The 72,089-nt window shown below is 38.9% G+C and overlaps 1 protein-coding gene across 1 annotated transcript; it reads right to left on the bottom strand.

Annotated features, from left to right (window-relative positions):
- Positions 1-15,726: 15,726 nt before the first annotated feature.
- On the bottom strand, positions 15,727-56,986 carry LOC146393256 (collagen and calcium-binding EGF domain-containing protein 1-like). The gene is made up of 11 exons (XM_084928604.1): positions 56,622-56,986; positions 54,774-54,854; positions 26,880-26,932; positions 25,154-25,288; positions 24,572-24,709; positions 23,589-23,722; positions 23,222-23,336; positions 22,902-23,041; positions 22,360-22,395; positions 21,959-21,994; positions 15,727-21,296 (listed from the first exon to the last, which is right to left on the bottom strand). The coding sequence occupies exons 1-11, from the start codon at positions 56,732-56,734 to the stop codon at positions 21,108-21,110; spliced, it is 1,170 nt and encodes a 389-aa protein (XP_084784730.1). The 5' UTR covers positions 56,735-56,986; the 3' UTR covers positions 15,727-21,107.
- Positions 56,987-72,089: the final 15,103 nt, after the last annotated feature.

Here is a 72,089-nt window from a genome sequence, read left to right as displayed (position 1 = left end):
AGGTACAGGGCAACGAAATGCATTTAAATTTACATCAGCACCGTGTAAATATTTGAGCAGAATATATGAGCTTAAGCTTCTTTAGCAAAACATCAGTATCAACAATACACAGCAATCACCCTTAGGTCATAGAGCTGAGTCAACAGTGTGTCAGCAGTGATTCAAAGTTATGCAACAAAGGAATGTGAACATAACAAAGAATGAAGTTGTATTACTGTAACCAAGAGCTGAATACAAAACATTATAGTTTTCTCACTGCAAGGAAGTCGTTCTCTTAATGCAGCTCTCAAAACAGTGAAGGCATTTTTACTAACACAGACTCACCTGTGCAAAAGACACTGCAACAATCAGAACTTTTTTCATATACGTCAAAACATGAAAAGTCAATCACTCCAACTCTGTGATGAATGAATTAAAACCAATCATTGCCGTTTTAAGACAACAAATTGATTTTTTAGTTTTTATCAAAATCTCAAAAAAGCAGGCATAATGTAGAGTAAAAAGTATTCAGACACAAAAATGAAGTGTGAATGATTCATTTGAAAATTTTTAAAACTGCTGAAATGGAGGAAAGCAATATGACTTGTGAACTACACGCATCAGGAAACAGACAAATCTGAGACATAGCATAAACTACTGTATAGTCCAGTCACACTAGATACATTCAGCAGCTGCTTTATAAGTTATGCTTGTTCAACCTCTCATTAATGCAAATATCTAATCAACTAATCACGAGTCAGCAATTCAAAGCATGTAGGCATGCATACATGGTCAAGACAGCGTGCTGAAGATCAGACCGAACATCAGGAAATCAGGTGACTGAAAGTGGAATGATTGTTGGTCTACGTGTTTGAAAGAAAGAAAGAAAGAAAGAAAGAAAGAATATTCTGACAGCATGGGTTTTCTTTCCTTTGCTGAGTATACTATTATGAGTCAAGAAGGAAATGCAACTGTGCTGTAAGGATAAACTAAAGAAAGAGACATGATGAAACGCCCTCACAGCCAGTTGATGTTTCCTGATTTTTGTGATGTACTATAAAACAAAACTCCTTTTCAACTGTCTGTCAAACTTTTTTCTCAGAGGAAATTTTCCTTCCTTCTTTCCCTTTGGCAGTATCTCTCAAAGCATAGCATAGGATGTGCAGATTAAACCTAGCTCAATCTATCCATGAAGCTAAATGATGCAATGAGTCAAACTGCAGGAATGTCTTAAAGATCTCAAAGATGTTGATGACCTCTCATTTACTCTTCTAAATACAGGTAAAAATGAGCTTTTTATACTTAGCCCGAAAAATTGCATGTAACCAGATACTTACTCTATATAGCATTTCCTTGGCCTGCAGGAATACTGTGAGGAATCTTGGTGTTTTCTTCGATCAGGATATGTCCTTAAAAAATATGTATGACTCCATTGTTGAATTTAAAGTATCTCTAAAGTATCTCTCTAGAAACATCCTGAGTGATACTGAAAAACGTGTTTGTCATTTTGCTGCTTCTAGGCTGGCTCCATGCCAGTCAAATTAAAAATCCTTCTCCTCACATACAAGGCCTTGAATATTCCAGCCACATCTTATCTCAAGGACCTCATAGTACCATATCCCTGGCTCTCTTTCATAGTGTGTGTGTTTGTCCTGTTTTCCTCCAGTCACCCCAACCAATTGCGGCAGATGGCTGCCCCTCCAAGAGCCTGGTTCTGGTGGAGGTTTTTTTCCTGTTAAAAGGAAGTTTTTCCTTTCCACTGTCACCAAGTGCTTGCTCACATGGGGGTGTTTGACTGTTGGGGTTTTCTTTGTATAATCGTAGGAGTTTTACCTTACAATACAAAGCGCCTGTCAAGCACATTAACCAGTTAAATAATCTAACAACAGGATCTGTTGCATCTTAAGATGTTGAGGTCTAGAATGTGTACATTCTGGAGCCTGGGGCTCGCTCGGGCCACTTTGGGGGTGGGGTGCCCTCGGCCTCTCAGCCTGGGGCTCGGTCACTCAGGCACAGCTGGCTGCCGGCAGAGCTCACGGGCGCGTCACTGCAACCCCCCCTGGCTTCTGCTCCGCGGCTGCTGAGTGAGCCCTCATCTGGGACTCTCCTCAGCTCTTTCTGGGACAGTGGCGCGGCTTCCCCTCTGTTGGTCTTCCTTGGTCTCTTGTGTTCTGGGGGCCTCTGGATGTCTGGAGTTTTGATCTCCTCCATACCTGCTTCATGCCCTGGAGGACGGGGCAGTGGCTCCCCACACCCTCTAGCAGATCATTACATGAAGGAACCTTTTAAAAAAAACAAGCGCGTCCATGCTCACAGGTGTACACACGGGTGCTCACACACACAAACTACACCCTTTTTGGCTCCTACCTCAAAGCACACTGTGTTCTGTTGATCTTATGTGCTGCACAATAATGTTTAATATTTAGTATTTACTGTCATATTCCCATATATCATTGTGATGTTGTTTATTCTATTACTCTTGTTCTCTTCTGCTTGTTTTCTTTTTTCTTTCTCAACAGGTGATCCAGGTGATCGATAGATGCATTTTTTTTCTTTTTTTTTTCTGCCCATTCTGTTGGTTTTTGTTTTTTGCCCTTGTCCCTCTTCTCAGCTGTTTCTCTTTCCCTCTTTCTTTCTCCCCTTCTTTCCCCCAGTCAAGTCTGTCCCGTATTCAGCAGGTGAAAATAAAATAAACAATAAAAGGTGAATCAAATGGACCATTACGGCAAGGCTGGGATGGTCAATTTGGTAAAGTAAATCCGTTGGGCATCTTTCTTTGCCTTTAGACAATAATTCTGATGGCAAAAGAGCCAAACGGGACAAAAAAAAAAAAAAAAAAAATGGAAATGTAGTTTTACTTCCTGCTTTATACCTTCTGGGTTCATCTGAGGTCACAGGAAGAGACCAAGTGCAGAAGGGGAAGAACTCTTATAATTTAAAGTTGATTTTAGAGGGTTTATAAAGAAATAGATTTATTGTTGTAATATGTATTGATTACACCAGAGTTTATGTTGCCAGTAAAGAGGAGTAGTAGAGGTTTGAATATAATCATGTTCATCTTACCTACCTACTGAATGGAATAGTCCAGAAGAGAAATTGATTAAGTGGACTATTTAAGCAGAAGAACTCAGGTGTTTCGAGAGAAAAAGGTTCAGGTCAGTGTAGCTGTGTGCAGTTTGACCTTAATTTCCGTTGATTTAAGTTCAGTTATGTTTATTTGAACTGAGTTAATTATAGAGTTGAGTTTCTTATTTGTTTCTTTGTAAATATTGTTTGGGTCACAAAATGGTGAATAAATCACTTGCTACACTGGACAGCATCAGTCTCCTGCACTTCTTTGACCGCTTAAGTCAAGCCCTACCACATTTGGTGTACAGCAGTGGGATTCCAGGCCAATTAAGGAGTGGAGAAGATGTCTACCCGAGCAAAGAGAGGGCTTGTTCCAGAATGTGAAGCAGATGATTTACAAGATGGCAGCGACCAACAAGGGGCAATAAGTGGCCATATTGCTGGACAAGAGAATGTGGCTGAATTGTCCAAACTTTTGCAAACTCTGATGCAACAGCAGGCTGAACGCGATGCTAAACTGGAGCAAGAGCACAAGCACCAGGAGGATAGATGGAGGCAAATCCGGCATCAGTTTGCCCAGCTTCAACAGCAGGTGCAGCATGGCAATCTAGAGCATCAGTTACTTGAAGTACAAGCATCTACATCGGCTTCTTTGAGAGCACCTACTCCAGAACCATCTGCCAGCACACAAGAATCAAATAGGCTTGACTTGGAGCCGGTACATCAACGCAGTGAGGCACAGCTTTCAACACTGGTGAGACATTCAGGCTGGAAGGGGCCAAAAATGCAACCTTACAATGACGGTGAGGACATTGAACATTATTTAATCACCTTTGAAAGAATTGCTCATGCTTGCCAGTGGCCGCGAGATGAGTGGGCTCTTCACCTAGCACCACTGTTAGCTGGTAAAGCACGTTCCGCCTATGTAGCCATGGATATTGATGACACTATGGACTATGCAAAAGTAAAGTGTGCTGTCTTGCAGAAGTATGAAATAAGTGTTGACACCTATCGGATGAGGTTTCGTTCTAGTACCTTTGGAACAGAGGAAACACCAAGGGAGCTGCAGGTCCGCCTAAAGGAGTTGTACATCAAGTGGATGAATCCTGAAACAAAGACAAAGGATCAAATCGGAGACGCCATCATCATGGAACAGTTTCTCAAGGTTCTGAATCCTGATCTTCGGACGTGGGTTAAGGAACATAACCCAAAGACTTCCAAGGAAGCAGCAGAACTGGCTGAAGCTTTCTTAGCAGCTCGTCGACCATCAAAAGACTTCACACCAGTTAAGTCAAATTCCAACATGCCATTCAACAAGTTAGGTGGTGGCCCTGACTTGAAAGTTAAGCACACAAGACAGAACTGGTATAACTCAGATCCTGCCAGATCTGAGACAAAAAAATAAAACCAATAAAGCATGTCATTTGTGTGGTCAAATAGGTCATCTTAAAGCTCAGTGTACAAAGATGTCTGTTAGTAAAAATTACATGTGTTCTGCTAGACAAACTGAAGTCAGTGAGAATCACAAAAAAGAAATTGAATGTCAGCAACGTGAGCCATCAATTGGGGTATTTGTTGAAGACAAACCCTGTGTAGCTCTGTTAGATTCAGGAAGTAATCGCTCTCTGGTTAGACAAGACAGTCTTCCTAGGGATGTGATCTTTTCAGGAGCAACAGTGGATGTGTGCTGTATTCATGGTGATAAGGTATTGTACCCAGTTGCTGAAGTTGCAATTGAAGTAGAAGGCCAGTGTTACACTCTTTCAGTGGGAGTGCTGCAAACTTTGCCTTATCAAGTGGTGTTGGGCCGTGATCTCCTAATACTCACAGAGCTAATAGCCAAGCATTCCTGTCAGGCTGAAGCCGTTGAAAGTTTGTTAGCAGTCACAAGGTCAAAAGCTAAGGAGCAACAGGTTAATGCTTCGGGTTGGGATGAATTACCTTTTGCAAATGAGGATGCGCCATTGGACGAGTCTAGCACTCGTTCTAAACCAAAAAAGAGCAAGAGACAGAGAAGACATGAAAAGGTGAAGGGAACAAGAGTAGCTGAACACATTTTAGATCCTTTAAAGACTGAGTCTCTCCCCAGTGCTAGTCAGGTTGCTAGGCTTCAGAAAGAGGATCTAACACTTAAACCATTGTTTTCTAAATGCGTTCCAGAGTCAACTAAAGTTGAGGGAAGGCAGGAACTGTTTGTGGTTAAGGGAGATTTGTTGTGTTGCCGTAGCAAGATTGGTGACCAGTTGGTGATCCCCCAGAGTTTGAGGTCTACCATTTTGAAAATGAGTCATTCCATTCCCTGGGCAGGACATTTGGGACAATCTAAAACATTTTCTAGAATGATTCCCAGATTTTACTGGCCCCAACAGTTCAGTGATACGGTACAATACTGTAAAGCTTGCCCACAGTGCCAGTTAACAGCTCCAGGCAGGAAAGCAGATAGAGCTCCGCTTATCAGTATGCCCATCACTGATACACCCTTTTCACGCATTGCCATGGACATTGTTGGCCCACTAGAACAGAGTAAAGCAGGTCACAGGTACATACTTGTAGTTTGTGACTATGCCACAAAATATCCTGAAGCCTTCCCCCTGAAGAAAATAAAGGCTCGTCAGATTGTTAACTGCCTGATTCAGTTGTTTTCCAGAGTAGGTATCCCAAAAGAAATCATCACAGATCAGGGGACCAATTTCACTTCCAAGATGCTCAAAGAAGTATACAGTTTGTTAGGGATCCAGGGTGTCAAGACCAGTCCCTATCACCCACAGACCGATGGCCTTGTGGGGCGATTTAACAAGACCTTAAAATCAATGCTCAGGAAATTTGTGAATGAAACAGGGTCAGATTGGGACCAATGGCTCCCATTTTTGTTATTTGCCTACCGAGAGGTTCCACAAAGTTCTACTGGGTTTTCACCATTCCAGCTACTTTATGGGCATCCTGTCAGAGGTCCAATGGATGTTCTGAAAGAAGCTTGGGAGGGTTCGATGTCAGAGCAGAGGTTCAGTGAACTCTCATATGTCCTCAAAATGAGAGACAAGCTAGAACATTTCCAAGAACTTGCTAATAACAATCTGGCCCATGCGCAACAGCGGCAAAAACAAAGATATGATAAAGTGTCAAGAAGAAGAGTCTTCCGTGAGGGACAGAAAGTTCTTCTACTATTGCCAACTTCTGAGAGCAGTCTTCTTGCAAAGTGGCAGGGGCCATATGAAATCACAAAGAAGACAGGCCCAGTCACATATGAGCTTCATTTACCAGACCGCCGAAAGAATCATCAAGTGTTCCACGTCAATCTTTTGAAAGAGTGGACTGCCCAGCCACAGGACTCAACATCCATGTGGGCATGTACAGTTGTGGATGAGGAAGAGCCTCAGGAGCAGTACTTCCCTTCTTCAGCTGTCAAAACTGTTTCCAGACTTAAACCATTTGCCTTTGGAAAGACGTCAGGAGGTGCAATCACTTATGACCAAAGAACTCTTCAGTCTAAAGCCAGGTCGTACACACCTCATTGAACACAAAATCACTTTGCATTCTCCAGACCAACGGCCAATTAGAGATACCACTTGCCGTATCCCAGCTAAGCTATTGCCTGAGTTGAAAAGTGAGCTGGAGGAGATGCTGGCTGCAGGAATCATTGAGCCATCGCACAGTGAGTGGTGTAGCCCTGTTGTGCTTGTACCAAAGAAAGATGATCCTAAGCTTAGATTTTGTGTAAACGTTTCTAAGTTAAATTCTGTGTCTGCTTTTGATCCTGATCCAATGCCGAGGGTTGATGAACTAATTGATCGTTTGGGAAATGCTAAATTTCTGACTACCCTTGACCTCTGTAAAGGTTATTGGCAGGTTCCCTTGACAGACTCATCTAAGGACTTAACAACATTCAGAGTGCCAAGTGGACTGTTTAGATTCACAGTGATGCCCTTTGGTTTGCATGGAGCACCAGCTACATTCCAAAGGTTGGTGGATCGAGTGTTGAAGGGTGCAGAACAATATGCAGCGGCCTACATTGATGACATTGTTGTTTACAGTGGTACATGGGAAGATCATCTGAAACATCTTGCTGATGTGTTTCGACGTATCACCAATGCTGGACTTGTCATAAATGCCAAGAAATGTCACATCGCCAAGCCCGAGGTGCAGTACCTGGGTTATGTAATAGGGGGTGGAGGCATTCGCCCTCAGGTTGGGAAAGTGGATGCAGTTGCTGCAGCACTCTTGCCAAACACAAAGAAAAGGTTGAAATCATTTTTGGGATTAGTAGGTTGGTACCGTCGACTAATTCCAAATTTTTCATCAAGAGCAGCTTTATTGACTGACATGACAAGAAAATCTAGTCCTACAAAGATCAGGTGGACGAAAGATGCTGAGAATGCATTTAATGATTTGAAAGACTGTTTGTGCCAGAAACCTGTTTTGCAATGTCCAGATTTTAACCTTCCTTTCATAGTACAAACAGATGCCTCTGAGGTGGGTCTGGGAGCTGTTTTACTGCAAGGAGAGGAAGGGCAGCAGTTGCCTGTCCAGTACATCAGTCGAAAACTTTTTCCAAGGGAAATGAGGTATTCGACCATTGAAAAGGAGGCACTGGCGATTAAATGGGCTCTAGACACCTTACGATATTATCTCGTTGGGAAAGAGTTTGTTCTTGAGACTGATCATCGTGCTTTGCAATGGATTCATAAAGTGTGACAAAGTGGGTGAGAAGACCATTTGTCTATATTCTTAACATTCTTGTTTTGATTTAACCATATTTCACATGTAATCTGCAATAGGCAAACATCTACTACCCCGGGTTTGTTTATGTTTTGCACTTTTACAGATTGTATAATATAACATCTTGGTTTAAATCAATTCATACAAGTTTGTTAAGTTAACATGTTCTTTATTTCAACTGTTAATTTGTATTGTTTAGAACTTACCTTACCTACCTGTCTTCCAGAAACAAAAGGAGGAAATGTAGTTTTACTTCCTGCTTTATACCTTCTGGGTTCATCTGAGGTCACAGGAAGAGACCAAGTGCAGAAGGGGAAGAACTCTTATAATTTAAAGTTGATTTTAGAGGGTTTATAAAGAAATAGATTTATTGTTGTAATATGTATTGATTACACCAGAGTTTATGTTGCCAGTAAAGAGGAGTAGTAGAGGTTTGAATATAATCATGTTCATCTTACCTACCTACTGAATGGAATAGTCCAGAGGAGAAATTGATTAAGTGGACTATTTAAGCAGAAGAACTCAGGTGTTTCGAGAGAAAAAGGTTCAGGTCAGTGTAGCTGTGTGCAATTTGACCTTAATTTCCATTGATTTAAGTTCAGTTATGTTTATTTGAACTGAGTTAATTATAGAGTTGAGTTTCTTATTTGTTTCTTTGTAAATATTGTTTGGGTCACAAAATGGTGAATAAATCACTTGCTACACTGGACAGCATCAGTCTCCTGCACTTCTTTGACCGCTTAAGTCAAGCCCTACCACAGAGACCAAATGGGAATTTGGCAAGGCAGTGTTAGTTTTCAAACATTCAAAGACATGCTCACAATTATCTGTATTCACTCAGATTAATGTTAGAGCTAGGTCTGCTTGATTATTGGGCAATCGTGGCTCAAGAGTTGGGAGGTCGCCTTGTAATCGGAAGGTTCGAGCCCCGGCTCCGACAATCTCGGTCGTTGTGTCCTTGGGCAAGACACTTCACCCGTTGCCTACTGGTGGTAGTCAGAGGGCCCGGTGGCGCCAGTGTCCGGCAGCCTCGCCTCTGTCAGTGCGCCCCAGGGCGGCTGTGACTACAATGTAGCTGCCATCACCAGTGTGTGAATGGGTGGATGACTGAATATGTAAAGCGCTTTGGGGACCTTAGGGACTAGTAAAGCGCTATACAAATACAGGCCATTTTACCATTTATTACTGTTTAGTTATTACCCCCCCCCCACACACACATTCTGTCTTTTGTTTTTTTTTTGTTTTTTTTTTTTTTTACAAAGAGCTGTCAAGTTCACATCATCATTTTTATATTTTTATGATTATGTCAGTGGATGAGTTTAATATTCATTTGAATTCCACTTCAGATGTTCTCAGATTGAACAAGTCGTTGCATGTTGATTATAAAGTTGGAGACCATTGCCTGCAAGGGTAATGCAAGCAATTGTCAAAACTATTGGATGTTTTAATAGATGTTTCTTAACATTTGGCACATGTAAAAAGGAAATGCTACAGAAAAACATGCCCCTGGCCAACATTTGTGTAAAAAGCTGTTACAACCTGTGGCTCATAAATAACTACTGAAAAAAATCTGACTCTGCTCTCCATGCCACTTTCCAGCCAGTTCCAGGCAGCTGCTGTCTAAGCAAGATCTTTGTTATGGTGGGAGTCATTTCGTAACACTAGTGGTGTCTGCACATTGTTTGCCAAGCTCTAATTGAATTATCACCCCCTTTTCCAAAGCAGGCCACTTGGAAATTCCACCATTATAGATACCAATATCATGCGCTAAAATCCTGCCTGCCTAGGCCAAAAACAACACTTTGTGATGCTGTGCGTGTCAGTGCCTATGTGTGTGTGGTTGTGGTCTGCACCAGTGTCAGCAAGATAACTGGCTTTGCGAGTATCAGCCTCGACAATCAAAGTGATTTGTACTGAGATTGAATGCTCCAGGTGTCTGAAGCAAATCTTTTACCCACATTAGTGCCATCAGTTGATTTAATGGTTTGTTGACATGCCATCAGTTCTCACTTTTATGCAACACATTATTGGGAAGCAGATGTAGTTCAACTGACTGCAGCAGCACTGTTGACAGGAAGTGTTACAACTTGCATTTGTTTTGAAGAATGTGACAACTGTGGGAACACACTTCATTAAAGGAATATTTTTATTATTTTTTTTAAACCATGACGTGAGCCACTGTGTAATGCTGCTATTAAGGAACTGTCAGGGAAGTAATTGACAGGGGATTGAAAACTGGCAGCTGTGAAGTTTTTCCAAACATTAATCAGTGTTCTTCAGATGCTTATAAACACTAGTGACAGTGTGAAAAAGGCTAATAGATGTTATGATGAATTGAAGCTGAAGTACTGCATGTGCTCGTGTTTATACTAATTTAGGAAATTAACTGCACAGAGCAAGAAAGACTCTGGAACAACTTGCTCAGAGTCTGATTGGGGAATAATAATTTTCTGCACATACCACGAGAAAAATGAGCATTTGGTCAAAGTCCAGGTTGCTAATGCAGAACACATTTTGCATAAGAACACCTAAAGTAATGTAAAAATGCCTGTTTTTAAGGGACCGCCGTTTAACCTCAGCGTGTTAAGAGGGCTCGCTAAGCTTGAGTCTGTAATCTTTAAAAACAGTAGAGGCTTTATGTATCCATGGTAATATTATAACACATACACTGTGTGGATATTGTTTTTACTAATTTTTATAAATTAGTGTGAAAATGAAAATCACTAAAATGACCATTTAAAGGTAATTTTTTAAACACACATCTACATCCCTCTTCTGGTTTGGCAGAATCTGCAGATGCAGCTTGTAGCAATACTCATGCAAATTCAGACCACACACCATTACCTCCACAGGCATGCTGAAATGATCTGTATGTAAACATGCCATGTTTTTTCTTGCAGTTTCAGTACAAAACTATCCAAGGCCTCAAAACTCTGTTTGCATTAGGAGTGTGTGTGTGTTATTTTGATAGTCTTGTGTCTCCCGTGCTTTGTATAGGCTTTTACTTCCCCTGTCTCATTTCCTGATTTGTTGCAGCTGTCTTCCTTGGTGTTTCCCATCTTCCTAATTATCTGGTGTGTATTTAAATTCTCAGCTTCCTTATGCTCTTTGTTGTGTCCTCTCTTGCAGTTTTTTTTCTTTTTGAGTAGTTGTTGATTTGGTTTCCTTGTTCCTGTACCTGCATTATTTTGTATTATGATTAAAGGACTTGGAAAGTAAGTAATAAAACTGCTTGCAAGTTTATTTCTTACTTTCCAAGTCCTGTGTTCCTGCCTGCATGCCAGAATGGCAGGCAGGAGTCTGACCTCATAATTAGTTTGTGGGTTACTATGTTTTTTTTTCTGTTGTTGTTGTTTTTTTAAACCCTGCAGTAAAGTTTTATGATTTAAGCTTTCTTTGTGTATTAAAGTCACCAGTGACCATCTTTGGACAAAGGGTGGAGTGCTTATTATCAGCTTGTATTAGCAAGGTGCATCCAAAGCATTCCACAGACACAGATAACTTCTAATCGATGCTAACAATTAAACATCTGATAAAATCATGGAAAAGCAGCCTTTGATTTGCAGCCATTTGCAGTTTTTATGAGTTAGCTTAATTTTTCAGCATCAGAGGTTTGTGCTTGGTCTAAAACTATGTGAGTGAACAAGCAAATGGTGTAGATGTAAACCATGGTCTTGAACTTGGAGTTGGTGATTCTCATTCTTGCTGCTTCACACTTGGTAGCAAACTGCTGGAGGTCACCAACACTCCGATTCAGGGATGAGTTACTGCCCCAAGTTAGAGGAGTTCAAGTATCTTGTGATCTTGTTCATGAGTAAAGGGCGAGTTGATGCGAGATTGGCAGATGGATTGGGGCAGCATGTGCTGGTACCAAGCTGTCAATTTACAGGTCAGTCTATGTTCCTAACCTATAGTCACGAACTCTGGGTAGTGACTGAAAAATTAGGTTGCAGATAAGCAGCAAAAATGTGTCCATAACTGAGCTCTCACTTAGAAATAGTGCGAAGAGCTCTGTGCTTCAAGAGGGACATGGAGTAGAGTCGCTACTCCTCCACATCAAAAGGCGACAGTTGAGGTGTTTCGGGTATTGACTATGATGCCTCCTGGACGCCTCCTAGGTGAGGTGTTCTGGGCATGTCCTACTGGGAGGAGGCCCCAGGGCACACCCACGACTTGCTGGAGAGATTACATCTCTTGGCTGGCTTGGGAACATCTCTAGAAGAGTTAGCTGGGGTGAGGGAAGTTTAGGCTTCTCTGCTCAGACTATGACCCGAACCCAGATAAGCGGCAAAATAGATGGATGGACACTCATGAAAAGATTTTCCACAAAGTCACTCAGCGGCATATATGTTTACACCTGTCATTTAAAATTTACATGCCTCTAAGCACGTAAAATGAAAAAAAAAAAAAAACCAACATGCTGTAAAAGTGTCATTGCCACAGGCAAGATGGGGAGATCAACCAAGAAGATAAAGGTGTTGTCCTCACGCAAGCAACTCTGGAACCAGAGGCAACACTCTTTTTTTCCTTTTCTCTAAAAACAAGAGAGAGCAAGAGAGAGAGCACTGAACTTGCTCATCCGGTTTTTCACACTCTTCACTCTACAGCGTGCATGCGAACAGCTTGTAAATAACAGAGGAAACCAAGGTGTATAGAGAGCAAGTGCCTCAGGGCAGGGGAGTTTACACAGAGTGTTGCCATTAATCCGCCCTCTCAGATTTTTCTATCCAATTCTGCCATAATGATGCCAATCAACGGGAACTTTCCTGTGAAGCTAAGTAAAAGCTCTTGGCAACTGCATTCCTAACAGATGTGATATTGTTTCTGTGCTAAACCATCCAGGAGACACTACTGTGGAGAATCAAATCAAGCATGTCTCATTCTCATGGCAAATTAATCATGCTTTTATAACACTGAAAAGCACTTTCTACATTGATACTGGGCTGCATTTATATAGTGCGTTTATCAAGTCTTTTCAGCTACTTGAAATACTTTTTATAGTACAAGTTAGACTCAACGATTCACACACGGTAGTTATTCTATATACTATCACACACAAACAGAAACACCATAAAGCATGGTTTTTATGATGTCCATAATGTCCACATGGTGCATTGGAGAGAATTTTGTGGTTCGGTATTTTGGCAAAGGACATGATGACGTTGTGATTAGGAGAGAATGAGATCTAACCACAAACCTTCAATTTAGTATATGACCCTATTGCATTTGCAAACATTTATCTAAACACCAAAGTTCTGTGAGCTTACATTTGTACCTCATCGAAAATGGCAAAGAAATCCTAATGAACATCAGAACCAATCCAGTGTGTAGACAGCTTCTTTTCACAGAATGACAAAATAGCTACTGTTGTAATGTCAGGTCATGATTAAGGGATCAGTGGCCACTCAAACAGACACCTGCAGGACAACAGATAATACATACTGATCATGGGATTGGTGGCTTGCTTTTGACACAGCTAATAGGTTCATTACTCATCAGACAAGCTCAAATTCTCAGGCCTCTTAGCAGCTCCATGATGAAAAGAATGACAGAAGTCGGCCTTCATTCGGAAGAGGGTGTGCGCAGAGACAAGGACTGGAAGAGGAACAGGCTTCAGAGAGTAAACTAGGGTGCTTAGTACTTGGCCTCAGGCACGTACCTAAGATTTAAGAATGAGTTAGCGTGTCAAGATAGCGTGTCTTGCAGCAGACCACGCCTGCACCTGTCAGGTGTTCTGTGGCATGCCTAAGTTTCGTGAGGGAGCTCTTGTGTGCGTGTCTGCATGTAATATGTGTTTGTTCGCCTTCTTCTTGTTGCACGTAGCTGAATACCACAACGATGATGGGCACTTGTGATTTACCTAGCTCCTGGAATAGGTACAGATCCCTAGAAACAACTAAATATTTATCAAGAAGTGCAGTGGTTTCACTTGCTAGGCCATCTAGCATCCTCACCCTTTTGCTGACACATGAAATCTGGTTAAAGATGCCAAGATTTTTGCATCAAATACCTGAATCCTCTTTGTCTGTCTTGGTGTGTTCTCTGGAGTTGCACTGACTTTGTTACAACATGCTTTTAGGTTCAGCATTGTTATATTTTTTGGGTCACTTTTTAAAAATTGTATAATTTATATTTAAAGCAGAAATTATTATAATATTGTAGGCAATGCCTGTAGGATGCTGCCATAAAGTATAAATTACCCCAGATGTGCAGGTAAAAATTGCTTTTACATGCCTCTTCCTCTTAAAATACACTTTCTGTCATAAAGGTTTTAACAAAAGGTAAAAAAAAAAAAATGTAGCTCTTCCTAAAAGCTTTTCAAACCAACTTCCTTGAGTTCATTGTTAATTTTGCTATTGCCAGTTTTGGACGAGTAGTTTATTGGATTAAAGTGCTGACATACAATCAAAACAAAAATGTTATGGAGTTGCAAACCAAAGCAATGTGCTGAAAGATACTTTAAAGCTCTGTGGAGCTTAGGCGAAATTTCAAATTAAGTGTAGGCTTGCTAGTATAAGCAGCATTTTTGTAAACTAGTCACATGATGCATTATGAATATAAAAATGTTCATTCAAGTCTATTTAATTCAATTTTATTTTTTTAGAGCTAAATAGCAAAAACATCCGATTCAAGTTGCTTAATATTTTAAGGCAACATTTAAGTTTGCATTCTTATAACAATGGGAGTAGAAGGGCTGATTTTTGTAATTCATTTTTAATGTTTTTGTGTGTTTTGCCCAGCTACTGATTGAAATTTGCCTCCACTCCAAATAGCCAATGGCTGATTATCATTTGGACAAACAACATGAATTAAACACGTTACATGTATATATACATTATTATTTATATGAGAGAAATATTTATGTTTGTGTTACCTAGTGGCCATGCAGCAAGTGAAAAACATAATCGCAAACAACAAGATTCTGGGTTTGTGAACTTCTCCACAGCTTCTTTTACAGGTCCTCCTCTGGGCTCATCTTTCTCACACAGGGTTCACTTAGCAGAGTTACAGTCTAGTTTGTCTAGTAGAATGGATTTTCTATAGATGTGATTGTATGTGTTTCAGATCTCTAATCACCTGTGACCTGGATGGTCTACATACATGCATGCATATTCTTGGATACTATGGGAGAAAAAGCCAATGAATGAATGAATAAACACAGAGACTGAGAAGAGGTGAGTGGAGAAGAAATGCTCCCCATTTACATGCACAAATTGGATTCTGTCAGATATGATTCAAACCACTACAGTGCAGCTCCTTTAATGCCAGAGTTATAGTCTTTGAAGTGAAATATTGTGGTCAAAGCTATCGAATGCTGCACCGAGGTCTCACAGGACAATTGCTCCACTGTGTTTTACAAGTGATGTAGAAAGATGTGTCATGTTTTCTCCTCGCTCTTTATTTGCCATCGTTTTGGTACAGGCTGATCTCTCTACAGAATGATGCATCAGAAGTGGACCACTTTTTTTTTGATGATTTTTGGCAACATCTTTGCTTGAGGCTCATTTGTACCTTGTTGTGAACACTTTTTCTCAATAAACTTCTCTGCATGACAGACTTGAATAGAATAGCTCTTTACTGTGACTGCACATGTACAATGAAATAATGTTGTTTTTTTTTCCAGAATAGAAATGTAGATAATAATATGCTTAAATCCTGGAGAGTGTTCTTCACTTACAGTACCTGGATGTCGAGACAGTTTTTTTTAATCACAGAAATGAAGCCAGTAGACTTTTTTTGTTGTTGTTTGTTTTTAGAGAAGGATTAGGATAAGGATTCTATATAATGAAATTATTCTGAATGAACTGTCTTATCACATACGGGTCCTTGTGGCTATCATTACTCAGGGGTTAATGCAATATTTATGTTCCTCCCCTTGAACCGAAGCCCATATGTATTATATAACTGTAGCTGTGGTTTTTGACCATGGGTAGGATGACTGTGTCAGTATCCCACAATTTATAGTCCTAAGCATATTTCCTGAAAAGATCTGCATAGTTTACTTTTTGTCACAGTCTGGCTGAGGCAGACTGTATGTGTTTGCAAGAGAGGACTCAAACACAGACCAAAAACTGAACGTGACGTGGATTTAACAAAAAACAAGCCGTTTATTGAGGCTAGGAAACAAGGTACAAGCAAAGGGCATGGGTGAAACTAAACAATAACCTAAACTGGGTGAACTAAAACTAAACATGGTGAACTGACATGGATACCTGAAGTCGTGACGTGGATGAGCAGACGACCTGACAAGGAATGACTGAAGACACACGGACTAAATACACACAGGAGGATAATGAGGGAAATGGAAACACATGGGGAAACAGCTGACACACATAAACATAACGATGTCACAAGGGGAGAGTAAACTAAAAACATTGAACATAGGAACACAGGACCCCTACAAAATAAAACAGGAAACATAATGAGACGCAGACAATGTAAGACACAGACATGAAACACATGAAGGGCAAGAGAGACTTAACAGGGGTTGGAAGACACAAGGGGAATCTAATAACCAATTAGAGCTAATAAGCTAATGAGCTTAATCATATACTATAAACATCAAAATAAACTAAAACTCAAAACACTGGGTCATAAGACCCAGGATCGTGACACTTTTATCTAAGGCTGGTATCTGACTCTTCTGTCTTTCGCTACGTGGTTGTTTCATGGGTAACAAAGAAGAGATGAATGATAAATGTGGAGCTATTCTGACTTTCTGCTGGACCCTGCACAATTCTGAAGCTATTTTTATACCTTTTGTGAAAAGGAGTTTACTTATCCTACTCTGCTATTTTTTTTTTTGCTGTTTTTGTTTTTGGGTTTTTTGGTTTTTACATTTACAGCATTAAACTAAATCTCAGGTTCCTGGTAATAGAATAAATGCACGTACCATATTAGAACATGAACAAAGAAAAAAGAAGTATAGACCAGCAAGTCTACATACAACACTTAAATTAGAATTAAATAATAAAAATAATTTTTGAAATGTGCAAATCACACATATGGTGATGGCTGTTCGCCCCTTGACCTTTGCTTTCCACTGGGGAGTCACATCCTCTGCATAGTCATATAAAGACACCCCAATCCTCCTTTTTCTGACAACAGAAAATGTTTGAGTCATTTTAGCATACAGCACATAAACCATTTCCATCAAAATGTCACAAACAACATCAATTTTAAGAACTGTCTCAATATACCTAGCTTAGAAGCGTTTTTGATTTTATGTCATGAGGGAGTGTGTGGTGTCAGAAAAAAAATGGGAAAAGAGAGAAATGAGGACATGAAACAAAGGATCTGGCACTGGATGCAAACCGGGGATGTTGTGGTTCATTGTCAGGTCACCAGGCTGCCCCACATTTTAATGTTTATATTGGTGCACATGTATATTTCCTTCTATGGTGGATTATATATCAAAACCTTAACATTTATTTCTTTTTTTCCCTTTTTTTCTTTCGCAAAATAGTTTTTGCATCTTGGTGTTATTCTGGACTGTGTAACGGGAGTTACTACATGTAGAAAATCATCTTACAGTTTGGGGAATTCTGGGAGGCTTTTCTGGTCTTTTGATTTACTAGGTTACTGGGAGACCATCTTTGGCTCTTGATACGTATATCAAACAAATGATATTAAAACATGGTATTTCACAAAAAGGGATCATATTAACTCTATTAACTTTCTACGTTGCATACTGAAACACACATCCATTTGCATCTCCAGAATCAGCCGAAGTTTACACACGCTTCTCTCACTCAACTGTTTGAAGTGACAGCCCTGTCGTGCATGAGGTGTATTTATGGATAGCCCATAGTGTGCCAGCACGGAAATTCCTCTCATTCTAGGAAACATCTGGCCAAATTTTATCTCTTGTATCTTTAGTCTCATCTGAAGATGCCAGCAAATAGTTACACAATTCTACTAACTGTAGAACATCAGTGGAGTCTGGCATCCCAACAGCATGGACTGAGAATACTTTTGAAGTCTGTTATTATAACATGGGTTGGTAGAGATATGAGTATAAGAGGAGTCTTAAAGGAGATCTCAGGTATACATTCATATGAAACCCACTTAGATTTTATCTTGCATGCTTGCCAGAGTAAGGAAATACAAGCTCACGTGAATTAGAACGCAAGTCAATGTAAAATATTAAAATGTAAAATAAGGAAGAGCCCGTTTTGTTGATCTTCTGTGATGGAGGAGACAAATCTATTGTGAGTGATGGTATGTGAACTTCATGCATCAAGATGTACTCTGGTGACCTTGCCTCTACTGTCCTCTACAGGCTGAGAAAGAGGCTTCCAATTGCATGACAAGCGGTGAAGGAAATGAGATAATCTCTTTCAGTCTCCTGCCTTTCTCTTACTGACATGGTTCTTAAATTGTTTCATGTTGTTTTTCCTGATCCCGTTTGCACGGCAGGGGGTGGAGCTGTTAAGTGAGAAGTCTGTCACGAAGTGAAACACACACACACGTAACAGACACTGATATATATGTGTGTGTGTGTGTGTGTGTGTATGTATGTAAATGCACATATATTAAAAAAATATATATATATTAATATAATATATATTAAATATATGTAAATATATATATAAAAATAATATGTGTGGTGAACCAGATCACAGCACAAATCAAACATATTTCACAATCTCTTAAGTTGTGGGGTGCACAAGCTCAAACAGGCCCTCACTGTCAGCCTGCACTCTATAATTATCCCTACAGCTCTGTACCCCAAGACATTTCACCTCTGACCTCTAATTGTTACACCTTTCATAATAACATGCAGCCACGCAATGGTTCAACAGTCAGCGCTGAACATAATGATGAGCACCAGCCTGTACATGAATGCTAGGATAATTCATGTATGCTCAAAAACATGGAGAAATATAAACACCTTCTAAGTATGTGATGGTTTGGTGGCAGGGCCCTTTGATCAGGTAAGTAAAAACCTGGGTGGGATTCACAAAGCAAATTAAAGAACGCAACGCTTTGCTTTGAGAAAGCACCATCTGAGAATTAGCACCCTCTGCTGGTGGCACTGAATAAATCCACACTTGGTTCGAAAGTCAGAATCATCTTTATTTGGCCAAGTTTGTGCACACAAGCAGGGAATTTGAGTCTGGCTATACTATTTTTAGTGGTGAGTAGTTAGTGCACTATGTCTCAGAAGGTTTCTGGATTTCAAACTACTGTTGGCTGGGTCTTTCTTTGTGAGTTGTGCCTGTGTCCGTTTTTCACAATTACTCAAGCTTGCTTTTTCAGTGCAGCAACAGTGCACGTTAGATTAACCGGAGGTTCAAAGTTGGAATTGGTATGAGTGTGGTCTGTTTTTTACCCAGTGCCATCTGGGACAGGCTCCAACCCCCTTGGGACATAAATTGGAAAAGTATGAGTATGAGTGGGCTATAAATTTGGCAATTGCTATTAAGAGAGGACTGTATTACTTATCCATTTATGGCACAAAAACCCTCAGGTTGTCTTATCAAACTGAATTGGTGATTATTATGTTATTATTATTATACACATTTATTCAGCACCAAAATCATCCAGATGAAAATACTAGAGTCTCAAATTAGTTTATTGAGTTTTCCATTGTAATGTACTTATAGTGGACACATTTTAAACTGTGTTCATATTTTCATATGGGTAGGATAAATCCTGATAGCGACTGCTCCTGGTTGCTCCTAGCAACCTTGTTAAAACATTTTTCATATAAAAATTTTATTATGCTGAACTGAAGTAAAATAGATCATTTAGGGCGATTATTAGCTGTTTTATATTTGTGTATATATTATTGCTCTGTGTAATTTGAGAATTCGGCGTAGTGTGCTGTTTCTAGACTTAGAGCTCCTGGCTCTACTCTTTTGGGACCTCTTTGGGCTTTAACTTCCACATCTGCTTTATTTTGTTGTGCTCCTTCTTCCTGATGTTGCTGTCCACTGATATTGTCTAGGAAATTATCAATCCTTTAGCACATAAACACAGTATAGTGATCAGTATAAGGTGAAGAAAGCTGCTTCTGGTCAGATGGAAAAAAAACACACAAACACAGAAGAGTGGATTTGGCAAAATGAAATGTCTGGCGGTGGACAGATGTAAGGGTATCAATGGTTACAATAAACAGCATCAATGTTGTGTCACAAGACACGATAAGATGACTGATCAGTTTCTTTTCACTAACTCATCTACCAAGGCATTTTTAGAGAGTATAGCAGCTGTGACAGTTTGTCTTATAACAACAGCTGTAATCTCGACATTTTGACTTTACTCTCAAAATAATAAGTAATATATATGTTTTTTAACACGGCTCTCATTCTCCTCTGTAACTTTTGCTACATGCTTTGTTGAAAACCAACTAATTATTACATCTTTTGAAACTGATGGACAACAAATTCAAATTGAAAACTACAAAATAACTACATTAAGAGAAACCTTGACAAGCACTCAGTTTACCCTTTTCATAATTTACTTAATAAAATAAAATAGAATAAAATGAAATAAAATAAAATAAAATAAATGACCAGCCGTCTTCTTGTCTGTCTTGCTGGCTCATCCTCCAATTTTAAAAGATGTTCAACATTCTTCTTGAACATGTTCATAATGAACCCATTAAACAAGTGAGTTTAAAGATTATTATGTGTCCATTTTTTACTTTTTAAAATCATTTACATCACTTCATATTATTTCTAAGTGGTACATATCAGGTGATTTCTATGTGTTAAATGTTTTTTCTATTAAAATTGATCTTCTTTAATTTTAATTTTAACAATACCATACTCATATATCTTTATTTTCTGAAGACCCCCTCAGAGGTTAGCTGCACAGTCAGTGTTCATGGCTGGATGCCACAGGCAGGTGCTGAGGAGGGTAACAGCGCAGGGCCTGGGTCCTCATACCAGTACCCTGGAGGCAAACTGTGAGTGGCACAGCAGAGCTTTCGTGAACAGACTCAGAAACAGGAAGAGATGTAGACGATAAAGTCGGTTGTTTGAAGTGGTTCTGCTCAGAGGCACAGCTCAGAGACTCAGACATAAAGGCTCACGCGGCATCTTTCTCACTCCATGTCCTGCACGCACACCCTTCACTCTCACATCCACTTGAAAGGCAGCAAAACAGCGCTTGCAGTGGTCAAAGCATCAGATTTCAAAATTTAGGTTGCTCTCTTTTACTGTCTGTACCATTGTTGAGAGTTCAAGCAAGGCTCATCCCAGCCATAAGGTTAGGAATTATGTACACGCTAACATTTTGACTGCCAGCATCTGTTATCCTCTAAGCAAAAAGTCAGGATTGATATGTTGTTTGCTGGGATCAAGTAATTGTTACTCTGAGGTGGACGTTAGAGGTCAGGTATTAAGCATGTGATCTCCTTTTCCAGAGCCCCACTCTACAAAATCTGCTTCCCCGCTGTAATGAGGAGGACTGTCCAGAGAGATTCCCCGCTGCTCCCCAAACACCTTCTCTTGCAGTTCGATTATGTCATTTCGGATGTCAGCCATCATTAGCAAAAGAAAGTCGAAGGAGCCAGGTGGACCCTAGAGACAGGCGAGAAATTGATTGGTTAATTAATTGTGCACATGCAGCCTGAAAATGAAGGAAAAGCTGAAGGCCCCCGAAACAGTGCAGCTCCTTGAATGGTCACTAAATCATTACTCCAAATGTCAGTTAGCCCCCATAACTAGTTTACCCTTTACATCACAGCTGTAAGCTCACCCTTTTAAATTTATTCTAGACTTAAATATATGGGGTTGCAGCCACAAAGGGATTTAGCAAGTAGCTGTCTGCTAGTATTTACCACCTCTTGCCCATGTTTGTGGCATTTGTTCCTTTTAAAACATGTTCAGTGAAATTATCTGATGAATAATGTGGACTAATATTACAACAGACTCTCCAAAAAGTCTGTGTTCCAGTTTTCATGGTAAAGTTTTTGCGTGTTATTTTTATGCTACATTGCACTTATTAGCAGGTATTGAGTGTTTGACTGATGCACACTTAAGGTGTATGGATGCAGCTTGTTAACCAACCTTGCAAGACTTTGTTTTTTTAACCCTCTTATCCAAATATGATCACTTCTAGCACCTAAAACGCTTAGACTAAAGCTTTACACCAGGGCTTCGTAAACAAGTAGGTGATTTCACAGTGGCTATGCCTATCATTGATATAGTGTGTTATAATCCATACATCTATAATAACTTACAGGTGGGCCTCTGGGACCTGGAGCTCCTCTGTCACCCTGTAGATGAGAAACAGCACACACTGATTGAGTTTTAACCTTTTAAACTGTATTCAGCTTGCTTGCTTCCATGGACAATAAGACTCATAACAGGGTGTACTGTAGCTTCATGCATGGGAAGAGCATCAGTGGTGAGTTTAAATGTCAGAATGGTGAGAGGAGGTATAAGAAACAGTTAAAAAACAAAAAAACTTAATAAATGTTGTTAAGTTTGCTTTTCAGAGCAGGGTCTGTTAACAGTGCATTTGAAATGTGTGAGCCAGTGTGCACATCAGACAGACACAGACAGGCACAAGATGGCAACTGGCGATGGTGACACAAAAGCATACAAAGACACATAAGCACAATAAAGTTGCTATAACAACCTTTAATCCATCTCTTCCTGGCGCCCCGGGTGGTCCCTGTATAAACGATTGAGAGATGGGTTTAAGAACAGCAGGTTTTCTTTTAATCACAGCAACAGTTACCTGCTTAAATTATTATCATACAGTTCATCTATTCATCTTTGAGCTACCTCTTTCCACTGATGCAGTACTGGTGTCTGACACAGAACAGATTTTTTTCAAGGCAAAGCAAGTTTGCTAGTTCCAAGTAGTGACTACTGATATCAGTGACTATTGGAGGCTCTGCTGAAAAAAAAAAAGACTCATAAATTGCAGGTACAGTCTTCAGATTCATAGTGAATAGCAACTTATGCTGCCAACATTACTTGTAGGATTTGGTTGCTAATCTGCTGGAAATGGATTAATAATATGTCTCTACAAACATCAAGACAGAACTGGATGCGTCCCAGCACCAGTCATGTCACTGCGCCAGTGGAAAAGGGTTATTAGCTTTATGAGCTGATTGAAGTGGGAGGTAAAGCCTGTAAGAACACCTAAATTATGGTGCCAGTTTCTTTCCTTACCACTGCCCCCCTGCGGCCTCTCTTTATGTGCTTTAGGTCAGGCTCTGGACCCATGGGTCCCATGTCTCCCCGAGGGCCAGGAGGTCCAGGAGGGCCCCTCTCCCCAAGGTCACCTCTCATTCCAGGTTGCCCTGGGTGTCCTGGTAGAGACAGAAGAATAATATTAACCTTTAAGAGCGAACATCATCTGTTCAGAACATTTCATTTGATTATTTTCCAGTAAATCTATTAGGTAACTAGCCAAAATATTCTCCACTGTAATACAGTGTCTGTAACTAGAGGTGGATCTGTCTCTAGGATTTCCATCAGTTTCATATTACCTGGGACACCAGGAGCTCCTGGAGCGCCAGGAAGACCAGAAAGGCATGGGCCATCAGGTTTTTTTCCTGCTCGTCCCAGACTTGGTTTATTACTGCTGTTGGCCAAGCCAGGTACCTTCAAACGAATAGAAGAAAGTTTAAACTAAAATGAATTTAAAGGTCAGATTTGTGGTCCAACACAGTTTGACTGTGTGAACAATTGAACAATTTCTTTAACATCCTCAGTTTTTTATGCAACTATTAAGTCTTGCTCACTTTTAAGCCATCATCATTTACAATAAATGGTCTGATTGACTGACTGAAAGAGTTCATAAGTGAATGCTTGATTCAGTCATTTGGTTTAACTGCTATTACATAAAGATGTTACCTGGTTGGGTGAGTGTGTATTTCCCAGCTTGAGTTTCAGCTGCAGTAAACTATTTTTCATGTTCATAAAATCTTGACAGGTGAATGAGCAGGTACCAGAACTCATCAAGGTATCTGACTTCCCTGATGAACTCACTGCAAGAAAAAAAAACAAGGAAATAAAATTCTCAAACTGTACTGCATGCTGTTAAGTTAAATAACAGAAGAAAGAAGTTCAGTCAATTTTTTGAATTCATATGAGTTTAAATACCACCACAAGCTGTAATTGTGTTTTGATGTTCACGGATTTTTGTTTTCGTGTTCATACTTTTTTTCTTTGTCTCTCTTTTATGTCTGTCTCTTAACTTCCATTTTTCCACTGTCCACATTTTTCATGGTTATTTCCTTCTGTATTTTGCCTTCACCTGTGTCTGATCTCCATCTTTTCAACCTTGGGTTTATATCTTCCTGTCTTCCCTCTATCAGTTGCCAGTGTGTTTGCTCTGTGTTTGTTTTTCCTGTTGTAACTCATGCTCCTGTTTTTGGTTTGGTTTTATTTTCATTTTTTAACCTTGTGTTTGTTTAAAAAAAAATTATTTTTGTTTTTTGCATCACCTAATAAAATGGGTTCTTGTCATTTACTTTCCTGGCTTTGCATCCTAAGTTTGTCATGCATCTACTCACAGTTGCAGTTATTCAAACAACCTTCTTCTATTCAACCTCACATAAAATCTCACATCTATCTTTGTTATAACATAATCTGCCCTACCACCAGCTGGAAGCGATATCTTATTTAAAACAACCAAAGGCCTAAAAGAATCTGCTACAAGTTCTGTTTACAGCGATCAATTTATTTATAAGCACATCTGAAAACAACAAAGGTTGACCAAAGTGCTCCACAACTAAAATGAACAAAACAGAGCAGGAAAAATAGAAGGCAAACATGAAAAAAAAACGTAAGGCTCAAATGATGCGATGATGAGTTACAGTGGCACAGAAACTTACAGTTGTGTATGGGGATGCAAGAGCGTTGATCCGATGCAAGTATGTAACCACTGCGACAGCGACACTCAAAGCTGCCCACTGTGTTCACACACTCGTGGTCACACAGACTGCTGCCTGGGGCCTCACACTCATCAATGTCTGCATATTTTTGTGTGATAGAGACAGAAAGGGGAAGAAAGTAGTAAAGATAAAGTTAGTTTACAGTAAATCTCAAGTAAAATTTGAATGTTTATTTCAATTCCTACACTTACACATAGTAATTTCTGTCCATTTGTTTGTTTTCAGTTTCATCTTTTATTGTAGAATTTGAAAGATGAAAGTCACTTTGAGGTCTTAAATGTAATTAGGAGCTTTTTAGAATTACTTTTCCAGGTCCTGGTCTAAGCCCAGAAAGCTGATGGTAATAGAGAGAAAATGTTTTGCTGCACAAAACCACAAGAGGGAGCTATTTCACCTGTTTCCACACCACACTTGTTACTTAGATCACTTTTAAAGAAGTGTGGTGCAGTGAATGACAAATAGCCTATACCAAAAGCATAGTTAATTGTTATTTTCCCAGAGATAATGATAATGAAAACTGACCCAGGCAGTATGGAGATTTGTGGTTGCGGTGTCTTTCTCGGTCAAAGCGATATCCAGGATAGCATGTGCAGACAACTCGTCCAAAGTTATCAGTGCACTGCTGCTCGCAAGGTGACGCAGCACACACATCCACACCTATAAAGAGGAGTGTGGTGTGAGCATTTTATACAGCTTCATTACTGCTTTGTTTCATTCATAGAGTTTCAGAACAAGTAAAGAAACATCTCAAAAAGGGTTTACACATATCACAGTAGGATGGGTGTAACACAAGCAAAACATTTACTGACACAGTCTGAAATATTATCATGTAACGCATATCTGTAACTATCTGAAGTTTCCTCCATATTCAACACAAACAATTTGTGGACAAGAGATTTTTTTCATAACCTTACATCAGTGCAGACTCTGCATGGCTTTATTCAATTTCATTACGTTCATGTTTTACAGTATCTAATCACAATGAATGTTGGAGTTTATATACGCCACTGCAACCTAGAGTTGCTTGCTTGTTATTCTGCTGTTTATATGTATTTCCCCATCGTGGGAGGGGCTGTCAAAGCAGAGACACCCAGACCTCCCTCTCCCCAAACACCTCCTTCAGCTCTTCTAAGGGTGAAACCAGGAAACCAGGCACGAGACGTAATGTCTCCAGCATGTCCTGGGTATGCTCCAGGGTCTCCTCCTGGTAGAACATATCCAAAACACTTCATCTAAGAGGCACCCAGGAACCACCTCAACTGGCTCCATATAGTGTGATAGAGTAGCAGCTCTCCTCTGAGCTCCTCCTGAATGACTGAGCCTTTAACCCAATCTTTAAGCCTGCGACTAGTTACACTAAGTCTAGGATTTCATCTAATAAGTGTATTGTCAGATTTTCAACAGAGTAGTTCATGTCGTAGTTAGTATAGAATATAACTGAAATCCTACAGTAGCCTGCATTAAACTTGTGTGCTATTAGGCCAAAGGAACCATTAAACTGAAACATTAAAATGCACAGTTATTTGATCTCTTCTCTGGGTTTCTGTGCCTCACTTATAGCCTCTGGCTGGGGCTGTAAGCACCACAGCATTTGGAGATTTTAATGGCATGTCAAACAAAGTTAACCACTGATTTTTTTTTGTTTATATACTTTATTATAACTTTATTGTTGCTCAAGTTGACTCAAGTTCAAATTTTAGCCTGCTGTAAGAAACATACTACAGATATAATCATATCTATTGTCTATCTTCAGTCTCTCCTAATATATCAGCTATTCACAGATAAGGGGAAATTTAGGGAAGCATTCGTTCTTCATGGGGTCATGGAAGAACAGCACCGTCTAGTGTCTGATGCTAATTACTTTTACCATCTGGAAGCACAGGATTACAGTTTTAGAAAGAAACGAAATTGTTTAGCAATGCTTTTCACCAGCCCGTGAGATCATGGCCATGAAAGCTGACAACTTTCACAAGAATCAGATGTTTGTCATGGAAAATCACAGTTGTCAGTTGTCTTTGCCAAGACATATTATTTTTTATGTGCCGTTTGTTTCAGGTGATTGGAGTGTACAAGCTGTATGAAAGGACTGCTAAACTGACAAAGGTGTTCCACGTTATGTTTTGTACAGTTTGTTATGTTTAGAAACTGCCTTCGAGGAAAACAAAATTGCATCAGATTTGAAACATGTGGATCCAGATGTGAGAGTTTATGAGCAAAACTTATGTGATGGAGCAAATGGTTTACCTACTTTCTGGTATGCACTGGCCCATCACAAACCTGAATCCTTTACAGCACTTCCTCCTGAAAGAAGAAAAGGAGAATATTCAACGCCAATTTCAGATCAGCAGGGAAAGCCATTTTATTTTATTTTTTTATACACGAGAAGAGTGATACCGCCGTTATATGTTTGATAAATAAAAAGCCGTACCCAGATGTTGATTTGCTCAGAGAGAAACAGAAAACCTCCATATGTAATAAAAAGTCTGCAAACCAGCACTTCTACAGTCAAACCAAATGTTTCAGTTGATGTTGACTTTGTTACATATTGGATCACGTAATCAGACAATTACAGAGTGGTAAATGAAACAGCAAAAACAGGATAACTGCTGTGATGAATCTGCATTTTAACCGCATTGCACTGATGAAAAACAGGCCTGCATGATGCACTTTTCTATGCAAATGTGATTTGTTGCCCATCAAGTAGAAATGGCTATTTTAATTAGTAAAGAGCCAAGAAGCAAAATCTGCTTAGTAGAGTCAAAAAAGCTTTGCTTCAGAGAGCAGTAATTAAATTGAATAATTTCAGCACTGCAGTTTTATAAGTTTGTTGCTGTTCACGTGAACTTTGTAAAGTAAAAAATTTTTTTTAAAGTGTACACTGCGAGCCAACTGTTTTAGTATTAAAACAGTGTATAAGTGTATAAGTGCAGCTGAAGATAAACGTGAGGACAACAATGACATCCTGCCACCCTCACTGACAACTAACACATCATCATTTAGAGGAAGGTATTCAGCACTAGCAGCAGCAAAACACTAAAAAGTACAGAGCAGCTTATTTTATACGCATTATTAACCTGCATCAAAACAGTATTGGAAATGAGAGAGGCCATCCTTTACAAATAATAGTAGACTTAGAGTCAACTAACTATTGCAATAATAAATAAACCCAAGAACTCAAGTTCATTTTGGCAATCTGCTGACAAATGAGCAACTATCAACGCCAGATCATCAAAGCTGCCTGAGGGCTACTGGTCTGTTTCTCAGTTTCACTACAGTTTTAAAAAAAGTAGGTAAAAACAAGCTACAGTTACTTCTTATTCTGAATTTTAGTCACTGTACTTAAACTATGAATTAATTTGAAAAAAAAAAAAAAAAAACTTCTAAGAAGTTGTGTACAGTCTACTTTTGTGATGTAAACTCCTAAAGTCTTGTAGATGCATTTGTCCCTAAGTCAGCATTGCACAAAAATTATTGGGCATGAAATTTTCTCACACTTGATTTAGGGTGTTTGGAAATGACAGTCGTTCAGCAATCCCACAACAATCCACCACATGTTACAAGCATCACAGCTGGAAAAAAACAGAGGAAATGGCTCAGAATTTCTAGCAGCACAGCATGCAACAAATATCACACATGCATGCTTGAAAAAACACAGATGAATTCCCAACTCCTATCCCCAAAACTGCAAGCTGTTACCGGAGGGGATTTAGCATGCTGCTTCAGTCAAGGTCCCCTCAAGACAATAAGTTGCTTTTATTTTCCTCCAGCCTCCATGCAGTGTAACCTTAAATCACTATGAGATCCCCCTCCCTCTCTTGAATGAAAAATAACCTATAAAATAGTGAGGCCAGCCTAAACTGATGAGATCCAGATGAGAGTGGCTTTAATCTGCAGCCTGTAGCGTGGAGTGTTGAGAGGGATGTATAAAGCCAGGCTCTGAGCTGAGGTGGAGAAAGGAAAGTGAATACTGAGATGAAGATTGTCACTCATTGCATCAGTCAGTCAATCCATCAATCAATCACTCAGTCAGTGATCTAAGTTGGGCTAATGTGATGCAGATGTACGTCTGAGCAGGAGGGTTTCTTGGATTTATATCGTTGGCATGACAGCAGCTAAAAAGATTATTTAGCTTGAAGATTAAAGTAGATCTGGTTCTGATCAACTTTAGAACAGCTGTAATTTAGGACTACACATATGGCTTAACGACCCTATTTATTTGTTTCAGCAACCCATAGGTTTGTAAAAGTAGAGGAAAACATGGTGCATAACCAAAGAAAAGAAATGGCCCAGTGCATGCATAAAACTACACACACCCCTCTATGCTCTTTTTTCTTTCTCACCCTGAAAACTTATCTGAAATCTTATGACTCCTTCACTTTCTCTTCTTGAAACAATTTAATAATTCTTGAACTGCTACAGTATGAAGCAACGTGTTATGTAAGCCACTGTTTTTCTCTCCTCTGCTACGTTCTTCCTTCTTGTCTTGATCATTTTTCATTCACATGCGCTCTTTCTCTCTCATTGGTTGTGCATGTTGACGATCACATATTGAAAGCCAGAGGTGTAGAGTGTCTGGCTCACCACCACCGCAGAGTCAGCTTTAATCCTGAGCTGTTTTTGCAGGTTTGTTTTGTTAGCTATTAGCTGAGTTACCAGCAGACATGTTTTTGGTTGTGGTGTTAATCATTGACTGTTGAGTATTTTTTATTTTAGGACAGAAGGCAGAATCCAAAGAAGCAGTACTTGGCTGGTTCAAGACCTTCTCTCTCATTTGTTTGTTTTGGCCAGGGCTTCCATCTCCCTTATTTGTGTTCGGTTTTTGCATCATTAAATTTGCTTTGAACTCCCAACAGCTTGTGGCTTCTCATAGTTTATGGGTTCCTCTGAGCCAGTAATTTAGGGACCGTAACAGCCACTCTGAACTTTACATGTATGGCTTTGACACAATGCACACTTTCACCCTGTTTGCAAATGTTTTTCCCTTGAATTTTAGCCAAGCTGTTCATATTCCCCACAGGGTAAAATCCTGGAACACTTCCTACCTGACAAACTAATTGCATTCCCATAAGCATCGACTGCTTACTGCTTTTACTGCTAATTAGGCAATAATAACACGTTAAGACAATAAAACCAATAGCCCAACATCAGTTTTGTTCTCGTCTTTCTTTAAAGACCAACTTTGAACTCAAATTAGACTAAACAATCACATTGCTTGACAATTTGTGCTGGTGAAATTGCGAGTTGTGTGTGCAACTCTTTTAACATAAGTCACCCATAACACCCTTCTCTGTGCAGATGTGTATACACAAATATGCATATGGCTGTAGAAGTGTAATTCCAGTGTCTGCTCATTTCAACAACAAACCAAAACAACTGACAAATGTGTGCTGTGTCATGAGTCATCTTAATATAACAGGGAAAAAAGAGGTGTCATAAATATAAGAAAGTGTTCATAAAATTAGTCATAAACACAGTGGCATGCAAAGGTCTGGACACATAAGACACAACTTAGCAAAGAATTAATTCCATAATTGATATATAGACACTTTGATACTAGAAGCAAGTTTGGAAGGAATAAAATAAAATTGTTTCACCAATAAGATGATACCTAAAATGCTACAAGCCAAACACGCTGGCTTTTTGCTTTGGCTTTGGTGTTCAGTGGGTCCCTAAAAAAAAGAGAAAACGGTGCAAATGGAGGACAAAAGGAGAAGTGGCAAGCCTATAAAAGAACCAACTAAAGAAGATGAACAGTACCTGAAAGTCCTAACCTTAAGAAATAGGAAAAGGAAATCCAGATAAGACCTGAGAGAGGACCTGAGAGCTGCATCTGGCCTTTCAGCTGATCCTTCTATTGCCCAACAAAACCTCATCGGAAACGGTCTCACTGGAAGGGTGCAGGCCAGGGGAAGGCAGGGGTATGCAAAAAATATAGAATAACTGGAGGAAAAATAAGTAGCAACTTGTCTTATGGACCAATAAATCCAAATGTGACATTTTGGGGTCAAATCCTTGTCAAAATGTGCAGAAGAGGTTGGTAGAGAAGTACAACAGTAATTGTCTACAGCCATCTGTAAAACATGGTGGCGGCTCTCCCCTGGTTTGGAGCTGCATTGTCAAAATGTTTGGAATTAGAAATGCGGAAAAGTATCATCAGATTTTCATTCGCCACGCAATACCATCTGGAAAGCATCTGATAGGCAACAGGTTCATTTTTCAGCACGGCAATGATCCTAAACACACTGCCAATCCAGTAAAAGCTTAGCTGGATAGAAAAACACACAGTGGAATATTACCAGTCATCGACTGGGCTGCTTGGAGCCTGGACCTCAACATTATTGAAGCAGTGTGGGATCATCTTGACAAAGAACAGAACAAAAGTCAGCCAACATCCAAAGAAGAGCTTTGAAATGTCCTTCAAGAAGCTTGGAGAACCATTCCTGAAGACCACTTAAAAATTACAATAAAGCTTGCTCAAAAGAATTCATGCTGTTGAAGAATAAAGGTGGCCATATTGACTTTCAGGGTTGTTAGAATTGTAAAAACTCTGTTGGTGACTTATATACTCTATTTCCATGTATGATTGCACATATGCTGCAGCAAGAGTACTGACAGGGACTAGAAAGACAGAGCATATTTCTCCTATACTGGCTTCCCTTCTTTGGCTATTAAAACCAGATTTAATTCAAAACCCTGCTCCTCACATACAATGTCTTAAATAATCAGGCCCCATCTTATCTTAATGACCTTATAGTACCATATCACCCCATTAGAACACTTCAGTCTTGCACTGCAGGCTTACTTGTTGTTCCTACAGTATTTAAATGTAGAATGGGAGGGAGAGCCTTCAGTTTTCAGGCCCCGCTTCTGTGGAACCAGCTTCCAGTTTGAAGACAGATCTCTACTTTTAAGATCAGGCTTAAAACTTTCCTTGCTAAAGCATATAGTTAGGGCTGGATCAGGTGACCCTGAATCCTCCCTTAGTTATGCTGCAAAAGGTGTATGTTGCTGGGGGATTCCCATAATGCATTGAGTATTTCTTCTTCAGTCACCTTTCTCACTCACAATGTGTTAATAGACCTCTCTGCATTGAATCGTGCTTGTTATTAATCTCTGGCTCTCTTCCACAGCATGTCTTTTGTCCTGTCTTCCTTCTCCCTGAGCCTGGTTCTGCCGCAGGTTTCTTCCTGTTAAAAGGGAGTTTTTTCTTCCCGCTGTCGCCAAAGTGCTTGCTCATAGGGGGTCATATGATTGTTAGGTTTTTCTCTGTATGTAGGGTCTACCTTACAATATAAAGCGCCTTGAGGCAAATGTTGTTGTGACTTGGTTCTGTATAAATAAAATAAAATTGAATCGAATATTTCCCTGTAAAATAAAAAAAAAACTAGGGGTAGCTCAAGTACGGTGTCCTTTATATTTCATCTAATGGTATGTCTTTAAATTTCATTTTTTGCACATTATTTACCTGCTTGTAAGTATATTTGACTATGCTAATTTAATTCCAGAACAAAACATATTTTCATGATAATAGTGCTGATAATCTGTAAAGTACAGTTGAGCTTTTAAAATGTTGGCAGAACACTTCACAAGTACTTGTTGAATGGCCTAAGATGTTCATAAACCCTCTATCTCCATATCTATGTCACGTGTAATGAGTTGTGGAGATAAATACAAATGTGTAGAGAAAAAACAAATCTGAATGGTAACAGAATCTGGTCAGCAATAGTGAATACTAACTGAACTCACTACACATCTGTAAACTGTACATACATAAGCAGCATGTCAGTCTGAGCAGCTCTCCCCTGGGTGTCTCTGGTGGGTGGGACAGTGGAGGCTGAGGCGTCTGGACAAGAAGTTGAGGGTGGAGGAACAAGTGACCCGTGTGTTTTTGTTTTGGAATGTGAAAGTATGTCGGTCAGCATGACACAGCCTCTAAAACACACCCCATTAAACTGGAATCAGTCTGAGCTTTGTGTGTGTGAATGTAAAGGTTTGTGCGCTGGGAATCTGAGTGTGTTTCTCATTCTCTTCATTATATATAATAGTTTTAGAAGTTGTAGTATAATTTTGTTGGCTAGAAATGTTTTATATTGGCACCAAATATTAGCAATTAGTGTCATTTAATTAAAAGAAAAAATGTCGGGATCTGCCTGCCAAAAGTCAGACAATGTTAAGCATGCATGCTCATGTCTGTGAGAATATAGAATACATGTGTATATATGGTCCTATGTGCAGGAGAGTCTGTGTGAGGGCTTGGATGCCATCCAGTAATCTTGCAGCCTTTTAATGTCAGTCAGGATTTATAAGCGAACCAAACGATGATGTTAGCAAGCACCCTCTCCGCTTTTTTTCCATGTCCTCTCAGTGCACTTTGCTTCACTCTCCTTATATTCAATCCGTGATTTGAAACACGTCAATTTATATTCAGCCCGTCCTATCAGCATTACTACTTGTTGACATAATCTGTCTCGCTCTCTCATCTGCTCAGACTGACATGATGCCGGCCTCCTGTTGCTCTCCAGCCAAGAAACCTGATGAGGTGTCTACCTTTTCCATCTTCATTTCATGCAGATGAATATTGTTCCATCCTCCATAAGACTTGCTGAGGCCAGGAATGGTCACAACCTTTTACAACAACCTTTAAACTGCGGTGTCAATCAGGACCAGCTGTCTGCTGAACTTCAAATGATGCTTCTTTTCCCCCACAGATACTATGAAGAAACCATTAAGGGGACACAACAACTTCCCAAAGAATGTAACTTAACACAAAGTGTCCCATTTTAACAAATCCTTGTGTCCAGAGTAGGAAGCAACAGTGTCCACATGTATGGACTATTTGGACCTCAAAAAATGAATCCTGTCAACTTTTGTAATATTCTCAATGTTCCTTTAGCCCTACAAAAAGCAGCTAAATGCAATGACAGAGGTCACATGACTTGTAAACAACTAAGACATCAACAGCACATTAACCTTCATGATCATCCACTTTCTCAAACATTAATTAAACTTATGGCCACGTGAAGCTGACCAACAAATAGAGACATATTTTCACATGCAGCCAATTTAGAATCAAAAATTAAACTAACAATTATCTCTTTGGACAGTGGGAGAAAATATGGAAAGGCTCCAGCTGACCAGTAGGTTAGAAGCCAGAAACCTCTTGCTGTGAGGTGACAGTGCTAGAAAAATGATACCTGAAAACTCCTGGGCTTCCTACTACCTGATCACCAACAGCATGCTCGTGTGCTAAAATAAGATGGTAAAAAATAAAACTGCCAAACATGTTCATGTGGGCATTGTTACAGGCATTGCTAAAGTGTGGAAATATTGTGGATGTCTAAGGTTTTCATTTATCTGAATCTATATTTGCAGAGTACTGTTTATATGTGATAGTTTATCTCTTTACTGTGATAGGAGCTGTGCTGGTTAGAGCCACCTGCCTGCAGCACACAAGAGTTCAGTTATGGCCCCTTTCAGCTTCCAGAATTTTATAACACTTTGACAAAGACAGCAGCATTATAAGCACATCGTACTACGGTGGCCCTGAGAGGCCAAACGGACTGCAACTTGAGAAAACACCAGCAATAAGAAAAATGCTGCAAAAGCACACAAAGCACAATGGAAATGGGAAAAACGACAACGGAAATAGGAAAAAACACAAGGGAAGTGTTTCTGGGGAGGCAATAACCCGACGGACCAGTTGCAGGAACCCAAAACACGGTAGGCGTGTTTTATCATGATTCATATAATACTGATGACGGATTTTTAGGCTAATAGTTAGGCTAACACACTTACCTCTCATCTTTTCTTTCCTCACAAAACCAATAGATCCTCCACTTCTTTTAAGTGTCTCCCAGCGCAATTCTTAGCATATTTTGGTTCCTGCAACTGGTCCGTCGGGTTATTGTCTCCCCAGAAACACTTCCCTTGTGCTTTTGAAATTTTTTTTTTTTTTTTTTTCCCATTTGTGTTTTGTTTTTTCCTATTTCAGTTGTAGTTTTTCCTATTTCCGTTGTGTTTTGTGTGCTTTTGCAGAGTTTTCTTATTGCTGGTGTTTTCTTAAGTTGCAGTCCATTTGGCCTCTCAGGGCCACTGTACACATCAGATACAGAAACACAACCCATGGAAATAAAATGGATCCAGCAGAACAGTAACCTTAGTAGATCAAAATATGACCTACAGTAATTGCCAAAAAGTATTATTACTTGTATCCCATAAAGCACACAAATACAAATGAAAGTACAGTTTCATAATTTTCTTAAGAAATAGCAAATAGCTTTTCTTCAAGTGTTTTCTTAACAGTCATAAACAATGAATCTACTAAAACAAATAAGCAGCCACGACACTGCAGTGTTCAAAATGTTTTAATGAAAGCTAGGAATAAACTGATCAGTTTTCCACTGATATTGTGTTGGATAGAAAAGTTTATATTAAAGGCGCGGCATGATTTGGATGTTTATGTTTTCATTATCTGTTCTGCCCTATGAAGTTAGCTTACAGGAACCCATGGCCTTGTTACGACCCCGGTTCACCCGCAACTCACTAACAGGCCTACATGTACTACTTCGTGTTAGCTGGCCTACGCTACTGACATTTCTGGCTCTCCAAGTCTACAATAAAATATAAATACTTTATCTTGTAATTAGTAGTATTAAGAAAATACATGGGTGACAGAGAGGTCTGGACAGGATTTGGGCAGCCTCTTTTGGCTTTTGTTGATATACTGTCAGTGCGGATGTAATTAACTGTGACAGCTGGCTGCTGTTTTTGACAGCTTGTGTATCTAGAGGACAATTAATTACCATACACAAATCATTGGAATTCGATTGGGCACTACATTGTTTGTGCTTATCCAATAAAAGACCTTGATTAATGATCTGTGATTGATACTCGCACATCCTGCAGACAAGATTCCCCAAATTCTTGTTAATTTTTGGAGGTTAAAAGAGAGCAATGCAAAAATCTTTTTTTTAAAAAAATGACTCAACGGTGTCTGTTGATAGTTTAGCTTTGTTTAAATGTTTAAATGCAACCTCCAAGAAGTCATAAGTTCTCCATATTATAGCATACAAACTTTGGTTCTGTCCATCTTCTCCAAACAGTCAATTTTGCTGCGGGTGGCTGACCCGTCAGCTTCCTGCCCAGCAAGGGGTACAGGCAGGGCCATGTAGGATCCCAGCCTGCTGTGGGAGCTGTTGCCAAAACCAGCATGGCGGCATTGGAAGAAACTCGAGGACAGTTTCCAGAGGCAGGACTTGGGGTAGATCATTTTACACTGAAGATTATGTACTTTAGCAAGGGGTCTCCTTCCAGGGGGGGAATGTTCATTGTTATGTTTTTAAATCCGACAGTACCTTGATTTATTTTTGCATTTACAGGTGGGAAAGTTCTGCAGAGGATATTACTTGTAGCACATAGAGAGAACCGTGGTCCTGACAGTAGGTCAGTGTGTGTATGACACTTACCATGAATATTGCTCCAGTCACTGTGCATTACAACTGCCTTTCATTTAACTGAGTTCTATTGTTTTGCAGAGTTTATACAGAGAAGAATGGGTAATAGGTCTTAGCATTGTCTTTGGAAATGAGTCTCATCTTATTTCTCATATCTCGCCTCAAGGTGCCAAGATATGTGATGAACTGAGGCAGATGTTAAGATGTGGCAGGAAATATCAACAACAGAGCACAATTTTGGAAGGAAGCCACATTTATCTTTAAATCTTTGTATATATATGTTCTTCTGAGAGTCGCTATTGTCCATTTTCTCTGTTGAGATTTGTAATTTTCTTTTCAATGTGCTGCTAGTCTTCTTGTGGTTCAACTCTTTGAAGAAAATTTTATAAGGTGTTCTTTCCATAAGCCCTTTGTGTGGGTTTTTAAATCTGCATTGAAAGCACATTCATAGTACACAAGTTCATACTTTTCTACCCATTGTTCCACATTACAACTGAGACATCAAGACAATTCCAACTACTTGTCCTTCAGAAATATTCCCAGGATCTCTGTCTCCACAAATTAAACAAAACCCGTCCTTACGTCAGCTTCCCCCTAAAGGTGTGATGGTGTTGTCCACATCACAAGTACATCTCTTAGTGTTAGTGTATAATTGTATGTGTGTGTTCTTTTCAACTCGTGTAAGTATACATATGTGAAGGTGTTGAGCACGAGCACATCCTCTCTGTTTATTTGCTCTGCCAGCCCACTTCCAGGACCCAGGCCTCAGGGGACCCATCAGATCTCTGGTCTAACAGAGGACGCTTTGAGTGGGAGCCCAGGAGGCCTGAGCCACTTCCACCAGAGTGCAGTCTGACCTGCACTTCTCCTCCCCTGTGTTATGCCTCACCTCTCCCCATTTGCCATGATATCTCCTGCCTTCCTCCTGCCCTGACTCACTTTAAAAATACCTCTTAAACTCTTCCCTTAATTTTTCACTATACAATTTTGCGTGTCTTAACAACAGAGTAACAGCAGCAAACTCTTAATTCTATGCAAAGGAAAACATGCTTGCTGGAATTTGTGAAACTATTCCTAAACCAGACCCCTTACGTCTTGTTTGCACTTTGTGCCATCATACAGAAAACCTCAGACCACAGACGAGTTGGTCAGCTTAACCTGACAATGTCATTGTGATATTTTGTAAATGGTGTTTTGTCATGCATGATTTCCTGGAAAACTGCTTGCCTGAATTTCATGATTCGTTTTCAAATTTCATGGCAGATTGTTAAACTAAGGACTGCGGTTTTAATTCAAAACAAAATTGGTTAGTAAGTGCCCAGTTGTTAAAGGACTGGGACACTTATGAGGCAACATGGGATTTTTGCTTCATTTTGCTGGGGGAAAGATTTCATGTAAAAAAGTTTGCTTCAGTCATTCAGATTTCCCCACCTCTTATTCTCATGTCATTTCAGAGCAGCCACTTGTGCCTGAACTCATTTGCTTTGTCTTCCAGCCTTTTATTGTAGCACAAATTAAAACTGAAATTTACCCACAGAAAGGTCATGCTGTGAGACAACGCTGCTAATTATTCCACCACCACCGCAGCCTATTGTCTGAGCCATGAGAAATTGTAATGAAGGCCCTAGAATACAAAAAGTACTCTTACCCAACCTGTAAAATATAATAAAAACAAAGCAAAGTACTGATAATCACTTTTCCTCTGTTCAAATCCCAAAGTCAAGCTAAGCCATAATCCTAGCAGGTCGGCTGATATCAGTGGTATCAGTGGTAGCCTTCATCAGCTGATGCCTTGCTATCTAGCATATCATTTTATAATTATGTTCATCCAAAATAATTAAATTTTATATCTATAACAGTTAGTTATGAAATAAGCTGAGCTGCCCTGTCCACAGCTGCTGTGTACCTACGTGCTGCTTTGTGGCCCACCACAACTCATTTTAATATTGTGACACATTTATTAAGTATCATACTTGTTGTCACGGATACCTACTCTGTTCTGTGCTTGGGGTTTGCTCTCACTACAGCCTGATTTCCATATGTGCACAATGATGGGTATCCAAGAGTGGGGCCAAACTTCCAAATGTAAATTCATTCAGATGGAAATAACAATCATGTGACTAACATATGACACTTTTTCTCAAATGTGGTGATATGTGTATATATCTGAGCTCCACATTCAGCAAACACGGCACTTGTTCAAACAAACTGGCAGCAGCAAATAGTATATATCTACAAATATTTTTGCCTCCTTTCCCAGCAAAAAAGCAATAAATGTTAAATATTAAATGCATCAGACTTCGGGACCAGAAAAAAATTACCTTCTTTTTCATCTGGAAATGATGACAGACACTGAACAGCAAGTCATTTTTGCCAAAAACACAAGATAAAATCACCACATATTTGAAATCTATGTAAATGTCTGAAGGGGAAAAAAAAGCAAAATTTAATAAAATGATGTGACAGCAGTTGAAAAACAACTTTCAGCTTGGCTTAAAATCTCAATAAATGACTTTTCCAGGCTCTGGGAAAGTTTTACCTCCATAAGCATCACAAGATGAAAAATGTAAAAAATAATAACCCACCTTGTTGCAGTTCAAATGATCTCTGCATCAGTTTTATGCATAACTCTTTTACAATGTTGGCAGCCATAATCACCATTCTTAAAACATCAGCTGTTAACTCTTAAATTATCTTAAAACAAAATGAACAGAGCAAAGCAATTTCCAGTCATTTGGACTCTGCTTGTTGGAGTTTGAATCAGAACAGCACTGTACCTGACTAAGAGCTGAGACTGAGAAAGGCTCATCACTTGATGAGAGTGTCTCAGAGCTCTGCCTGTGGTCTCTGGCCTTTGTGACCCTGTCGTGGCTCAGTGTCTCTGCAGGAATGTGGCATCTCTGACCCTCTGAGCTGCTTTTCTGTGACAGACACATGTATGATCTGCTTTGTCCAAGTCTACAGGGACATGAAAGTATTTGGCATTTTACCTGACATGAAAAAAGAGCTTGAATGGAGAACACATGGGGAAGGAGATGAAGAGGACTTGACAAATTACATGTTTATGCATGTTTATAGCTATATTTCTATGGAGAAATTTCAGAGTAAATGTTTAAAATGCTGCCAAAAGCAAAATGTAAATATAAAAAAAATCTTGTTTTTTTTTTTTTTTTTGCTTCTTGGTTAAATTTGAATCAAGAGGTTTCTGACTCGTAAGCAGAGCCAGACAGGAAAGCACATACACCTTAAATAGTAAATGATTGATCACCATTGATATTCTATAACAGCTAAACACGTCTATCCCTCTAATTGGCAACAATTTTACAGTTGGAGTTTCAGTGTTTGTAGCAGCTCCAATGTTTCAGACCTCAAAAAGTCTTTGATTTACTCACTAGCCCACTGATACCAGATGTTAGTGCCTCTTTCCCACATCACAAAAGCATCTTGGGAGACCACAAGAAATATTGTCATTTACCAAACCGATGTGTTTCCATCACATTACTCACTGTATCATATTTTGGCTTAGCATACTGGCAGAAATTTAGGTGAATGAAAATCCAGCAGTGGACTGGCAAACTCAGACTAGTGCTTTATGTGTGACAAAGAGAGAGACGCTATCAAAAGTAACACTTTTTTTTTTTTGTATGGATACTATTTACTTTAACATATTTATGGAAGGAAAACACTGAGATGAAAATAAGTGTAAGAAAGAGTGGTGGGCATTCTGAGAGAAGGGCAACCAGGGACCAAAGAGGAATGGCTAAGTGCGAGATAAGGGTGAGGGAGCAGCTAAACATTGAGGTCAAGCTAACGACAGACCCCTCATAATGATGTGTCTGGTTGAGTTTACATGCCAGACAGGAAAAAGCTGCTTCTTAAGGAGGACCTTTTACTAAAAATCTCACAAGAGACTAAAAGTAATGAACTGATAAAACCAAAAAGTTCTTCCAGATCTTCTAAATGGCCTCACGACTTCGTTGATCTTGGAAAACTTTGAAGGCATTGCAAGGTTTATCACTGTTTTTATCTGCAGCTCCCCAGTTGTTGAATTCCACACCCCCACCATTCCCTATTTTAATTTTTTCCTACACAATACACATTTCATGCACACAGGCACATGCACACAGCTGGGCTTGTCGAATTCAGACAATACCACAACAACAATGTCGTTCCGGTCTGTTATCAATTGGCTGGTGATTTGTTTTGTTGAGGTATTAATAGTGACAGGGTGGCCATAAAAGGGCAGAACAGAGCTAATCTAGAGCAGATTGTTTGCCAAAAAACAGCCATTGTGCTTGTCCAGAGGGCCGTTCAGGTGTGCGCTAATCAGAAAAAGATGGAATATGATTAGTGGAGTTTTTGGGGAGGTCCAACTCTGGTCTAAAGCCTTCCAAAGACAAGTATGCCTCCATTAAACACAGGAAGCATAACTTCGAAGAATCATAAAAGTTTTTTTTTCTGACAAAAGGTGTTTCTCATTGTAATGAAATATAGGTATAGGTATATAGCTTCATAGAAAAAAATTATTTGCCGACTCCAAGTGTGAGAAAAATGAACAGGTTAATGTTCCCTCAGCTTGGGGTTTGTTGATCGTAATCCAAAGTACACAGACAGAAAACGCCAAAGGGAGAAAAGTGAGTGATAGTTTGAATAGGTTGCCTCTGCGGACTCCTGGATGCAATGCAAACAACCTGTAAGAGGATCGAATTCAGTCCACTATTTTTTTCCACTTGATGAGAGTTTCTCTGAGATATTAAGAGCTTGAGGGTAAATTTGACCTTATCTAATGTGTGATGTGGACTGCGCTGAGCTGTCAGTACCTTTCTTTCAGTATAAAAATCCCCAGAAATCACACATATACTCTGTAGGTATCAAATATGTGCACACATATGTTTACGGTTTAGCTCATTTTGTCCCACTCATTGAAACTATACATCTATGTACAAACTAAGACAACATTTACCCTTATGGACACACACTCACCAGCATAAAGGATGATCTCATTTATGGGCACCTGTACACACAATCATTCAAAGGCAGCTACTCACATAAAAGTATCAAATGTAGTGATATTCAATCCAGAGATCTACGAAGCACACGTGCACATACTGCTACAGTTTGTCCAAACACACGACACGCACACACAGAGGGATGCATATGTTCCTTATTACTGTACCTGTTTTAGAGTGAAATGAAATCACCTCCTTCCATTCTTCAGTCAGGGGGTTTCCTGCTGTTTGACATGACGGATTTTAGCACCTAATTTCACTGTTTACTGTTTTTCCATTTTTGTATTAATTCTGTCACTAAAAGACAAGCCTACCGGGCCTGCTGGTGAAATATAAGTTGTTCTGTGATTGATGATTAAAGCACGTACAAACAGCACATTCATCATGAAAACAGAAAATAAATATAGCAATCAGTTTCAATAAGGTCTTTAGGGAATCCTTTGGAGAAAGGATGAAACTCCCTTAGTTGCCTCAAAAATGGCACATTTCAACTCAACTAAGAAACACTGAGTTTCTTTTTTCTTTTTTTTTCTTTTTTAGCAACATTGGTGTTTTTATAGCTTGTTTTATGGCTTGTAAGCAGAGGGAACCACTGCATGCAGTTCCTTGTAGGTCTTTAGATACAAGCCACACACATCATAATGTAGCACTCAGAAGAGAGAAAACATATGGGCATGCCCACACATATGAACACTCCTGCTTCTCATCACCTGCTACAGAGAGCAGCTTTCTTTACAACCATGCACAGCTGATGCGTCTTGCCTGTTTTTTTCTTCATCGCCACATTTGTTTTACACGTGCTATCGTCGCCACTGCAGGAAATTATAGAAAAGAAAGGTTAAAACTTTTAAACATGTCTTTTAGTTCTTCTTTGCCTGGATTACTGTTAGGAGCAGTTTGTATTTGATTTCCTTCTATCAATATCCACTGCACTTTAGGCAAGAATGTGAGTTTTAGCTCTTCTTGTGACATAGGATTATCATTTTATCATCACACACAATATAGATGCTTCTTCTGTGTGGATGAGTTTTCTGGTTTCTATTTTCATACACCAGTTTTAATTCTACTAACCAATCATGTCTGAGAAGGCTGGAACATGACAAACACTGCATTGCCAAAATGCAATCTCAATCTCTGAAGATGTTTTAGGTTTTTATTATCTTGGACCTGGAAATGTACCGGTTTCACTGGAAGACCTGAGAGCCGCTGTCCACAGACAATAGCTGAAGGCTTGCCAAATGTATATGTCTGATTTATATGTCTAGAGGAAGTAAAACAAATGCAAAAAACAATACCCTGTCAAAGTAAACATAAAGCACATTTATGGCTAAATTGTATTTAGATGCGTTTCAGGCCTTAGTATTGTACAAAGTGGACTCTGGCATAACTAAACAGAAATACACTAAATTAAACACAAATGTGAAAATGCCAATTCAATGTTCTTTTTATTCAATTATACATGAATAAAATATCAGAATTAGCTGCATCAAGATAAAGAGTTACTTGTGCCCGTTCTATTGTCAAGTGCTATTGAATCATTTTAAAGGAGTCGAATAAGAACAACTATATAATTAAATAAAACAGCTGTGCAACTTATACTGATTACAAACGTCACATCTGTTTCATGTATGAGGAAAGTTTACACGCTACTCATCAGTCCACAATGATCAGGTTATGCTGTCTGTTGCCATATTCTATGACTTTTTCCACCTTTCTTTGAATGAACTGTTACTCAGGATTTTTGAAAATGCGTAAATTAAAAATGTGTCCAAAAATAAATGCATGGAAAAACACATGCGGTCTCACTATCATGTCCTAAGAGTTTTCTGTCTATTTGAGCTTCACATTCTAAGTTAATATATTTTAATGCTGGTTTATGCTTTATTGAAAATCTAAAGTTCAATTTGATTTTTATGTTTGCTGGATTACATATTTGCTTTTGGTTTCTTTATTCTAGTAAATAATTCTAGAAAACTTCATCATGATTTCAGTGAGTCTTTGATTCCTGTTCTTACTTTATAGGTATTCTGGTGATGACTTTCATTATGCAATCTTGTATTTTGGTTTATGTCTTGATTTCTTTTCTTAGCATCCCTCAGTTCCTTCATCTAGACTTCCCTCTGTCTCATTTCTGTGTTAACGTGTCGGTGTCCCTGTTTTCCTCAGCCTGACATCTTGTTAAGTTCCCTCTACATTCAACACAAATCAGCTTGCGTGCTCTCCATGAGTATGCTTCATCACCACAACCTGGATAACTGATGTTATTAAAAAATAGTGACAAGTCAGAACATATATGACATGTATACTGGTTAGTGTTAACAGGGGTCCCAATTTCTTATCTCTCTTCCCCACATATTTACATAATGCCCCCAGATTTGCAAGACTACAAAAACCTTTGTGGTATCTGAAATCTCTAACGTTTCTGATGCTTCTGATCCAATAAGGGAAACTGAAAAGTTGGGAATGGAGGGATAGTGGATAGATAGAAGGGGTAAGGACCCTTAGAGAGGAAGTAGAAACTGAGAAAATATGTGATAAATGTGATAAAAGGAAACAGGAGACAGTATGATAAAATGTTAGGGAGGAAGGACACAGGAAGGTTGAAAGAAAAAAACAAAGCATGATGGGCCAGAATGGATGGATATGTCAAGGGATAACATGAGGAGTAGATAAAAAATAGAAAAAGTTCAAGTGACAGTAATGGATTCAGAGTGTGATGAATGAAAGAAAAGAGTTTGAAATGAGAGTGAATGTCATGTGGATGTGAGCGGAGCAGAGGTGATGTCCTCCTAAGGGAACATCTCATTCACCCAGAGCGACCCGTCAGCAGAGCCTCACTCAGCACTCCACCACATGTAGTCATCTAGGTGGGAAGCCAGCTACAGGAGAGAAAGGAAAAACACACAGCACAACCTGCCTGCACGCTCTGATTTCCACTTTCTGATCTTTTTATAGACCTTTACAGGCGAATCCCCCACTGAGGCGAACGCTCCAACTGCCAGTGTGCAGCTTTCTTCCATATGGATCAAAAAGATGCCTCTCTTTCCAAAGTCACACAACAGCTCCTTTACCTTTCTTTCTTTTTTTTCATCTTGGCACCTTTCTTTAGCTCTCCCTGCTGTGCATGTTTTTGTTTCTTTTTAGTTATACATTTGCGTTGATAAGGGATATACTGGTTGCTAATGGACCAGCAGGAAATGCAAATGGTTGTTTTATAACGACTACTGCAAAATTGTGTTTTTCTCCAGATTTTATCATAATTACATAAGCTACAATTTATGTCAAAATAAATTTGTTAAATATGGGCAAAATCTGGGTAAAATATTGCATATCACGGCATTAGTCTTCCTTACATAAACAAAGAAATCTCTTTCTAAACTTCAAGGCTGAAAAAAGTGAAAACTACATAATGGACGTTTCTTGAATGGATGGTTTCTTGAACACTTGGCATAGCATCAAGCCAAAACTGGGCAGGAAAAACAGTTTGGGGGGATCATGAGTCTCTTCTTGTTCTTTTTACTGCTCTTTCCCAAGTTTCTGGAGTTTTCTTTGTGCAAAATGTAAACTTGCTATCAAAGAAACATGCACGCAGAGGCTCTTATATAACTTATCTAAGTTATTTAAATTGATGAATGCATGTTGGGTGAATGCCAGTAGTAGCATGCCAAATTATATTAGTTCTCATGTCGTGAGTGCCATTTCAGAATTTGCTTGATGACTCATTTCCGTTGTTTGTGTTTTGCTGTTGATTTTTTTTTTTAACAACTAGTGATTTCAGTACTTTTTAAAAATACATTTTATTCCAACTAAGCCTTCAAGCTACCCCATTTAATATCACTAAGTATCCAAGAATGTGAAGAGTCCCTTTAGGATTCAGAGCTGAGGCAAAAGCCAAATCTAATGCAATAAATCCAAAGGAGACGAGAGGGAGTTTAAGACACTGACATAACACAAGGTGTCACAGAGCAAAGTTCACACACAGAGACACACAAGGATCACCATCGTCACAATCTATCAGCCTCTCAATGAGTTAATCAATCACCTCAGCATGTCAATCAGTCAGTCAACAAATTGGTCAGTCAGTTAGACATTGAATGATGTGGTCTATATGAACTTTGAAGTTAGGGAGTCATTCACCCGGAAATAAGTGTTAGTTCAGTTTTTACTGCTGAAACTTTACACGCACTCCTCACTCAGCGGGACCGTGATACCAGAGACGTTCCCTTGTGGCCTCATCTTACCCTTTCCCAGGACACAAAGGTCCTAAGAGGTGAAATTATCAGGACACAAGCAAAGGCTGCTGGGTCAAATCAAGAGCGACTAAAGTGTTTCCTGTCACACTTAGTTCTTTTTCCCTAAAGAGATCAGCCGTTATCATTTTTGACAAGGACAAAGACGGGACCAATTTCTCAACACTAACACAACACTAACATATCTGGTTAGCACAAAAACTGTCAAAGCTGTGTAATCACATTCTCTTCAAACCAGCATCTAACATGTAAAAAACTTGTTGTTTATTACATTTGACCTGACCTCTACCCCAGCATTAATACTGAGGCTACTAGACGGAGGCCTGGCTTGTGTCTCCCCAGAGCAAAGGAGAGCTCAACTAGAAAGAGGGAAGCTGGAGAGTGGAGATGGAGATGGAGTCCAGGCATGGAGGTGAGTCAGACGCCGTCGGGTCCCAGAAATGAACACTTTAAATGTTTCTGGGTGACACATAGGGCGGCTGTGGGTGGAGGGGGTTGTGTTTGGACTTGGTGCTTGGGAAGGAGTCTATGCCTCTTACTGAGCACTTTGAAAGTTTCCATACATGTAAATATTTTCACCTCATCTGTTCTGACCAAAAGATATAGAAAGTAAAAGAAACATGCTGAACTTTTGTTTAGCAGGATGTTCTAATTGTGCTATAAATATACATACACTGTGGCATGACCTTTAAAACCACTGCTATCCACTCTTCAAGCATTTCGTGACAGGACTACATGTCTGCTACAGAATATGATTACAAGAATGGGAATCATCTGGGAAACATAAATGACATGTGTACCAATCTTTCTAGGAGATGTTTAAATATTCCTCTACATGGCTGAAAACGTTGACTGGCTGGTGGCACAAGATGAACAGTCAGGTACACGGCAGAGGGTATTACCCAAGCAGTGCTCAGTTTCATGGTAATCAAATCAACAGTTACGGGGATATTTTAGTCTGAACCAACGAACTGAAATAACCTGCAATCAAATTGACTTTAGAGCCACATCACTGTGTAGTTAAAACCAAACTTGGACGGATCATTCTTTCCTTAATAAAATGGATTTTCTGCACAGAAATGTATTGTTTAAAATCAAAAGAGAAACTCTGGCCAAAACTGCTTTTTGGAAACTGCATACAGCTTTCATCTGATATGAAATTCATTTGAATGCCAGGTACTGCAGTCGGCATGCAATCACAGAGGCAAAACAGCAGGATTATTGAAGGAAGGAAGCAGTTGTGGTTAGAAATTTAAGGATGAATTAAACTAAACCTCATAATGCTGAAGCTTGTATTATACCTTTGACCAGTGGAGCGCTTCAGCATGTGTGTTCCTTCACTTCTAGCCTAATCATAGGCAAACATCATATTAAATACCGGTCATTTATACAGGGGTTAACGTTAGAACATACATTTGCCAGTAATATTCTGGCCTGCTTTTAGATCCTCCATGCTGACTGGAAGTGAGGACCGCGAGTGAAGAATTACCTCTATGGACGATTTTCAGACAAATAGAAAAGACGAATAGTGAACGTGAAGGAAAAAATGTGTGGAAAGGCTCAAGATCGTAGTGATATCAGAGACCCCCGCAAAGAAGCTTTAGAGGGAAAAATTCAGCCAACATGACCAAGGACTTTGTGACTCAGACCTGAGATATTCCTGGAACCAAAGTCAGGGAATGATTGCAAATGCAGTCAACTGCACAGCATTTGCTGACTTTAGAAATTCCTCCCACATATGGCTACAACTTTCTAATGTTGTCAAATAAAATAATATGTAAAGCTGCAGTTCTTTCTTCAATAGCCACTGAATTCAGTAATTATCTCTAAATATAGTAGTAATTTTACTGATGGTGACAGAACATGCTGTTTTCAGTGCAATAGTAAAACCCAGAATCAAATATTCTTTCTACAAGAAATGTGCATAGAGTTGTGAAGAGAGCCTCATACTTATGACTAGAGATGGCACGATACCACTTTTTTATGTCCGATACCGATATCATAAATTTGGATATCTGCCGATACCGATATGAATCCGATATAGTGTGTTTTTTAATCAATAAAACGTTTTTTTTAATATCTTGCTGCATTTTGTATAAGTTCATACTCAAGTTTAAATAAATAGCAACACTAAAGCTATTCTGTTATACCTGTATGTAAAAAATACACTGCGCCCAAAATATTTCATAGTTCAGCAACACTGATCAATCTAATAAACTTAAACCTACTCCATCCACCCTATTCTGGTATTTTAAAGAGTACTTAGCAGAAATATTAAGCAACCTAACTAATAGGGTTGCAAGCTCCCAGCAAAAACAAATAGGGAACCACCCCCCACCCTCCACCTCATGATGCTTAATCGATGTAATCAAATTTAATTTGATGCAGTGTGGAAAAATGCACAGAAATAAATTATTTTTCAAGAATAATTAAATAGATTCAACATCTTTCTTGCAGAATTCACAGATGGTACTTTCCCAAAGGAAAAAGTACTATAGCTTACTAGGGTATATTAGACTTAACAGTTACTATATACAGTAATGGACTTCTATATATTTTACATCAGATTAAAACTTTGGGTGTAAGAGTCAGATAATTATTTATTAAAAGCTAGACATTTTAAATGAGAATAAGAAAGAAAAGTATGTCTTTGTGCCCCCTTTTCCCTGTTCATGCCCTATCGGTCCCCCTGGCTAAACTTTGCTAGATCCGCCCCTGCACAGTTACCAGCCGTCAGCTGCGTAGAAAAAGATCCTGGTGTAGAAAGTAATATTCAATAAATTCTAACAACAGCTTATCAAGCTTAAACGTTCTGCTGTTGTTCAACCGCTGGTTTCCTCTTTCTGGTGCAAAGTGGGCCAAAAACAAAGAAGAGAGACGGACTCACGACAGAAAAGCCGATCAGCTGATCATTAAGCAGTTTCACGATTGAAGTAGCAGCAGGAGAGAGAGAGAGAGAGAGAGAGAGAGGCAGTCGCTCCATATATCGGTTGTTAAGCTTAACGTGGGAATGCTTTACAAACATTCAGAGATGAACTTACACACTTGCTTTAATTCTCTCTGGGAAAACTTCCTCGGAGATGAAATGCTGGATTGCTAGCAAGGCTACAAATACACACAGCCGCTCTATCACGTGATGCATACTGCTGCAACGTGCTACGGTTATGAGCCGAGTTACGCCGTGTAGCAAGTTTTGTGGGGTGCTTTTTTTGATATTTAATGGATCGGATTACATTTTTTATTTCTCGCAGATATCCGATCCAGTAATTTGGGTCAGTATCGGACCGATACCGATACGTAATATCGGATCGGTCCATCTCTACTTATGACGATGTGACGCTTTTGGCTGAGCTGTTGTCTTAACTAGCTGTACACTTTGTTTCAGTGGATAGTAATAATAATAGTTCTTATTATTAGCAATGCTAAGTCATCTTGTTCCAGTGTATTTAACTGAAGGCAAACTTATCTGCACCTGATTTCCTGATTTCCTGAACTCACACTACAACAAATGAAATAGAAAAAAAGTTTGTTATGGGTTGAAATTTTAAGCCTCATAGAACACAGAAATCTGGTAAAAGTACTACGTTTATGATGCTATTTTTTGTCTTACTGAGCACTTTCACACACTGCTTTTATTCTATTCTCACAGACATCAGTGGATGTTTTAGAGAAAATTTGTGGTTCTTACCCAAAACTTTGACATGCAGACTGGAGCAGCTGGAGACTGAACCAATGACCCTCCAAATGAAGGAGAACTCACTCTACCTAGCCACAGCCACCAATTGCAAATGAAATGTCCACATCCTCTTTATACTTGAAAAAAACATTATGTTATCCTACCGTCTGTAAATTAATCCCAAAGATGAATACCGCTTAAGAACTTCTCAGATATGATGGAATAAAAAACTATAATGATCCCGTTGGGAGGGATGGATCATTGTAACAACAAAAGTAGCATAAAGTATGGAAACAATTAGGATCAACCATGTCTCCCTAACATTTATCACCATCCCCTACTTTGCCTGAGCAACAGCCTGAGCTTGCATACTGTAGCATGATGTTATGGGTGGTATCTACTGCAGTAATGAGCCCTGCAGGGTATTTAAACTAGAAAATGTCAATCATGCGAAACAATTTGTTTATAGTTTAGTGGAGCACATCAGTCTTCCATCTGACTCCACAGCTGAGAGCGCTTAAAGCACGAGGGCAGAAAATTAACTCCCATCATCATAAACCTGCAGTAACTGCCAACACAGACAATATAGAGACAATTCATACATTCTCATGCATAAACATGCAAACTGGCACTCACACTCACTCAGAAACAGGGTACAAATCATGTACATTTGGTTTGGCCAGGCTGAAATTTGACCACCAGTGAAGACAGAATAAGAACACAAAGTGGGTAGAACAATAGAAATGCAGAAATTGAGCTGATTCATCTTCATTGCTGTGAAAGCCACAGTGGCGAGGGGACATGCGGTCTTTGTTTAGATGGTGAGTTTAGTTCTGCACAACACCAGGAATCCCCCCTGAGACCGAGACATGTCATTTACATTTCAGGCATTCAACTAACATTAAAGCAGATGGACTACAGCAGAGGAAGGCAACACCAAAGCTGAGATAATCAGCGAAATAAACATTGACAGCAACCACTTGCAATACATGGTGAGTCAGAGCTTCATTGTGCTGACAACAGTTTGGACTAATTTGTATTTATTTAATGAATGCAATACCTGATTCATAAGCGAATGTCCAATATTTGTTACATATGACTGTCAAACATTAAAAGATCCTTTTCATAAAAGTGAAACAGCTTCTGGTAAGAGCAACCACGATTTAAGTTCCATAATTTCCTTTGCTGTTTTGACAGCAACTAAGCTCATTTTCTTTGGAAGGTGTGAATTTTTCCAAACACCTAACATGTCTTCTTCAATAAAGGCTATAGAAATAGCACATATTCCCAGATTATTTGAATATGAGAGACCAGTGCCAGGTAAAGAAATACAATCCCTGAGAACCAGAAATTCCTGGAAAATGTACAGCCTGTCTGGACACTGCAATGCCGTGGGTTGAGATTAGACTGTCAAACTGACCTGGTGTGGGTCACATACAATTGAAAGACTTCAATTGTCCACTTATGGCTTAGCCACGACAACTCAGCATGGCAGGCCTGTCAATCTGTGGGTTTCTTTACATGTACAGAGGTCATGTGAGGTTATAATATAAACTATTTTCAGCAGAATTGCATTTGGTATTCTACGGAGGTCTTTTTAAAGAGAGGGAGTCAGCATTGTCGCCTCAGAATAGTGTAGGCTTTCTCACTCAAGGCTATGACAAAATGCTGTAAGATTGTGGATGGAACCTGCGTTTTGTCTCACATATTAGATTACTCAGTGATTTGACATCGCCTAACATTCCAACATTATCATCCTTCTGGAAGACTAGGGCAGATGCATGGTTTTGCTTAACCAGAAAGACTGTCATGAGACAATTTTGTCACTGCTCAGTGACAAAAATACTCATGACCCTGTGAAATGAGACCCAGGTAGTGGTTACTGGAAGAGGGTGATATATTGTCTGAAGTAGTCAGAACAAGAAAATGCTATTAACCCAGGGAAAGCTACGCCAAGTCTGTATAGTTTACCAAAGATACATAAACAGGGTGTACCTTTAAGACCAATTGTCTGTATGATCAATTCAATCACCTATAACATCTCAAAGTTTCTGGCTTTGATCCTCAACCCGTTGGTAGGTAGCTATAAACACCACATCAAGAACACCCTGATTTTGTTGAGAAGGTAAGAGATGTTATTATGGAGGATGTTACATCTCTCTTCACTTGTGTTCCAGTCACTGAAGCAGTGGTGGTAATTCGTAAGAGATTACAAGATAACTCTAATCTCAGCAACAGGACCACTCTCAGCATTGACCAAGTGTGTTTGCTTTCGGAACTGTGTCTTCATTCTACATATTTCACATACAATGGTCAGTAATACAGGCCGATAGGTCTGCCATGGGTTCCCCAGTTTCACCCGTTGTGGCCAACGTGTACATGCAAGAAGTGGAAAAGAGGACTCTGTTATCCTACCCTGGAACACCACCAAGTCAGTGGTTCAGGAATGTCGATGACACCTGGGTGAAAATCAAATGTCAGGACGTAACACAACTCACTGATCACATTAACTCGGTGGACAACGCATCAAGTTCACCAAGTAGGAGATGGTAAGTGGCAGAGTAGCCTTCTTAGACTGTGAGATTTCCATGAGTAATTGGGGACATTTAAAAGTTGTGAAATGTGTACCGTGAACCAGCGCATACACATCAGTATTCAAGGTTTGACTCTTGTTGCGGTTATCCCAGCTGGGCATTTGTCAAAGCTGGGAAGGCACCTAAAGAAAGCTCCAGGTGACCATTGATCAATGACAATTGACCATTGATCAGTTGTCATTGATCAATGGTCTTTGGTCAGTGGTTGTTGATCAATGGTCTTAATAATTTGCATATTAATGGTTATGAAACTGACCTCACAACCCATTGTTTGCCAGTGGTGCCTTTTTCCGTTATTGTGCAAATATACTGTTTATAAGTTGGGGAAACCTGCAGTCAGCTGAGACTGAAGAAGTCACTTGATTGACAAAATGTTTCTCCCACTGAAAACACTACGTCCACATGAACAGAATCAACTTTTGGGGATTACAGGGGTTGTGTTCTGCCTTTTGGCTTGTGACTGCTGAACAAGACTGCAGTTTCTAAAAAACCCTAACTGAATTAACAAGATGGATGGATGGATTAATGGAAGGGCAGATAGATACAATAGAATGATTTTCCTAGGATTCTATACGACCAAGCATTTTTGCAACCAGAGGGGCTGCCCCTTGCTGACCATTTAAGAATATAATTAAAGCGTGGCTGTATCCACCCTGCATATAGAGTTTATGCCCCATCATCAAAAGGCCAATTTTCCAATTTTTCTCTATCCCAATGAATAGGTTGCCAGTCTATGGCTGAGTAAACAGAGAGAGATAAACTAAAATATATGCACACATAGGACCAATTTTAAATCACCAGTTAATATAACAGAGACCTTTAAACTCCACACAGAAGGGCCCCAGTCATCCAGCAAAATCAAACCCAGGACCTTAATGCTGCGAGGAGGTAGTACTAACTACTGCAATATCATAAAGCTGTAAAATAGCAAGCAACAATGAAATAACACTGTGACTTCCCAAACTGCACTGTCATTGAGCATGCCCATAACTAAAAAATACCCAGGATAATTTAGACAGTTAGGTTTAAATGCTCCAAATTATTTGTAATTTTCTTATTATAGTGATGGCCAATTAAGATGTCATGTGTGTAGCCCTTCATCAGCATGCTGAAATATTTTAATTGATCAAATGATTTATTCTCATCTTGTAAGAATTGCATATTTGCTAACTCAGATATATAAAAAAGTGCATGTTCTGTATTATCTGCCCAGATATACCACTTTGGCTATAGCACATGCTAATTCAATGCAGGTTCCTCCTGATGTTGCTCACATGTGTAAAATAATATAAAAAGCAATAAAACAACAGGATTCATGAGTGACTGAGCCAAACAAGACCTCACACAATGGAAGTTGCCACTTTATCTGCTCCATTTATCCCTTTTAGGGAATAAATCTGGCTCCGATGCATGTTATCAGTACAAGAGGGATACACTGCAGTTCTTTGACCTTAAGCCTTTTAGAATATTTTCATTCATCACAATACTAGCCACTGCAAGCTTGACTGGTCAAGTCCAGTAGATGGTGACAAAAAATAAGAGAGAGTAAAAGCCAGTTGCACTAAAATTGATGTTGCTCATGGTCTGACACACAGAGCAGCAGTAACTAACAGTAATTGTCTAGAGAAATGTGCTGGATAAAATCCAGAAGATTGATAAATCTATGACGGACGATGAAAAACAAATATGCGAGTCTCATGAAGTACCTCTTTTAATACAGATGAAAACGTGGTGTGGCACTCATCAGTTATGTCTGGACAACATACAGCCTACGCTAAAACAGAATTGAACGTCATATATTATATACACAATGAACCAATCTGGTTTCCCCCTGAAGTCATCTGTGAAATCTTTTTGATCCAGGTCTGTGCTGAACAGAGAACAAAGAAAAGCATGGCAAGGAAAATACAACCTCATCTAATCCACCTCCTCCAGCACCACAGATCTCTCATAGAGCCAGAAATTAAACAAGACACAGAGCCTGTTACAGTCTAACCTTGAAAGCAAACAGATCACATGGTCTGGCCTCACACCAGACCTGGTGCCTCATTTATTAAAAGATATTCTTACACCAACAAGCAAACCTCAGCCAAAGTTTGGCTTCAGACAAAACTTATGTCGGTGTCAGCATTAGTGATCCATGTTAACTTTTTCATGTCGTGTGTGATGTATCATGAGGTGAAAGTCTTATAAAGTACCATAATGTCTGCATAACCTTTGTTTCAAAACACACAGAATACAATGTCAAACATTTTCTGGAGATTATGAGTAATAAAGAAAAACCACAAGAGAGGGGCCAGTTACTTCAGGTAATATTTCATAACTTTAGAGGATTGCTCCACACTATATCCCTCTAATCTTTGTTCAACTTTACTTGACTTTGTACGTATTACATAAAAACTGCCTTTATTAAATGCTGATTCAATAGCTCAACCAAATTTGGTGTTGTTAATTAAAGAGGTTTTTGTCCTTCTGTATGTATAGTATAATAAAAATAACTAATGACTTCACAGACTGCTTCTACTTTTTAGGTTAAAATACAGGCCTTACTCCCAGGGGAAGGGGGATTCTTTCCCGAAATGTTTTAGCTTTGGACCCAAACTGAAGTTCTGTTTTATTGTCACAGGGCCAGGAGAGTGGAAATCATCTCCGTGCTGATGGAAACTTAAGGGAAAACAACATTAGTGTTGCTAAACACTGAAATTAGACATTCTCTAGTAGTTATCAAAGAGAATCAACAACACAAGTTTTAAAAAAAAAGAATGTTCTGAAAGGTTATCTGACACGTTTATCTTCACCGAGGATCGTCATTTAATCTCTATGTAATGACCCTTGGGAATTTTTTTATTTTTCACTCCCAAGTGGATATGTAGAGTTTCCAAAAGGGGATAAACTATGTGGATTTGTGGAAATGACACAGCAGAGTGGTTTAGTGGTTGCAGAAACTGTTCCATAACCTCAGAATAATTCATGTTCAATTCGCCCTACAGGGGTTAACAGGCACTCATCCTTTCCTTTCACTCTTCTAGGGAAAACAATAGATATAAATGTATGATATAGAGTAACTGACTGTTGTCACACTTAGTGGCCAAGATTTTAGGCCCTTGGGGGTCCAAGGAAAATCCATATGTATGATCTGAGTGACAGCTGCACAGCTTACCTGAAGCAAGTGCCATTCTTCCCATCGGCCCTAATGCAGGGATATTCCACCGTCAAGATTTTATTATCAGGACACTCCATTCTAAGCAAAAAAAGGGAAAAGGAAATATGATTGATTGGCACTGTTTTCCAGCAGTGTTAAGCTAGATAGTAATAAAACATGGTGTGGGGAAGTACAAGCAAAAAGAGATCCAAGGTTGGATTGAAAAGGGGGATGTTGCAGTTTAGCATGGAATTCCCCCATATTCAAAGTTTGATACCACAGGGAATCCAAGCTATTATTTGAAAGTACTGTTACATAAAAGACCGGTGTGAGTCTAGTCTGCATGTATGCAAATGCATGGCATTATTGGAGCCCAACTGATTTTTTAAAATTTCGATTTCAGTTTTTGAATTGATATTTGAGGGTTTACCCTGATTCACTTTTAAAAGTATATATGAATAATCTTCTGTTCTTTACAGTTGCAGTCTCTCCACCTGGATAAGTTTATGCTTTCATTTGTTTTATATTTTTGTAAATTAAAGTATAAATTTTGCAGTGTTTTTAATCAAATAAACAAGATACTTAATGTCTTTTGACTTGCACTTACTTGATAATAAAATTATATTGTTAACGTAAACTCTAAACTAAATGAATACAAATTTTACTGAAAAGGTTTTGGTGAACTTGGTATTGACCAAGAAAGGTTTAGAGTGGCCAGATTTACAATGGATAAATCATACAGTGTGGATATTGCTAGACTATTACAGGCAACTATTTATTTGAGTTTTGTGATATTGCTTACAACACTTTGACTGTCTGGTAACATTTTTCTGTCAGTTTTCAATATCATAAGACATAACAGAAGAATCCCGAAGAGTATTGTTAATTTAGAAACATAATCCCAAATAACTACTCTGACATTTTCATAAAAACTTAACAGCCAAAGAAACAGACTAATATATCAATACAGTCATATTTCCTGTGTGCACAGCCACTACTAACACTACCAGAGGTAGTAATGTGCTCGAGCAAGAAGGGCATCAATCACAGCGGTAATTTTCATTTCTCCGTAATAGAATCCGATGAACACACATACCCTGGAAACATAAATCTGAAGATGCAATGCCCATGTTTTCATGTCCTTGGACAAAAGAAACTCTGGTTAATTACCCCGCGTTTAACCTGTTGCTTTGCGGTTTAGTGGTTTCCTCTTGTCTTCTACAGAATATTAGGAGCATGTGCTCCATTCCCATTGACTCCTCACCTCCTGACCTACTCTCTCCGGGCATCTTAACAGCATCTGTCATATTATGTCTGAGCACAAGCAACATTTGGCTCTCCTCACCGCAACCGATTTCAACCATTTGGACATTCCCTTTGCTTTTTGCATTTCCTTGAAAATCACATTAGATTAGACGCGCTGCAGCGGTTCATCCAGGGGTCTCCGTGACAGGCTGCTCACAGAGTATGTCGCAAAGAGCAGAAACCCATAAAACGTAGACTAAACTCTGTTATGATTTCTGGCACCGTATGCTAATCTGACAATGAAATAACTGTTTTGAGGTTTAATTGAATGCCAAACAAATGTAATGAGTGGAGTGGTAGCTGGCAAGAAACTTGCAGAGCTTCAATCTCACATTAATTCATAAAACTACCGTAAAGCATAAATAAACGATAAGTCAAACATTTTCGTGCAGAAATTTGTGCTACTTTTGAAACTTTTTATACTTCAAGATAGAAACGCACGTAATACAACTTCTCTTAATTATGAGCGCAGCAGACATGGTTTCATCATCACACTGCCGTTCATTAACAATAAACAATATTGCCTATATGTGACCCACAACTAAAATCTCTGAGACTTACCCTGAGGTGTCCATTGCAAGCGTCGTCCTGATGGAGCTGGCACCAGATTCCCAGAGGAAAACGACACAGATAGCGCCAAATGGTAAAAGAGTCGCACCATAAAGTTGACCCATGTCCCTTTTTGCGCTCCGGGACAAATGATCTTCTCGAGTGAAAACGCCTTAACATCCGCCAAACGCCACTGTTTTCATCTGTCAGTGACCCGCGCGGGTAGTGCCATCAAAATATCACAAATCCCTGTCAAGTATCCCGCAGAGGAGACGCACATGGAGCCTGTAGGATAATAAGTGCTGCGCAGTGCGTCCGAAGCCCCCTTCCCAACTTTACGCACTAAGGCAGAGACCTCTTGGAGAGCTACTGAAGGGTTTACAGCTCACTGTGTTCTCACTAATCCCCCCTGGATTTACATTCCAGCCTCCAAAGAAGCGACTTAACGCAACTGAGTATACAACCTTACTCCCCATTGGTGGTGATGACGTTAAACATAATAATGATAAAACAATAAATTGGCTAAACAGCATACATGAACCTAAATGACCCCCAGGCTTTACCGCTGTATTTGATAAATGCATTCCTTGGAAGAAAGTCAAGCACCCGTGGCGTTGTAAAGACTTTTTAAAAATGCTTTAATAAGATTAAAACTATAACTGGTGTAGGAAAAAAAAATCAAACTACTAGGCTGGCCTGATGAACTGCTCAGAGCATACAAAAATATCAAGAAAATGCAAAAATATGTTCGCAATAAAGCAAAGATTCCAGTTAGACATTTGAAATGTGGACATTGTGAGTTTATCTCCAAACAGTTTCATCATGTTTGGATTTCATTTTGGAAACAGCTTTACTGAGTCTGTCCTGCCTTACTCAGAAAATCAGAAATGCACTTTGACTGGTGGAGTAGAATGTTGTTTCCTAGGAGCGCAGCCCCCTGATAGATTTTTTGGAGAGATCCATGAAACATGCATTAATAGTAATAATAGTTTTATAAATAAAGCATGTATTTGCTCTGGTCAGTGGCCTGAATTTATATTTGGTAAACATTGTTTAAATTTAGATTTGAATACTTAATTCATAGACCTCATGAGCTCTAACCTTCTAACCTCTTTGGCACCAAAATGACTTTACTTGACTTGACTTGACTTCAGTCTATTTTATTGTCTTGCTGCCATTCTATAAGACCCAGTAACGGGTTGGGTGTAATTGATCAGACACTCTTCTTTCATAGTATGCAAACGTTTGAATGTCATCTGCATACTAGACCAGGAAGATTGTTGAGTGAGTTTGTGAAGTCTCAGAGCCAGGGAATTATTTATTTCTTTGATGTTTGCGATATCTAGCAAAGGGTGGAGTGATTTCTAATAAAAAAACAACAACAAACGAATAAATTCCTGGTGTCAGCAGAGGCTGGACTTGGTTTAGGTCCCAGAAATGAAACCACAATCTCCAAGATCGCTCCAGATCTAAATCTTGCTAATTTCATGAGATGCTCAATGCATGGTTTCCAACTTACAGCCAGTCAAAGACAAATTATCTCTTCTGTTGTTGTCCTGTGAGCTAATGCAGAACACTGAAAACATTTTATATGCTGTAAATAGGCATTCAATTTCTTGCAAATTGTATAGAGCATCAAACTGAAGTTACTGTTGACTGCTGACAATCTGTCACTGTGGACAATTCTAGAACTGAACATGGTCAGTGCTATTAAAGCACATTTGTCCATTTGCTTGGCTTGGAAAATATCCTGAAGGTGGAGTGGGTACAATTTATAATGCGCCCTATATGATTTTTTTCTCTTTTTTTTGTAAATAGCCCCTGTGCAGAGGTCAGTTTCTATGCATACTAATTATCCATCCATTATTTTTAATCATACTTGCAATCACAGCCTGATTGCCCAACTTAACGTTTGCCATGGGCTTTTAGCAGTGGATTGTGTGTCACTATCTGATTAAGTCACCATACTATGCAGCAAAATATTTGTTATTTTTTTACATTATGATAAATTTCACTATGCATCATGACATTAAAGGAAGTCTTGTTAACTGTACACTTTATTTCTTTTTATTAGGAATGAAAAAATATTCCTCCTTTCCTTTGCAGGTCTTTTATATCACTATTTAATTCAAGATGAGAAGATTCCGTACCTTTATTTGTCTGCTTGATATATGGCTAATACAAAACAACATTAATACTAATTAGAACTCAACCTGAAAGAGTAATTGAATGAAATCAGAGCCAGATTGTGGAGTGTAGATCAAAATCTTGTTCTTACAACATGAATCTAACGTGGGGGAAAACTATTACCAATCCTGTGATACACTTTTGCAGCATATTACACATACATACATCAGTGTACTAATAATGACATATAGGAGGGTAGTTCATCTTAATTTCACTTACCCAACATAAGCTCCTACACTAAAGATTAAGAACACTTTAGGGAATTTTGCTGCCCGTGAATGGGATACAAATATTTTAGGGAGAGCTGCTTAGTTACCAACTGTATGCCTATGTTTCTGTGGGCAGCTTTTGATGATTCACTGGAAGAAATAATGTTATTCATAGTTGTGAGCGACGATCTGCCCAACAGTCACCTTAGAGGGAAGTACAACACACTGGCCAGAGGATGGTCAGGCGATAGCTAACTCTGTACTCAGTGGTCTGTTACACCGTCACTCCCCTGGGTACGTGGGATTCCTGGCCACCATTCAATAGAAACAGCTGGTTTTATTCACCGCAAATGAATCACACTAGAAATACACATGCACTCACTTACTAGCACTGTATACATGTATACACATAGTAACATGGTCTCTCACATCAAATTAAACTGCACAATCTCCTTTGGCTCCATTCCCTCTAGAATCAAATAAATTCATAAAATACATAAAGTAACATTATTACAGAACCACAGCAAAAAGGCAGCTGTTGAAACTACGGCCTCTGCTTCATTATTACGACCACACAGACCACGGTTTCTCTTTTCCCACGAAGGAGAGTCTCCTTTCTCCATTTTCTTTGGTTGTGGTTTTTATTTAGTGTTTTTGTATATGCACATAAGCAGGCAGGAACAAATGTGTTTTTCATCGAGGACTGAGGCTGCATTCTGCTTCGTTACCAACTTCTTGTCACTCATGGATAAGACCAGCCAGTTGTGAAACACATGAAATGAAAGACAGAGTCAGAGGGAATTTAAGGCTCTTAGTAAAAAAAAAACAGTCGGCATATTCTGCTGCGTTGCTCATTTTAAATTGCACCTGAGAAGTTAGTGCTTACTTTTATCACCTGAGCATTACTTGAATGTTGTCAATGAATAATTGCTTCTAATCGGTTAAAGCAGCTCTTTAGCTACACTGAATGTGTACTGAAGCACTTATCTAAAATATAGGTAAACAGGCAGTGCTAACTCTCAGGAGGATTTAAGACTGACCTCAAATGATTTAATGCTAAAAATGTGGTGCTCATATATCAAAGACTTTTGTTTAAGTTAACAGTTTTTGCTGTTAAACATCTCTTTGTTTTTAATAAGTCCTGCATGAGCCAAATGCACTAAAGTCACTTCAAAGATGTTTTTCATTGGTTTTGGCTGATACCAGCAAAGCATCTGAAACAGCTGATCGTTACTCACTAATGTTGTTCTTTTGTGACATGTCTAAGAATTTTGAGCATGTCCACAGTGAGACATAAGGAGCTCCAGGAGTACATCCCTGAATGATATTATCTGTGTTGGATACATAGAGGACATTAATCTCTCTTAAAGCCTTGTCTTGTCTTTCAGACAAATCCATGCAAGTTGAGGCTAAACATCTGAACACAGAAACACGAGAATGAGCCATTAGAACATCTCAGGGAGAAAAAAGTCAACGGATTCATAGACGCAGGTGCACTGTTCAAAAAGTGGGTTTTACCTAACCCCAAAATACTTAAACCTTTCATGCATGAATTATGACAACCTCAATCAGGATTTTCTTTTCATCTTTAGGCATAAAAAATATTTTTGTCAAAGAGTTTGTTACATGCCTACTTAGGTGGACAACATACGTTTTGACTTATGAATTTGACAAATGAATAAATAATATACACTGTGTAAAAGGTTTATTTGCCAGTATACCATCATCACTCACACAAATACAAGAACACAACCTTTGAATAGTTGTCCACTGTAGTGACCACTATCCGTGAAAGGGTTATAAAAGAAAAAATAAGCTAATTTGAAAACAATTTGTCTAATAATATGTGACTGCAACAGGAAAGAACTCTAATGTGGTAATGGTGCAGTATACTGTGAATCCTTAAACTTGTATGTCTGACTGATTTATTTCAATTGTGTGGCTGTTGTTACACTGTGCATGATTTAAAAAGAGAGACCTATTTTGTGGCTGTAATCATTTATTATTTGTATCTGGGTTTAAAATGTCTCAGTTGATGGTGGCAAAGGTGGAGTACATCCAGGACATGTTGTCAGCGCTAACACAGAAAAACAGCAGGTACAAACCTAAACCTTTTCCTGCTACTAGTGCTAACCAATTCGAGCTTTAAACTCAAACAAATGAAAAATAGGATTCAATCATATTCAGTTATTCTTTATAAACATATAGGTATTTATTATTAAAGTATGATGACTTTCTGTTTTCATTATTTCTTTGAAAATGTAGACAACAACCTTACTGCTTTACTTTTTTAACTAGTTGGATTTTTCATTGTCAGATATATATACATACTTATATTGTGTTTCACGAGGTAATTACACAGGAATACTTTTTTATTTTGGTCAATTAGATCTTAAATGAAGTAATTATCAGAGGCATAACGTGTTAGAAAGGTTAAAAATGACTTTGACTAATTGTACTTCATTATAGTATTTAGTTGCTTATTTATTTTTGCAGGCACTCAAACTTCTTTATACTGAACAAGTAATATTTGCAAAAAACGTCTCCATTGCCAGGTAAACATAGCAGAAAAGTGATGAGCTCATACCACAGAGCTGCACAGACATAACTTATTTTTATGGGTGTGTTCCAAAGACAAATCATTGTAAAGCTTCTCTGTTTTTAGCACACAGAACTCTGTGAAACTGATTTAGTAATAATTGCACTCTTCCAGTTAAAACATAGGTTGTCATAAAATACTGACAAGAAGAGTCGTAATTCATGTTTCTGGTTGGGACTCTTATGCAATTCTGTTTCTATTGTATTGTGTTTAGAAAGTGAGGGAGTTTACAAAATATGCACATTGCATGCCCTTCTTATCACTGGTAAACACCTGAATCTCCAAGCCAAACAACGCAGAAGTAATCCATTAGTGCCAGGAAGGACGATGTGGAAAAAGTTCTTTTGTAATCTGACTGATGTTGCACAATTCAAATGTTTTGTTGCTGGATTTAGCAGTGCTAAAATTTAATACACTGACACTTGACTGAACTTTCTACAAATGTCTTAGCAAGCTTTTTGCTCCTTTTTTTTTATTATTTCTGACAATTTGTTGTTTTTATTGCAGCAGACAGCAGTAGGCTTTGCAGAAACCTTTTCCCAGCAGCCACATACTCCGGTCTTTTTATTGCATCTCGTTTTTACATTTTGTCAAGTGTTGAGGTCAGTGTCTTGCAGTACCTGCCTTAATTCAGTCATCTCTCACTAACATGGACCTGGGAACCTCTGAGTGCTGGGACAAGGTAGGGACTTATATAAACGCAGCAGCATTGCTTCTTATTGTTTCATGAAATTCAAACTGGAAAAAGCAGCCCCTATAAAAAGCTCCAGAGATGTAATGCAGCCAGTGGAAAATTATTTTTCTAGTTTATTTTATAAGGTTTTATCCTCCCACCTTCCAATTGCTGTTCAACATCTGATTTTCAACTTGAGATCCAGGCCCCCTTTGGAAAATATGATATTTTGCTGCAGGTTTGCTGTATTGAATAAAATGGAGCTACATGTATGAATCATTTAGGCAAATTTGCCACAACAGTTAAACTACTCTAGTTTCTCGGTTTCCATTTGCCTGCAGTTTATCAAGTTTATCAAATCCTGTTCCCCAGGCCTTTTGTCTACATGACCCTTGTATAACAAAAACTACTTAAGTACTTTCTTATTTTCCACCACTGCTGAGCAGAACCACGCTCTTTGACGTCCTTGATTCTTCTCCTTTTGTTGTGTCTGGCTGCTGCTCTGACAGTTTATATAAAATCACTCTTTCTGGATAACATCAGCTTTCTTCTTGTGTTTCATCTAGAGATGTTAAACAAGAAAGACACTGCACGCAAAAAAATCCTGAATAGAAATTTATATGAGTGTTTTGTAACGGCAAAGCTGGTGAGTGTCCTGACACTGCTCAAAGCCAAGGTAAAATTAAACACCAACCGGTTTTTACTGGTAGTTCTGTACAGCAGTATTTATATCACAGTCACCATTAAAATTACTGTTTAGACTCTGTCCTGATTAATTTTGGTGGGAGCCTTTTTTTAAAAAAAATGTCCAAATAACTGCCCAGAGGCAAGTCAAAATTGCTGCCAAGTTTCACTGTCTGACTCGCTTCTAGAAGGACTTTGTCTCATCTGTGTTCCTGTAGTCCCTGTTTTTCCCACATCGTTCACTGTACACTTTACAAAAGTATATCAAAAGCGTGCCTCTTTTGCTGCAAATGTGTTTTTAATAGACCTAATACTCAAGACAACTTTTTTGTGACTGTGATACAGTACATAAATTGTGCAGCTGCCTATAAACAATATCATGAATGTCAATTCACGCATTGTCTGGGATTTTAAAATCCTTGCAGTATTTCACCCCACACATAGAGACCACATGCTAGCGTTGTGCTGCAGCAAGACCTCACATGCAGCTAAGATTTAGTGCGCACCTCTAATTGCCTGTCATTGTTACTCTCTGATCTGATTAGCTCTATGTTTTTGGGGAGCATTTTAATTGAAGTATAGCAATTAACTGAAGTGGTCTGCTGCTGAGTGGACAGTGAGCAGACCTCAGTTTTGATCCAGTGTGTTAGTACACTGAAACTGAAACCTAAATACGGACGCTGACTCCCCTGTCGCCCTGTCTTTTACTTTGGTCACAACATCACCATCACAGTTAATTAAGAAATAAAATGTTCCCCATGAGTGTGAATGGAAGGATGAATAATGTCTTTTACATTGTGTGTGTTCTACCACCATCTCTCTGTGTGACTTACTGCATGCAGGAATTTGTCTCAGGGCCACACAGCTGCACCTGGTATGGTGCCGTCTGATTCACGACAAGAGTTTCACATTATCTTTGCAGAGGTGTTTAATTTGCAGTTTAACAACGCAGAATTACACATTTTTCTCATTCTGCACCCCGCTTCATGCTGGCAGCATATAAATTAAAAGTCAGTCACAAGACTAGAGTTCCAACTACACACACTATTTCACTGTTATGTATCTTGTGTCTGTCTCCATGTGGTCTAGTTTATCTAAAGGGATAGATCCCTGCCAGGTACAGATTCTTGCTGTGGCAATGCATACTTGAAATTCAACAGGCATGTTACAGTAGCTCAAACACTTTTGGAAATTCTATCATTTTATAAGGATTCTGATACAGAGAACTAAATGCTGGTGTCCCCCATCAGTCCCCCTCAATATTTGCATTGCAGTTCAGTCAGGGGTCTTTGTAAGCATCATAAACCTTGTGAGTCTCCATGTTCAGAAAATTGTTGAGGGCAGAATCTAAAAGGCCCGCTTTTCCAGGCTCTGACCCTGCTGTGTTGTTGCTCAGCATTAGTGACCGCAAGATCTGCTCAGTGTGTGAAGAAAGGTCCGTCCTCTCCCACAACTTGTAACCCCTCTCATCCAAGGAGGTCATGGCCGTGTTGGGAGGCATTCCAGACGTAGCTGCTCTTTCTACCCCATTAAACCAATCAGTGAACACACACAAAGTGTTAGCTTTGTCTCCATGGCCGAGCAAGGGTGCTACTATAGCGGGACTCCCCCCCTGCCTGCCTGATCGGGATTTAATGTAGGGTTAACCCCCTACATCAGTTTACACAGCTTTTTTTTAAGCCACTTAACAATCTGAGTACCAGTGGCATGATTGATGGAGGTCACACATGGGGCAGAACTTTTTTTTTTTTTTTTTTAAGAAACCAGAGGGTGCATTCTGTTCCAATTTCACAATAAGAACTAATAATAATGTTATCATTAGGGAGTATTTGAGCGATTACTTCATGTGGTTCACTGCAGTAACTCAAATTTTTATCTTGCTGTCAGGAGTTGGACAACACCACTCTCATACGGTTGCAAAGTATGCAAGTAACAAAACCTTTCCATTATCTCTAGTTGAAGTATCTGTTTGATTTGTCCCAAAACTGGTTGAATTGTGGTCTAGACACAGTCTTGGTCACCTGCAACTTCTTTTAATAATATTTTTATTAGACACAGAAGAAGATAGTTGTTTGTCTTTCAATAGGAACCTTTACCTAACTTTTAGTAAGCCTCCATTCGTCAATAATAATAATAAAATTGTAATAATGAAATAAATTTCATTTATTGCAATCTGCTTTTACACCTGCTGGCTACATGCAGTTGGACAACCTTATTTCAGAACCCAAACAGCAGATGGTGGCACGTTCTGATATTTTACTTTAAGTGAACCGGTTTAAACTGGGATGTATTTCATTACATCTAATAAAGCATCGCTATTTATCCCTTTTTTGTTGTTCTGTAGATTGCTTCATCATGCCATCATCTGGCAAGCCAAGTCATAGCCGTCACAGTTGACACAGTGTGAGTACATAGCCGCTGTGCTGGATGGGGTGACGTGTTACGGTCTGAGTTGTGTCAAAGCCACATTTTGCTTGTGAGAGCGTGTGTTTTCAGCTGCTGACTGCTGGGTGCACCTGTGAGAGCAAAATAATCTCCCCATTTCAAAGCTTTCTACAAACTATAAATCATGGCAGAACTCAAAGAGGCAAAATGGTAGTATATGAATTCACAACTGTGAATAATTGTTTTAGCCGGACCGCAGCTTTTGATGACGGCTATTTATTTTGAAAGACGAGATGATTGCGTAAAGGTTAGGGCAACATTTGAGTGGACTTGTACAATTTCTCCCCCACTGCTGTTATAAATGAGCATTTCCTTGTTTGGCTAGGGTTGTGTTACACATTGAAAGAAAAAATACAGTAATATTATTTTGTGTTTTTTATAGAGCGGTTTCCTCTTTGCAAGAAAAGAGGAGGATGTGTGAGGGATAAAACACAATGTGGCGTCCTAACAGCTTATCTATCATCAGTTTCATTACAGCTGCATTTAGAAATCCAACAGCTGTTTCAAAACCAAAAAATATATTAAGAGCTTTTTTTCTATGCAGCATTTCCCAAACTTTTTTGTTTTTTCTACTCATAGACTTTCATGGGTTTGGGGATTTTTTTTATAATTATTCATGTCTTTCTGTGTTTTTTCTTCCTTTGTTTGCCCCTTGTTCTGCCTTCTTTGTCATGATTAAGTTCACCTGTTCCTTATTATGCCTCTCCTTCATATATAGTATATTCCTCCTCAGCCTTTAGCTGTGTTTGCGTTGTCCAGTCTTTCACTCACTCACTCACTCACTCCCTCTATTATATAGTGATTTCTCCATGGTAGACTAACTAGCAAACAATTGTAGACAGCTGCTGATACATTACATGGGTGTGCCACTCTTACATAATCATGATCCCGATATTCATAATTATCTTTGATGCTTAAACAAGGGCAGAACATCTGCAACACATTTGAGGCCTACCATTTTTTAAGTACATATTGTAACTGACAAATCTCTGCACAACATTTAATTAAAGATGCATGCCACACATCTGTGCACACCTAACCTTATTTACAACATACATGAACCGTATCCACCTACCAGAGCATGATGAAGCTGCATCTATTGTATTACATCAGATAAATTAAAACTACATTTTGTTTTTTAAACAATAGCATCCCCACAGTTGCTTTGGCTCTGAAAATATGGAAATATTTCACAAGAGAGCTATTTAACAACATATTACTAACATATTCATAGTTTAGAGTAACAACTAATGTGTGTTAGGTGTTTGACCTTGTAAATCATTCTGCTCAGGCACAGGAGAACACGGACCGTTTTATAGTTCTGTACAATAATTTTTGATTTTGTTAGGTGATGCTTTTGTAACACCTACAGTGTTACAGGATAAGGGAAACAACATACCCTCAATGTGGTGGGTTATAAAGTGAATGAATGCATAATTCAAACACATTTTTTCTGTCTATGTATTTTATTCTCTGTGCATTTTCAATTGAATCCATGCCAGTCTTTCTCGTAATCTTGTCTGCATTTGGATCAGCTATTTAATTCAAATGTGACAACAGACTGAATGGCGATAGACATCTGTCTACTTTAGCTTGATAATTTGAATCAGTTCAAATGAAAAAAGCAGTATAAACTAAAAGTTAGCTCTACAGATGGTTGGAAGTGATCAGTGCCAAGCAGTGATCAATTACTCATTACACATTAATCACTGGAAAAACATACAACAATTCATTAATTAATGGTCAGCAAAATAAATATATTATGTTATTCAATCCATCGTATTTGATCTTATTGTTACTAAACGTGTAAAAAGAGAAAGCAGAACATTACGGTTTAATAAGCAGTCTCACAGTTCAAAGACGTGCAGCAGCTGATTTTCAAGCCCTGTAATGACTGCACTGTTAGCACTTTAATTAACCACATTAAATGCTTTATTTTCAGTTGTCACAATTTAGAAAACTCCAAGTCAGTTTACCCTAGGCCACAATAGCTCATACCCAGCCTGCTACAGTCATTAGCTGTCACCATCAACCTGAAAGTGATCAGTAATGTGATCACAGAGGGTTGCACTCTTCACACAACAACCACAAACATGATGTAACAGTCTGAGCAGTCTCGGAGTTCAACAGACATTTGGTTCTTAACAATTTGTGTACAAAATAATCCACCATTATAACTTGACAAATACAAAGACACTAATAGAAACAAGCCTCCACTCTGAACTAATAAAGAGATTCCATTAGTTTAAAACCACTAAACCACATCTAATGTTGTTCTTCTTGTGTCTTTGTTTCTGTCCGTTCCATCTTAACCTTTTTTTGTTCTTTGGAAACTCATCTTTAATTTTAGTTTCCGTTGTATTTGTACTTAAAAAACAAAACAAATAAAACAATATACTATTTATACCATATTACACGGCCATATTTCAAAGAGAGTCATTTAAAAATATTATAATTATAATGAAGTTTCATAAACTTTATACATGAATTCAATCCTTTTCAAACACTTTCAAAGTAGTGTTTAGTTGGGGACCCTCATAATTTGACACCCCTCATAATCCTCTAGAATACGTAGTTCCAAACTGACCATCTCCTGGATCTTGCAGCATGAACCCTGATTCAAGATTCAAGATTCTTTATTTGTCCCATGCATAGTTATACAAGTACAACACGCACTGAAATGTATCCTGACACGCTCCTCGACTGTGCAAAAGGGGAGAGAAGAACATTATATACATTTATTAAAATAAATGAGATCCAATTTGGTAAAAGACTAGTTTGCTAAAAACATTTGTTAATAATAACAAAATGTTAGATTCTGAGTTTGGCTCGTGTGTTTGAATATTTTACTTTTACTTTGAAATAAAACACACATCAATTGGGATTAACAACCAAACCACCAAAACCAGTTGGAAACACTCCAGTTGTTTTTACAGCAGACACTAAAGCTGTTTAGCAGTGATCAGTAATCAGGCATCTTACAGCACACTTTTAATCTTCCATAATTAGTCTCTTATTACATATAACTGGCCTCAGACGTATTGTTATATCATCTATTATTTATCTTGTTTTAATCACTGTGCTTGTTGCTCCGTCTTACTGCCTGATCTCATTCTGTACTTTTCAGCCTTTCCTGGTTTCTGGATCCGTTTTTTTTCTTCTTTTGGATTTTTCTTGAAGCAATTGTTTAATTTTCAGATTTACATTACCAGAAGTGTTTCGAATCAACTATTTGAAGCAATTGTTCCATTTGCGATCGATAAACACTGTTGTGTGCCTCACTTTCTGCAAGAATTTAGAGCATTATAACAACATAACAAGCCCACACGGTTACGGTGTTTGCTTCTGAGAAAGAATGATTTTGGTCATGAAAACTCATGAAATGGCAAAAAATGTTTAAAGGGCAAATAAAGAGTTTTCGTTTACTATTGTTATTGTTTTTATACATCAATGCACCGGTCACCTCTCTAATTACAGAAGGGTGATGAATCAAACTAAGTATCTAGAGTCCACATTAAAACCAGTTTAAGCTTCCAAATTAGTAGAATACTTGACATTATAGGCACTTTCTAGTTTATATTGCAATATTAGCTTTGTTTATGAGGCATTCATATTATGAATGGAACATGTTTTTGACCAATCAGATTGGTTGGTTAAAGCTACCTGTTGTTTTACAGTTTCCTTTTTCTTGCATTGCATGACGAAAAGAGGGGGGAGAGAGAGAGATGCAGTGTTCCTGTGGTCACTGACCCACATAAAAGCCCCCCTCCCATTATTCCATTTATGAGGATGAATATGCACACATCCCTGCAGACTTACAGGTCAAACCTTGTAGACCCAATACAGATATATGAGATGCAATGTAAATAAATACCGAACAAACTGGATTCCTGTTTTTTTTAACAAGCCAGGCATTATTCTACAAAGCAGGCAGTTTGGAAACGGGTCTGAGTTGGTGATGTTAAAACTTTAAAGGTACCAGTAAGCAGGAGCAGATGGGGACAGCAGGCAAGTCTTTTGTGGTGCGGCCCTCAAATTGCTCCATCTAAATGTTTGGTTTTATTATTTGGCTGTCTTTACTGTTCCCTGTAAAATTTGGATTTTGTGAACATCGTCATCAGGATAAAATGCAGAACCAAGGACATTGTCATTAAAAACTGATGATTTGCAGATAAATTAAAGCCATTTTGTTTTGTTAACAATACAATAATGAACAAGAGTTGGTCTTCTGTAGAAAAAGTGCGCTGAAGAAATCAATTGTGAAACCTCGACAGCAGACATCTGTACCTAAGTGCAACTGTCTTTCTAGCTCTAAAGTCTAACTCTGGATGAAAAGAATGAAAAGAAAACACAAACATTTCCCTGAAAGCTTTCACATCGTCAGCTTATAGTTCATAAATTCCCTAACTGATTTTGTTTGTACTTTTACTGTGCCCACGTGTCTTTTATTTTGCACAGAACAACAGTCCACAATGCCGAGAACAGATGGACAAACCTTTTTCACATGTCTGTGAAGCTTTTCTGTTCAACAAAGCTAAGAAGGAAAACATCCTTGCAGCTGTATTTCTGGTTATGGCCGTTGAACTCGCAGGACTCATTACTCATCAGTTAATTAGTGCAGAGTACACCACATGAAGGTTACATCATCTTTTTAAACTTGTTTTTGGTTAACTTTATTTTCATGTTCTAACATTTTGCTGTAGTGCACTTTATGATGTTTATCTTGAAAGGTGCTATACAAATTAAAAAATATACTTTACTTATTTGCTCGAATGATTAATATGCAGTGACTTATATTTGGTGAGAGATAGCAGACACATTGGCCAAAGGACACTGAAGAACTGCTAGGCAGGAACAAAGTAGGAAGATGACAGAGAAGATTCATGAATGTAGTGAAGAAGGACATGTAGAAGGGTTGGAGGACACAATGGATACAGTGAGATGGAAGCAGATGATCTGCTTTGGCAACCCGTAAACGTAACAGCTGAAGGAAAAAAATATAATGCAAGCTACTGTAAAATGATTTTCTATGTATTCTATATGTTTAGCATGGTATTAGATGAGAGAGGGCATAAACTCAAGCAGGCAAGCCAGGCAGATAAGGTGATCACAGTGCCAATGCACATCACCGGATGCCAAGGCTATTATCCATCTACGCCTCCAAGGGGCAAATCTATTTGAATCCTATTTGTTACTTTAACCTGTGTACAGCTGCTGCACATTTGCAAGTTGCTTTGCAAAACACTTCCACTGTAGCTCCTCTTTTTTTCCTTTTTTTTCTTTCTCTGACTTGACAGCTTTGATGTGACAGCCTCAAGGTTTACTGCAGATTAAAATAACAAATAATTTATATTCTAATGATCCTGACTGTGGTGTTTTTGTCTGCTTGTGTGCATATTTTCATATACATTATGTGGTACAAAACCCAGGAGAAGAGAATGTTCAGTGAGACCTTTTTTTTTTTTTTTAATTAAGACACGACAAAATAGCCTATAAAGTTAATTTAATTCTTCTGAAATTAGCTTTTTGGCCTGGGAACCAGGCACTGTGCATAGCTTCCTCTCTAATCATCAGGCTCTCGTTTTGCTTGCAGCGTGCATCTAAACAAGAAGGCTCTTTGTGTCAGACAGCAGAGGCAGAAAAAAAAAGAAACAGTGGTAATTTTCCTGTTAAACTAAGATATTGTTCTCATGTGTAGATTGCTGTTCTGTCAAGTTAATTAGATAGACATCAGAGAGAGGTTTGTTTCTGAGAGTTTAGCACCTTTTGTGAAATACAGGCACTCGTATGTGCGTGCAACTTTTTTGACTGCGTTTATGTGTGGTACAGGACTGTGACTGAATCTGCATGGTCATCAGATGTTCACCTTACAACACATGCAGAGTAAAGGCAGATAAAATGTTAATAGGGAACAACAATTAGTCTAGTCATAGTCATGACCACAGATACAAAGATGGTCAAACTGAGCTCCTGTTTGATTTTGTTTTACTTTTTAAGCTTTCCTTATTAGTCTCTCTGTGATTTACATTAGTGCCAAACACAGGAACATTTGTCTCATTCTCTTTGATCTCATTGTCGTCTGAGACTCATATTTAAGAACTGACTGACTGAAACATCATGAGATATGATTTTAATTCAAAATAACATGCAGTGAAGGTAATAAAATATAAAAGAAAGCACTTACAACATGTACTGTAACTGCATAGTAAAATACAGTAAAATGTAATGGTGGGTTTTCCTTGTCTGCTTTCTAGTCAATGTAAAACACTCATTTGACCTTCTGCATATCACATGTTGAGCCCGAAACATTTCCCGTAACATCATTGTCACATAATCATCTGACTCCCATTATTGGTTTACTCTTATTTATTTATTTTCCCTGGCAGACGAACAGAGCAGAGGTGACGTAGAGTCGACACAGTCTGCTGGCTGGGAGTGGTGTATATGGAGCCTTCGGTCAGCAGCTCAGAAATTAAAACAAGACTCATAATGACTGAATTAAGAATGCATACAGTACACATCAGTGCCGTCATTCTTTGTAGGTTTTTTATTCATGTCTCTTTATACATGTTTTATTCTTGTACCATTCTTGACGCCTGATAACTATGGATGTGAGAATGAGATATGATGTCCTTTTATAGGGATGTGGTTCTTATTTCTTATAATGCTATATAATTGTCCCA

This window comes from Perissodus microlepis, chromosome 1, assembly GCF_051167445.1.
Source record: "Perissodus microlepis isolate ML-2025 ecotype Zambia chromosome 1, ASM5116744v1, whole genome shotgun sequence".
NCBI classification, from domain to species: domain Eukaryota; kingdom Metazoa; phylum Chordata; class Actinopteri; order Cichliformes; family Cichlidae; genus Perissodus; species Perissodus microlepis.
Note: the sequence above shows the minus strand (reverse complement) of the source record. Positions and strands in the feature narration are given on the sequence as shown.

Excerpts from the sequence above, each read along its gene's own strand:
- LOC146393256 (XM_084928604.1), bottom strand. The coding sequence starts at position 56,734 with ATGGGTCAACTTTATGGTGCGACTCTTTTACCATTTGGCGCTATCTGT. Across the intron at positions 24,710-25,153 it reads CAAATCTCCATACTGCCTGG|ACATTGATGAGTGTGAGGCC; the intron begins GTCAGTTTTCAT and ends AAAAATATGCAG. Across the intron at positions 23,337-23,588 it reads ATACACACTCACCCAACCAG|GTACCTGGCTTGGCCAACAG; the intron begins GTAACATCTTTA and ends ATTCGTTTGAAG.